A 71,427-nucleotide genomic window follows, 5' to 3' on the forward strand; every position below is an offset into this window, starting at 1 on the left:
TAAATAATCATGCATATAAGAGATCAAAGAAAACTCAAATAATATTCATGGATATAGATTTGATCATAAACTTGAACTTCATCGGATCCCAACAAACACACCGCAAAAAGTCATTACATCAAATAGATCTCTCAGAACAACGAGGAGAACATTGTATTGAGAATCAAAAAGAGAGAAGAATCCATCTACCTACTGCGTACGGACCCGTAGGTCTATGATGAACTACTCACACATCGAAGGAGCACCAATGAGGATGATAAACCCCTCCGTGATCGTGTTCCCCTCCGGCGAGTGCCGGAATAGGGCTCTAGATTGGATCTCGTGGTTCTGGAACTTGCGGTGGCTGGAATTGTATTTCGTCGACTCCCCTAGGGTTTCTGAAATATTTGGATATTTATAGAGCAGAGAGACGGTGGAGAAGACCCCCGTGGGCCCCACAACCCACCGGGGCACGCCTGGGTATCTCGTGGGCCCCACGGGCCTCCCCTCTGGTGCTTCCTTGGCTCTCAAGCTATCTTCTGGTTTAAAAAATCTCCAAAAAGTTTTGTGGCATTTGGACTTCGTTTGGTGCTGATATTATGTGAAGTAAAAAAACAAGCAAAAAACAGCAACTGACACTCGGCACTACTTCAATATGTTAGTCCCAGAAAATAATACAAAGTTATTATAAAATGATTGTAAAACATCCAAGAATGATAATATAACAGCATAAAACAATAAAAAATTATAAATACGTTGGAGACGTATCATGTTTCCCTCTGAAGCAAAAGATGATTGGAGGAGAAAAATGCGTCTTTGGCGCATAAATCAGGTAATAGCGCCCGTATGCCGCCTTCATTGGCTTTCGCCGATGTACTGACCACCCAAACATGGAACAAATAAAAACTTGTTGGGCTCCCAATCTATGTAGGGCAACAAAAACCTACTCATTTTGAGCCCCATTTCTATTCCTAGACATTATTGATATCCTTTCTTAAATTCACGAAAAAGAAACAATCCAAAACAAATAAAAATATTATTTTGTAAGGAATTTGACCCTTTTTTTTGCAAATTTGAGAAAGTAAAAACAAATCCACCTGTCAAACAGACATCCTAGAAATATCCTGTTTAGACTCATCTAATTTTTAACTACTCCATGTGATGCAATTTTTTTGTCAATTAATTTGGATCAGAGGTAGTAGTTTATTTATATAGAGGTATCTTTTGCTAGCAGAAGGCAAAAAGTAGGTAAATAAGTTTCTAAATGTGTGGTCATGGAGGGGATCTTATTTTAGAGCCAAAGGGAAAATATCCAGCCGTCACAAGAAAAGTCGCACACGATCAGATCAAGTCATGATCACTTGTTAACCAAAAGCCAACACATCTAGGTCACCGCGTGCAAGAACAGATCCCATAAGTCGAAAAGCAAAGGAAGAAGCGCCCATTCCTTTTTGGGAAGGTTCTCACAGCAGAGCAGAGGAATCACCAATCCAGGGGAAGGAGGAGGAGGAGGAGATGGAGGAGAGGGGGAAGGTGGTGTGCATGGCGAAGCTGGCCGAGCAGGCGGAGAGATACGATGGTATGGCGGAGAGATCCCTCGCTTGGTTTGTTTGCGCTTGCTCCCTGGCCCTGCTTGTGTGCACTGTGTTTGTTCTCGGTGCTTTGCATTTCGGGTCGATCGCTGACAAATTCTTGGGGGAATAGAGGGGGGAAGTTGGGGGTTCTTGGTTCCTGTGCCCGCTGGAACCTTTGCCCTGCGATTTCCTGTTCGATCTGCTTAGTTTCTCGAGCAGTAGCCTGCAGACCATGTCGGCCATTTTTTTTCATTTCTGCTGTCCATGTGCAAAATGATCAGTTGATCGCAAACGTTGTGTGGTGATTATTATTCCGTGCTGATTTTGTTTTTGGTGATTTTAGGGCTGTCTTGCTGCCCCAGTTTGATAGTAATCTTTTTTCATGATTATTTTGGGCCCAATCTTGGCAAATTTGAGTGCTTGGTGGTTGTGGGGTCTGATTCTATACTTTGAGGGGCCCTGACCATGAGTTGCTTCCTGCTGTTTCATGATGTTCCACTGAGAAAAAGAAGGATCTTCGGATCATCGAAGATGCATTCTGTTCTCTATATGGTACTGCTAATAGCCTAACTACACATGATCTATTGAACTTCCCTAGTGTGGAAGAAGTGGAACTGTGTATTCCATGTTTGTAATAGCGTAATGCTTAAACCTTTTAAGTAATAAAGCGTCCCTTTTTGAAAAAAAATGTTTGTAATAGTGTAAAAGGTTGTGTTTTTTCTTTTATGGTTGGACTGGATTGATCTTGATGCTGAAGTATATTGATTTTTTTTTGGCAATTTGGTCACCATTAAATGCTTATGTCTTCTAACTTCCCAGTTCTACATGCAAAGTAGTACTATGTCACTATCACATTGTGTTGTGCAGGGACCTCTTTACTTTCCCCTTCCAGTTCATTTTGTTGACAACTTGACATAGCATCTAAAACTGGGTCTTGGCATGAGATATAGGAAACCTCCCTAATTGATTGACCTAATTTATGTGATGAAATCATGAGCATTGTTCTAGCATTAGGGCATGTACAGTGGTTGATAAGACAGTGTTATCTTAAGCCTTGCATGTAGTTTAGATATGACAATAAAAGGATGTCTACAATGGGTTATCTCTTAGCCATATCTTTAATAACTAGCAGTTCCTAAAAATATGATGAGTCATATTGTGCTAAGAGATCACCTCTTAAATAAAAGAAGACAAGCCTTTTCTTATGACTTCTCTCTCCTCCACCTCAGCTTTTATCCTAGCTGGCATTCCTAAGATAGCACCATTCTACATGCCCTTATTGGCTTCCACATTCCCTGATTTATCGCAGTTGGTGGTAGACAACATCATGTTCCCCCTTTGCTTGCAACTCTTGTTAACATGTGACTCCTTGCTCTTAGAAACTAGTTTTTTTTTTTCTTTCGGTAAGGGGATAGCCCCGGCCGTTGCATCGGTTGATGCTCCCAGAAACTAGTTAGTGGGTGCTATGCATTCTTCTGGTTTGGATATGTCTCGTTTTGGGAGAACTTTCTTGTCCACCTTTTCTATACACAACTTTTGAAGTAATTCATACAACCAGTTGGGCTGGAAAAGAATTGCTTTTGAATTCTGTTTGTTCCTCCAAAATCTAACAGATAACTTTCATAACTCTTGAGTTTCCATGAAGTTAGTATTAACTCTTAATTCATGGTTGTTCCTGCAGATATGGTGAATTTTATGAAGAAGCTTGCTAGGATGGATGTGGATATGAGCGCTGAAGAGAGGCATTTATTTTCAGTTGGTTTTAAGAATACAATTGGTGCAAGGAGGGCATCATGGAGAATCCTTTCTTCACTTGAGCAAAAGGTGGCAGTGGGTGAGCAGGCTGGCCAGATGATAAGTGTCTACAGAACGAAAGTTGAGGATGAACTAAGGATGGTTTGCAATGAAATATTGTCAATCATCGCTATTCATTGCCTTCCCTTGGCTAATGCGGGTGAAAACGTTGTGTTCTTTCATAAAATGTATGTGCAGGTTCATAAATTCAGCTCTTCTTTTGACCAATCGTCTATTGCTGCTCTATGTTGGTCTATTTTCCGGTCATTACATTCAGAGTTCACATGATACTTATATATCCATGTTTTCCTTATCCAGTTTGTACATGCCTAACTTTAAAATTCCAATTATTGACAGGAAAGGTGACTACTACCGTTACCTGGCTGAATTTAGCACTGGGGCTGAAAAGAAGTCTGCGGCTGATCAATCACTCATGGCCTATCAGGTGTGAAACCTTTCAACACGTGCACATGTTCTAACTTACTTCTTGTTCTAAGGCTCGCATTCCACCTCTGACAATCTTCTAGCGAATGTTGCTGCAGCATGCCATGGTTGTCGCCTCCACTGAGCTTTCACCTGCTCATCCAATCAGGCTTGGCCTTGCGCTCAATTTCTCAGTGTTCTTTTATGAGATAATGAACTTTCATCAGAGGTCATTCACCCTTAAATGACTCCTTTCGCCCTTTGTTCTGATGTTTTGTAGTTTAAAATAGATACCCTAATTCGTCATGCTTCTCTTTTTAAAATAAATATATAAAATGGGCAGACCTACCAGGAGGCTACTAAGTTCAGATGAACCCATCACATCTTGTAGCCACTTCATTTAGTAGGTTATATGTTTGCTGTAATCTTTTCCAAATATAGAGAATCACGATTCCTCAGAATCTTTATTTTTTGAAAATGGAACCTTTATTACCCCTGGTCTCTGCATCTGAAGATCCATATAGCCAACCTTATTAACTATATGGATACTTATAATTTACATAGTTAAATCCCATAAATGCAATGTTAAATAGTTAAATTCATTGACAGTTTGACCCCATTATCGAAAGTTTTCTGGGTCTCCCCTTGGTTTAGAAGATACGGAGATGAATGTTCATTATTCGTGATTCTGCATGTTGGTACCATGGCAGCTTGCTTGTCATCCCAGCATGCTAGTTTGCACAGGTTGTTAGGAGCTAGGGTTCTGCCCGGTCTTGGCCGGAGGCTGTAGGGGAAGGAGGGAGAGGGGCGAGGGCTCGAGCGCGGCAGCTGGCGGCGAGGCGCCGTCCTTGCGCGTGGGGCGGCGGCGGAGACAGGAGACGGCTAGGGTTTTAGGGTTCCGGCTCCTCTGGGAGCTGGGCAACAGAAATAGTCTTATTGCTTAATTCTCAAAATAGTCTTACAAGTCATATATATAACCACGATATGAAATAAAACTAAGATAACTTGAGGGCTAAGTTTGCCCAGTGGGCCTCCTGCGGCCATAGACCTGGCCGGTCATAACATCTCTCCCCGCCTGCGCAAACAGCTCGTCCTCGAGCTGAAAGTCGGGGTAGTGCTGTCGGAACTCCTCGCGCTGCTCCCAAGTAGAGTCCTCCTCTGGTAGTCCAGTCCACTGAATCAACACGTACCAGGAGCCTCGCGCGTGGGTCCAAGGACTGCGTAGAGCGATGAAGTAGACGCAGCCAGACCCAATCACCCACCGCGAACTCCGCCTCGCGATGGTGGCCATCATAGTAATGTTTGGCCAACTGCTGGGCCTGTAGGAGCCGTTGCCGGACTTCCGCGAGCATCTCATCACGGCTCCTCAGAAGAGCCCCGGCTGCCTCGGTCCGTGCCAAGGCCGGATCAACCGGAAGGATCGGCGGGAGTGGCCGGCCATACACCACCTCAAAGGGCGTAGCACGGAGGGTGGAGTGATAAGAGGTGTTGTAGCAGTACTCCGCCCACGAGAGCCAGTCCACCCATGCGCGAGGTCGATCACCTGTAACACAACGCAAATACATGGCAATCACCTTGTTAACGATCTCAGACTGGCCGTCCGTCTGAGGGTGGAAGGCGGTGCTCAGGCGTAGCTTCACGCCCGCCAGCCGGAAAAGGTCGCGCCACACGTGTCCCGTGAACACGGGGTCCCGATCACTAACGATCGAAGAAGGGAACCCGTGGAGACGGACAATGCCATCGAAGAAGGCCCGCGCGATAGACGCCGCTGAATAGGGATGGCCAAGTGCGATGAAGTGAGCATACTTGGAGAAGCGGTCGACCACCGTGAGAATGACGGACTTGCCGCCCACCTTGGGAAGGCCCTCGATGAAGTCCATGGAGATGTCCGCCCAAACCTGAGATGGGACCTCCAAGGGCTGAAGCATGCCAGCCGGCCGTAGAGTCTCCGTTTTGTTGCGCTGGCACGTCACACAAGACCGTACCCAGTCACGGACCAGGGCACGATCACCGGGAATGTAGAAGTCTGCGCGGAGACGATGGAGTGTCTTCTGCACCCCCTCATGGCCCGCCGAGTGGGCGAGGCGCAGCACCTACTGGCAAAGATCGTTGTGCGCCGGAACGAAGACCCTGCGCCCATGGAGGAGCAGGCCATCGGCGAGGCGCCACGGCTCCTCCAGCTCTCCCGCCGCCAGCTGCTGCTGCAGGAGGAGGGAGTCGGTCGCGGCAGCGGTCGCCCGTCGGATGTCGGCGTAGAGGGCGAAGGAGGGCCCGGTGATGATGCAGAAGGCCGCCCCCTCCGCCGCACCGTCGTCCACATCGGCGTCACGCCGAGACAGGGCGTCGGCGACGGTGTTAAGGCGACCCGATCGGTACTCGACGGTGAAGTCAAAGCCAAAGAGTTTACTGATCCACTGGTGCTGGGGTACCGTCGAGAGCCTCTGATCCAGCATGAACTTGAGGCTGTAATGGTCCGTGCGGATCTGGAAGGAACGACCCCAAAGATAGGGCCGCCAATGGCGTACTGCCTGCACCAACCCAATGAGCTCACGCTCATACGCCGCCAGCTTAAGATGGCGTGCGACAAAGGGGCGGCTGAAGAAAGCGAGGGGTCCATCGCCTTGATGAAGGACCGCACCAGAGGCGTCGCAGTCGACAGTGAATGGGAGGTCGAAATCCGGCATCTGCAGGACAGGTCCCGTCGTGAGGGCCCCCTTGAGGGCCTCGAATGCTGTAGTGGCCTCCTCATCCCAAGAGAAGGCGTCGCGACGGAGAAGACGCGTGAGCGGGGCCGCGATTAGGCCAAATTCCCGGATGAACTTCCGGTAGTACCCTGCGAGGCTAAGGAACCCGCGAAGAGCCCGCGGAGACTGCGGAATCGGCCAGGCGGCGATGGCCGCCACCTTGTAGGCGTCCATGGCCACTCCCTCGGCCGAGATGACGTGGCCGAGGTAAGCGACAGAAGGTGTCCCGAACGAGCACTTCGAGCGCTTAAGATGAAGATGATGCGCCCGAAGCTCGTTGAAGACGATAGCCACATGCTGGAGGTGCTCTGCCCACGAGGCACTGTAGATAAGAATGTCATGAAAGAAAACGATCACAAACCGACGCAAGTAGGGTCGTAGGACATCATTCATCAAGGCCTGAAAGGTCGCCGGGGCGTTGGAGAGGCCAAAGGGCATCACCAAGAACTCAAAGTGGCCATGGTGAGTCCGAAACGCCGTCTTGGCGATGTCATCCGGGTGCATGCGCACCTGATGATACCCGGACCGGAGATCCAGCTTGGTGAAGAAGCGCGCCCCGTGCAACTCGTCGAGAAGCTCATCGACAACCGGAATAGGAAACTTGTCCTTCAATGTGAGAGCATTAAGGCCGCGGTAGTCGATGCAGAAATGCCACGTGCCATCTGACTTTCGAACAAGGAGGACCGGCGCTGTGAATGGTGACGTGGAGATGCGGATGATGCCGGCGGCAAGCATGAGTGCACACTGCCGCTCCAACTCGTCCTTCTGCAGCTGTGGATACCGGTAAGGCCGTACGGCCACAGGGGCCGATCCCGGAAGGAGGTGAATACGGTGGTCGTAGATCCGGGCCGGTGGCAGGCCCTGTGGCTCCTCAAAGAGATCCCGGTGCTGCTGCAGGAGGTCGTCCAAGAGCGGATGCTCGGCCTCGGCGGCCGTCACGGCCATCTGAAGAGGGGGTGCGGGTGCGCCCCCCCCCCCAATGCCGTCCCACCGAATGCGACGACCCAAACGCCAGAAGGTCATCGTCAGCGCGTCGAAGTCCCAGAGAATGGGACCCAACGTGCGCAAGAAGTCGACGCCGAGGATGAAGTCGAAGCAACCCAAATCGATGTCGGCGCAGGTGATGGTGAAGTGCTCGTCGCTGATAATGATGGGCATGTCGCGAGCGAGCCCGTGGCAGCGTAGACGGTCGCCATTAGCGACAGTGACCCGCAACTGCTCCCCTCCGGCCGGCTGTAGTGCAAGGCGCCGCATGGTGGCCTCCGGCAGGAAATTATGCGTGGAACCTGTGTCCAGGAGGGCCACCAGGCGCTCGCCATGGATCCTGATCGGTAAGAGCATCGTTCGTTCATCATGGATGCCGGCCAGCGCGTGAAGTGACACCACGAGGGCGGCAGCCGGGGCAGGTGCGGGTGCCGCTGCGGGCTCCGCAAGGGCTGGGGCGCCGAGGTCAACCTCCGGGGTGTCATCCTCGGTCTCGTCTGTCGTCTCCAAGTAGAAGAGGCGCGGGCAGACATGGCCCGGCGCATAGGGCGCATTGCAATTGAAGCACAGGCCCAAGCGCCGGCGTTCCAGCTGCTCCGCCTGAGTAAGGCGCCTGAACGGCCGCGTCGGTGCCGGGGTGGCTGCCGGGGCGGCGGTAGAGGACGCCGGTGCTGTCGGAGGCGGCCGGGGGGCTGGCGGCCCCCACGTGGCGCGGATGGCCGCGTCAAAGCCTGGGCACGCTGCTCGAACGCCCGAGCATAGTACATGGCTGTCTGAAGGTCTTGTGGCCCCTTCATCTCGACGTCCACGCGGATGTGGTCGGGAAGGCCGCCGACGAAGAGCTCCGCCCGCTGTAAGGTCGTCACACCAGGCGCGTGGCATGCTAGTGCCTGGAAGCGGTCGGCGAAATCCTGCACCGTGGAGGTGAAAGGCAGGCGGCCCAACTCAGCCAAGTGGCTCCCGCGTACCGGTGGTCCGAACCGAAGAAGACATAGCTCGCGGAAGTGATCCCACGGTGGCATGCCGCCCTTGTCCTGCTCGAGGGCGTAGTACCATGTCTGGGCGGCCCCGCGGAGATGGTAGGAAGCCAGCCAAGTGCGCTCCGACGCGGGCGTGCGTTGTCCACGGAAGAACTGGTCACACTGGTTGAGCCAGTTAAGCGGGTCGTCCGAACCGTCGTACGTGGCGAAGTCGATCTTTGCGAACCGGGGCGGCTGCTGGTGTGGCGTGCCCTGGCCCACTGCCTCGGCGGTACGGAGGGCTGATGACGGAGCTCGGTCCAGGGTGGAAGGGCCGGCGTAGTTCCCTGTGGCGCCCGACGCCTCGGGCTGCAACTGGAACCCTGACGGTGGCCGGGCCTCCGTGGAAGCCGACGGCGGCCCGTGGAGCCAGCCGGGAAGTGGCGACGGTGATGAAGGGAAACGAACCTCCTAGATCGGAAGGCCGCTCGGCGAGGACCGGCCCAGGCTAGGGTTGGGCGGGGGCGGTGGTGGAACCTGCACCGTTGCCGCCGGGAGGGACGGCGCGGTGGGGGACGGCGCGGGCGGCGGGGCCCAGGTCGGCCACTGCGGTCCCTGGGTGGTGGCGGGCGGCGCGGTTGGCGCCGCGAACGGCGTCGGCCACTGCGGCCAAGGCGGCGTCGAAGCTGCCGGTGGGGGAAGCGCCGGGTAGCCGCCGGTACTGAGGACCACGGCAGCGCCTGCTGGCCCGCGGGCGCGGCCGGATGAAGCGGTGGAGGCGGCCCGTACGGGCTCGCCAAGTAGAGGCGGATGCCCTGGATCGCGACGACCAGGTCGTTGAGCACGCCGGCCATGGCCTCCGGTGTGAACTACGGCGGCGCTGGCTGGGGGTTTGCGGCTGGCCCTGGCCCGGCGTGGTGCCGGGTGCGGGGGAGATCGGCGCCGATAGGGAGGCCGTGGCGCCCGGCAACGCAGCGGCGATGTTGGTGGCAGCGGCGGTGGGGGAGGCGTTGGGCAGCGGCGGCTGCGGTGGTGGCGGGTTTGGAGGCGGTGAAGGCATGGTTGAAACCCGGGTACCTGATACCAAGGTGTTAGGAGCTAGGGTTCTGCCCGGTCTTGGTCGGAGGCTGTAGGGGAAGGAGGGAGAGGGGCGAGGGCTCGAGCGCGGCGGCCGGCGGCGAGGCGCCGTCCTTGCGCGTGGGGTGGCGGCGGAGACACGAGGCGGCTAGGGTTTTAGGGTTCCGGCTCTTCTGGGAGCCGGGCAATAGAAATAGTCTTATTGCTTAATTCTCAAAAGTCTTACAAGTCATATATATAACCACGATATGAAATAAAACTAAGATAACTTGAGGGCTAAGTTTGCCCAGTGGGCCTCCTGCGGCCATGGACCTGGCCGGTCATAACACAGGTCTTCGAAAAAAATGGAAGTGGCAACCTTACTCTGAGTGTTTTTCATGTTCGTTTCTCTTTCCAGAGCTTGCCAAGTTGCAAAACAAGCATTTGATGAGGCTACTACTGAGATTAATTCTGCTGGTATGGACGGCAACAACGATAGCACACTAATGATGCAGCTTCTGAACGACAACCTAGCATTGTGGAAGTCAGAACTAACTGAAGGTAAAGCCATCAAAACTTTTTCGCAGGAATCTACTACTTTACCCCTTGCTTTTTTTTGAGGAATCACCGCGGGGTGGGGGGGGGGGGGGGGGATCCCCACCTGAATTATATTTCTCAAAGATTGGGCATGCCAATAAGAGTTTTACAGGGGTGCAGCGAGCCGCGAGGAGAGATAGATCAGCCAAGACCTAGCTGCTATCTTGTCTACCGGGCCTCGAAACCGGTTGCACCATAACTCAAAATCATTACAAATGTTGCGGGTAGTGGTCAAAACATCATGATGATTGTTCCTGAAAGCAGCACCATTCCTGGAGTGCCATATCTTCCACAGGATGGCGAGCAGCGACCTCCGGCCAGACAGCTGGGTCAAGTCCAGCCGGGGCGACAACGGACCAGAGGTCTTGGAACCTGGCAGTAGGGCTGATTTAAAGATGATCCCAGACTTGGCGCGCACAGGAGCATTCAATGAAGAGATGGGCAGTATCTTGAGAGGAGCACGGGCATCTGGCGCAGTTACCTTCTGTAATTATATGCTTGTGGAAGAGGTTAGCTCTAGTGTTTAGCCTTCCACGAAAAAGGAGCCAGCCGAAGAGTTTTAGCTTTGGGTGAGCTTGTGATCTCCAGATCAGGTCCGCGTGATCGTCTTCCACATCTTCCTGTATAAGCAACGCATAGGCAGCCTTCGAAGAAAAAGGGGCCCCATGGTTTAGAACCCGTTCGTCCAGGCCTTCAGAGAGCCGGAAGTCCTGCAACAGCACATTCAAGCTAACAAGCTCGATCGATGCAACGTTAGATAGCCGATTAGTTAGGTTCGCTTGTAAGCCGTACTACATGACATGAACAACTAGGATGTGTTGGTCAGATGAGTGGGAGTAGAGGCTTGGGAATTTTTGCGCTAAGGGTGTTGTCTGCAGCCAGGTATCGTGCCAGAAGAAGGTTTTGAGGCCATTGTTGGTAATAACAAAGGAGATGGAGCATAGGGTTTTGGCCTGAGTTTGTATAGCTCTAGTTAGTGTTAGAAGGGAATAGAAAAGATTGGTGGAATATGATGGATGTTGTATTGAGCCTCACGGGCGAGTATATATAGGAGTACAGACTGGAGGACAAGAAGCCTCTCCTAGAGATAAGGTAGGAGACGGATTACAAATCCTAGACTACCAAATACATGTAACTCAAATATAACTCTTAACATCCCCCCACAGTTGTAGCGGTAGCGTTGCGAACAACAGGAGCGTTGCAGACGGTCAGACTGGAGAGAATAGCAGCCGACAGGCTGACATCCCCCCGCACTCGCACCAGGAGCGTCGGGGATGGTGTTGCGTCGCGGACGCGTGGACTGTAGAGGAAGCTAATGAGTTGCTTAAGCAAGGTGATAGCCCTTTGTGTCGTTGTCGAGGTAGCCAAGAGCAAGGGTGGTATAGCCATGCGAGGTAGCCGTGGTTGATGTCGAGGTAGTCGCCGTGGAGCCGCGAGCGCAAGGAGGCGCCAAATTAGTCATGGGCTCAGTGGTGTTGAAGTAGTGGTGCGCCGGAAAGAAGATGATGTTGACAAGGCGTCCGCCGGTTTTGCCAAACCGGGGAACACGTCGTGGACGAAAGCACACGTCGATGTCATCACCGGGCATGCGTAGACGGGCGAAGTCGGTGTTGACAATGCGCCGCTCCAGGCTTGCCAGGCCTGGGAACACATCGGGACAGAAGTCACGCGTCGGTGTTGCCAGCACCAGGCATGCGTAGACGGGGACCTGCACAAGCTGTACGCCATGTCGAAGGAGTCGGAGGGGCCAACAGAGAAGGGCTCGACGACGGTGGTGGTGCCGATCGGCGCGGGGCCGATGTCGCTAACGGTGGCCGGAGTAGACGGAGTGGTCGGGGAAGATGATAGCGATGAGCTGGTGCTGGACGAAGACAAAGGGGTGTGGATGGGCGACGCGGCTCAGGTGAGCGAGCGGCAGCGGTGCCGAAGAAGAGCGGCACGGCGGCCGGGTTAGGAGTGCGGCGGCAATGCTTGAAGTAGGCGGGGAAGAACCCGACATCGTGACGAAGATCGGCGTGGACCGTGGCGTTCCCGTGCCGAGGGAGGCCGCTCGGCGCGTACCATGGGAAGTCGAAGCACGAGGACGGCGGAGTGGTCCGCGGGCCGTGGCACTACGAACCGAAGGGGTGACGCAGCGACAACAGGCGGTTTGGGGGAACGCCGGGAAGACCTCGGGGCGGCGGCTTGGACCGCGTGCCGTGGCGCTACGGCCCGAAGAGGCAGTGCGTGGGTCGGTGCATCCACGGGAACGGCGTCGGGCGGTGGCGGGGACCGCGTGCCGCGGCGTTATAGCCCGAAGGGGCGACGCAGCGGTGGCGCGTGAGACCGTCCAGTCGCGGCGACAACCACGGGACGGCGGCGCTGCGGCCTGACGAGGCGACACAGTGGCAACCTGTTGCTCGATCGATGGAGAGGCACGCTGTACTCAGGGTCAACCTTCACAGGACCCGTGGAGGTACGTGCAACCGACTGATCAGGTCAGTCGCGCGGCGTGGATGGAGCGGATCGCGGCTGGCGGGTGATCAATCCGATCGCACACGAGGTCAGGGGTGATGATGACGATGAAGCGGAGTGGTCGAGCAGACCAAGTCGTCGGCGACTGGCATGGAATGGCATGCAGACGAGCGCGTCCAGCGTCCGGCAGCTGGCGAGGGGGCCGGGGAGTCCAAGGCAGCTGGCGAGCCCGACGCAGCCGACGAGAGGGCCGACACAAGCGGCGAGGGGCTGGAGAGCCTAAGGTAGCCGGTAGGCTCGACGCAATAGACGAGGGGCTGGCCAGCCCGAGGCAGCGGAGACAGTGGTTGATGCAGGGATCATGTTCGGATCGGGGCGGCGACGGCTGGCGTAGAGCGAGATCGGGCAGACGAGTGGACAATTGCCGTGACAGGCCGCCGCGTCGCGCGAGGTCGCCGGGTCGAAGAAGAGGCTGGGTGGTCACGCCGGCGTCGAAGTAGAGGCGCGGGGTCGACGACGGTGGCGGGCGACGCAAACCAATCTTAGATCGGAAAACCAAAAAGTAAACGCCGATCAAAGCGACCGGCGAGAGAGAGAAATACCCGGATCAAAGGATCGGGAAAAAGACTCTCTAGGACACCGGTCAACACGACCGACAGACGAACCCTAGGTACGGGCGGTGCGGCCCCTGGCAGCGGTCTGCCTCCGCGGCCCCCGGCGGCGGTCATGGAGGCAGACCGCCCGGGGGGCGGCGCGTGGAGCGGAAGCGGTTGGTGGCAGCTAAGGTTTGGACCGGTTAGGCTGATACCTGTTAGAGTTATATTAGTGATGTCTTTTGGCGTTTTGCATTTTAGTCTTTTGGCATCCTCCTGTAGGCTTTTGGCATTCTCATGTATGTGCATATATGTTAGCTTTGGCCTCTTAATAATATAAGTTGCTTTCATAACATAGTATAAGAGCTTAGGTCAAATTTTTCCGCACGTGCGACTCGTGCTTGATCCTTCCGTCGCGTCGCTGTCATCTTCTTGCCCGGCGTCGCCGCTCCCTCAACTCCGCTGCTGTCGTTCTTTCTACCAGATCGCTGCTTTCTTCACTCCAGATCGTGACCGAAGGCCGCCACTCCACCTGCATCTTACACCGTCTTGCTCCTCCATCTGGTTCACCCCACCCAGGACTGCCGCCGTCAGCCCTTGCTCCTTACCTGGCCGTCCCTGAGGAGGTTCTCCACGGCCGCCCGCAGCCCATCTGGCGCTGCTCCTTCGGCCGCCCATGGCGCGCTCCTCCGACTGCTGCCCGACGCTTCAGCCCGTCGCCGCCGGCCGTCTGTTCAGCCCCGCCCTCTCCGTGCCGCTGTTGGCTCCCTGTGAGCGCTCGCATGTGTGCATGAAACTGCTGCTGTTTCAAGTCCAGATCGAGGCTTTGTTCGTCCGCACCTCTGGATCGTTTTGGTGTTCGTGGCCTTTTCGTCTGGATCTCTGGATTGATCTTTCACTGAGTTCCGTGGCTGCTGGTCAATTCCTGCCTGTGACTCCTATCGATCTGGTTGCCTTGGGCTGCAGTAGGTGGGCCGCCGTGATTGGCCTGTCTCGTCCGGCTTGCTTCTTTGCTGCTGCTTACTGTAAAAAAAAGTAAAATGCTTTCGTTCGGCATGCCTCTGCCTCACAGCTCGATGTTTTTGACGGTGTTTCGTATATTGATCCTATCTCGCACATGCGCCGTTCCTCGATGCTTGGTGCTTGCCCACTTGGAGGCGGTGATTGTCACTCTACTTCGACATCTGTTGCGACTTTTACCAGTGCTGCCGGCCGCTCTACGTCGACTCCTCTCGCGGCTTTCGCGCGCGGTGGTGACCGCTCTACATCGACTCCTCTCGCGGCTTTCGAGTGTGGCGGTGACCGCTCTACGTTGACTCCTCTCGCGGCTTCCGCGCGTGGCGGCAACCGCTCTACATCAACTCCTCCCGTGGCTTTCGCGCTTGGCGGTGACTTCTCTACGCCAACTTCTCTCACGGCTTCCGCGCGCTGCTTGAGATTCTTCACCGACAGGTTCTGTAGATTCCGTGATTGACTCTTCTGGCATTGAGAAATCACTTTCTACTCATTCAGGTACATCTCCATGGATTCTTGATACTGGAGCATTTTTTCATATGACTTTTGATTCTTCCACTTTGACCTCCATTCAACCTGTGGAGTCTCCTGTTCACGTTCTTACAGCTGATGGCACTCCCCTCCCAGTAGCTAGTCGAGGCACTCTTAGCACTTTTTCATTTCATGTTCCCTCTGTCGCTCATGTTCCTCGACTTACCATGCAGCTCATATCTGGTAGTCAGATTGTTGACTCTAGTTGTAGGGTCATTCTTGACTATGATTCATGTTCTGTTCAAGATTGTCGCACGGGCGCTTGGTGTTGGCCCTCGACGCTTTGATGGTCTTTGGGAGCTTGAGTGGCTTCGTCTTCCCTCTGCTGCCACCGCCGCCGGTCTCACAGACCCTGTTGCTGCATCTACCAGCTCTTTTCAGCAGTGGCTTCATCGTCTTGGCCATTTATGTGGTTCTCATCTCTCGTCTTTGGTTCATCGTGGTGTTCTAGGGTCCGTCTTCGGCAACGCTTCGTTGGATTGCCTGGGTTGTAGGCTTGGTAAGCAGATTCAGCTACCCTACCCTCACAGTGAGTCAGTGTCCGAGCGTCCTTTTGATCTTGTTCACTCTGATGTTTGGGGTTCGGCTCTCTTTACTTCGAAAGGGGGTCATCGCTACTATATTATCTTTATAGACGATTTTTCTCGGTACACTTGGATCTCTTTCATGTCTTCTTGTAGTGAAGTCTTTATCTATATACAAAAAATTTGCTGCCATGATTCATACCCAGTTTTCCACTCATATTCGTGTTCTTCGCGCAGATTCAGCTGGTGAGTATATCTCCCGTGCGTTGCGAGGATTCCTTGCTGAGCAGGGTACTCTTCCTCAGTTTTCTTGCCTCGGTGCCCATGCTCAGAATGGTGTGGCTGAGCGCAAGCATCATCACCTTCTTGAGACGGCGCGTGCGATGATGATTGCCGCCTCTCTTCCGCCTCACTTTTGGGTTGAGGCTGTTACCACTTCCACCTATCTCACCAACATTCAGCCTTCTACTGCTCTACAGGGTGGTATTCCTCTCGAGCGTCTTTTTGGTCATCCTCCTTATTATTCGGCGCTTCGTTTGTGTGGTTGTGTTTGCTATGTTTTGCTTGCCCCTCGTGAATGCACCAAACTGACCGCTTAGTCTGTTGAGTGTGTCTTTCTCGGATACGGTGATGAGCATAAGGGCTATCGGTGTTGGGATCTTGTCGGTCGTCGGATGCGTATCTCCCGGGATGTGACTTTTGATGAGTCTCGTCCCTTCTACCCGCGTCCATTCTCCTCTGCTTTTTCAGAGGACATCTCTTTTCTTACGTTTTCGGATACACCTCCCCTGTGCCCAGTATTCCTATTCCTCGTCCTGCTGTTGCACATCCGACGCCGTCCTTTCCTACGGATTCTTCTCCTCCCTCATCGCATGACTCTCCACCTTCATCACCAATACCTTCCCCTTCTCCACCTTCATCACCAATGCATTCCTCACTTGCCGTCCACGTGTTGTGGATAAATCCACTGACGTGCCATCTACTTCTGGTGCGTCCTCCTCATCACGGCCGACTTATGGTCTTCGAGCTCAGCCTTGCCCTCCCCCGAACCGCTATTCTCCTAGTCGACATGGTCTCTCGGCTGTACTTGAGCCTACCACTTATCGCGATGTTGTTGTTCATCCTGAATGGTAGTTTGCGATGGCAGAGGAGCTTGCTGCTCTTGAGCGCACCGGCACATGGGATCTTGTTTCTCTTCCTCCCAGTGTTCGTCCCATCATTTGTAAGTGGGTCTACAAGGTTAAGACTCGCTCCGATGGTTCTCTTGAGCGTTACAAAGCTCGTCTTGTAGCAGGAGCATGGTCGTGATTACGACGAGACATTTGCTCCTGTGGCCCATATGACCACTATCCGCACACTTCTCGCTGTGGCCTCTATTCGCCATTGGTCTGTTTCTTAGCTTGATGTTAAGAATGCCTTTCTTAATGGTGAGTTGCGTGAGGAGGTTTATATGCGGCCACCACCCGGGTATTCTGTTCCTGATGGCATGGTATGTCGTCTTCGTTCGCTCTCTTTATGGCCTTAAGCAAGCCCCTCGCGCCTGGTTTGAGCGTGTTATGATGAGAAGGGAATAGAGAAGATTGGTGGAATATGATGGATGTTGTATTGAGCCTCACAGGCGAGTATATATAGGAGTACAGACTTGGAGGGCAAGAAGCCTCTGCTAGAGATAAGGTAGGAGATGGATTACAAATCCTAGACTACCAAATACATGTAACTCCAATATATCTCTAACAGTTAGGAACAGTGGCGGCGCCACGGTAGGGGCGACTATGGTCGGCCGCCCCAGGTAGCCGAAATCCCGTATACGTAAAAATACGATTCGTTTGTACATAGGCTGATACATGTGTGCATTTACACTGCACTGCACGGTCACACCCTAGCCCAGTTGCAGCCCGTAGCTTCAATAGTTAGCCCGACACACCCCATTCCCCCGAACAGGTACTGGCAGCCCCGGGAAATCTCCACATCGAGCTAGCCAGCTAGCACCCAAGCACACCCAGTTGTGACGTTTATGTTAGATTTTGTGATTTTTGGTGGTTAGATTATCTACAGCCGGACTTGGTAAATTTGACCCCTCAAACGTCCGTATACGCGTCCGCAAACACTGACCGGGCACGCCTCATGCATATTTCCTTCTCCACGTATAACTTTCTCATATTCATCCCCTAAATCTATACAAAAGCATGCAGAATATATAGCTACGTACTACATTTTTTCTATTCAAATTTTGTTGGCGGCGATGACCGGAGCCGCCTGCGCCGGAGCCGGAGCTGCCAAAGTCGGAGCCTGGGCTGCCTGCCGCCCCCATCTGTTGCCGACGGTGACGCATGGCCTCCACAACCGACTCCGAGCAGATGGAGTTCAGGATGGCATGCTGCTTCAGCCACACGCTCACGTCCTCCTCCATCATCGACACCGCCTCCTTCCCCACATCCAGCGGCGGTGCCTCTTCCTCTTCCTCCACAGGCTCCTGCTCCTCCTCCACCGGCTCCTGCTCCTCCTCCACCGGCTCCTGCTCCTCCTCCACCGGCTCCTGCTCCTCCTTCTCTTCCTCCTCCCCCCGGCACCTCCTCCTCAACCTCCTCGAAATACTTCTCCGGTTCCAGAGGTAGCCTCGCTTCCCTATGGATCCGGACCTACTCAAGGAGGAAGAGACGGAGTTGGATCGTGTAGTAGCGGCGGCGTGGGGGCATGGCTAACAGGCTCGAGTGGCGGCGGTGGGAGGAAAGAGGCGGATGTGCTAGGGCTGGGGGCGCCGGCCGGCTTAAATAGGCGGCTACGGCCAATCAAAAAATGTATACCTCAAATGTTTCGCCCCGGCTAAGTTCAATTCCTGGATCCGCCACTGGTTAGGAAGGTGGGGCTGCGGCATGAGGCAATATGTGGCGAGCTATTTACGTCCAATTTTTTCGGTTTGCAAACGTTAGACCAAGCAATTAGGCATTGAGCGTCCGAACAAGACTCGTCAGCGGCCCAAAAGAAAGCTCTCCTGATCGCATCAATAACTTTTACCGTCTTTTTGGCAATTTGAAGACTGACATAAAGTATGTAGCAAGTGAGTCAAGGACTGAGGAGATGAGAACTAGGCGGGCCGGGCAAGAGAGCAATCTACTACACCAGCCAGGGAGTTGATTGAGACAATTGGTTATGATTGGCTGGAAGGCGGAGGCTGGCAGTTTATGTGGTGAAAGGGGCAACCCCAGATACTTGTGAGGAAAGCTTGAGATTGGGCATCCTAAGGTGGTGGCTATGACTGTAGTATTGGCGTCATCCAGGTTTATAGGAACAAATGTGCTTTTGGAGAGGCTTCTGTGAAGTCCTGTAGCTGCGGATAAGGCTTGTAGAATAGAAATGAGGGTGGTGGCGGCAGAGCAAGATGCATGTGCGAGTATAAGGGTGTTGTCTGCATACTTAGAACCACGGGTGGGAGGTCTTGGTAGATGGCGTGTCGTAGCGCAGAGCTGGTGGAGTTGAAGTCTTTTTGGATAAGCTGCTGCAGGATATCCGCCATGATAATAAAGAGATAGGGTGATAGCGGATCACCCTGCAAAGACCGTTATTGCAATTGATCCAATCGCCTTGAACACCATTTAAAAGGACAGATGTTTCCCTGAGCTCAGGATATCATCAATCCAGGAGCAGAAGCGATCGGGGAAACCACGATGTCGTAGGATTTTCAGGAGTGAGTGCTAGGAGACAAAATCGAAGGCTTTTCTGAAATTGAGTTTGAGGACCATGGTTTGCGCTTTTTGCTTGTGACAGGAGTTGATTAGATCAGCAGCATAGAGGAAGTTTTCAGCGATACAACGGCCGGAGATAAACCCAGTTTGGTTCCCGGCCACGAGCAGAGGGATGAGTGATTTTAGTCTGTTGGTGAGAAGTTTTGATATCCCTTTGATTGGGCAATTTTGCAGGGCAATTGGCCTAAACGCATCAGTTGTGCAGGCGGAGTCTGTTTTTGGTAGGAGCACCAAAACTGATCTGTTAAACCGCTCAGTTTTCGAATTGCAAAGCTCAAATTCCTTAAAGAAATTGGCCAGGGGAGTCTTGAAGAGGGTCCAGAACGATCTGTAAAAGAAACCATCCGGTCCAGGGATCACATTGGCATTCATGTGAAGGAAGGCTTGCTTGATCTCGTCATTAGAGAAAGGATCGGCCAGAAATCTAAGTTGAGGGACTGGAGTAGGGTAGAGCTCCATGAGATTGAAGTTGCAGGAGGTGGGCGCAGCAATCCCGAGCAGACTGTGGTAAAAATTCTTAAGGATTAGGGCCTTGTCATGGTGAGCATGGTATTCGTTTCCTTGGTCGCGCAGGACAGGGGTTTGATTACTGCGCAAGCATTGAGAAAGCGAGGAGTGTAAAAACTTGTTTTCATCCCCAAAGATGGCGCATCGAAGTTTTGCACATTGCTTGAGCATGTTCGAGTGGTCCCTAGTGGCTCGGAGCATGGTCTGTTTAATCACATTACGAAGGCAGAGTTCAGCAGGCGAGAGGTGCCACTATTCTTCTTTAAGATCAATGAGGTTAATGTGTTTACATCTAGTTTCTCGAACGTGGACCGGGGCGATGGATTTGGCCCATTGCTTGAGGTGGGAACGACACAGTTTGAGAACGCGGGCCAGATCCGCGGAGGCCGACGGAGGGGGTTGGGCTACTGGGCTGCATGCCTAGGCTACAATTTGACGACACGTAGGGTGGAAGGCCCAGTGTCGTTCAAACCGGAATCGGCGGGAGCGAGGGATGGAGGTGAAGATAGATACGATGAGGGGGGCATGGTCTGATGTGATGCGTGTGAGTGATGTGAGGTGAGTGTTAGGGAAGGCAGTGTTCCAAGCAATGTTAATGAAGGCTCTATCTAGTCATTCTAGTACAGGGTTCTCGCGGTTATTTGACCACGTAAAACGGCGATCTAGTAAGGGCAGCTCGATGAGGGCCAGGCTGTTGATTGCGTCGTTGAAAGCAGCTGCCTCTTGGGCATGAAAATTATTGTTGTTTTTCTCGTGAGGGTAGCGGATAAGGTTGAAGTCCCCCACAATGAGCCATGGCTCGGAGTTAGGGGGAGCAATTTGTGTAATTTCATCAAGGAAATCCAGCTTCAGGGATTGGATCATGGGAGCGTAAACATTTGCGACTGTGATCGCCGATGGATGGGCGAGGGATTCTAAAGAGACCGAGGAACAGTATGTCTGGTTGGCATGCGTGGAGATAGGGAGCGAGGAGGTCTTGGCCGCGGAGCAGACCACCAGCCGTGCCAGCGGCTAGTAAGGTGATGAACTTGTTGAGCGATCGTCGGTGGAAGGAGCAGATTTTTTGGTCATTGGGCGTAGCCGACTTGGTTTCTTGCAGAAGCAAAAGGTGAGGCTTAATTGCAGATAATTCAGATAGGACATCCTTACATTTGTCCATGTCACCTAGAACTGTAACATTCCAGGAACGCAATGACAGAGATGCATTACACATGGATAACTAGACACGACACCATTGGAAAGAAACTAAAATGCAGAGCCGAAATACAACGACCCACACGGCTATGGTAGAAGGGACACATGATCATCAGTTGGCATCACCAGCCACTGCAGAGGCCACGAGATCAATCTCCTCCCTAGAGGAGCCACAAAGATGGGCCAGGTAGGCAAGGGCCATTAGGGAGGTAGGGCCGTCGTCCTCGACAACAAGCTTGGCATCACGGAGAGCGGCGTCGTAGTCTTCGGCGTCCTGCAGCATGTCAAGGTGCTTGGCCTTGACCTTGGCGGCCTTGTCAGCCATTTGCTCCCTCTTGTAGGGCTCCAGATCGCCAAGGCGCGCGCTACGGCGCACCGCAACCGCATCCTTGACGCACTTCTTATAGGCTGGCCCCTTGTGAGCGACAACATGGACATGGGCGTCAGTGGCAGCCTCTCCCGCCAGCCCCGCTCTGGTAGCGGCGGTCGGGCGCGGATGGCGCACGGACGTGCACATGATAGCATCTAATGGGGGCGAACGGGTCGGAGGTGTTGACACAACAGGGCGTGGAGGGACCATAGTAGGCTGGCTGGGGTGGGGGTGGAGCTGGGGTGGCAAAGCGAAGAGGAGTGGGCGCAACTGCAGCTGGGACTGGCTGGCCTAGGGTGGCAGGTGGAATAGGTGGCAGTTGTGCAGGATCTGGCAGAGTCACCGTATCCTGCGATGAGGTGGGCGACGGCTGGGCAGGCCACCATGAAGGAAAATCACGCTTCATCTTTGAAGGAGACATTGAACGCTCGATGATCCCCACCAAATAGGCAGCAAAGAACGAGAGCCATCGAGTCACAGTCAAGAGGGTAAGGGAACTGAATGACCCGCCAGCGAGTGCGGCAACCATGCGAGCCAGCAACCATGAGAGGGGTGATAGGCGAGCGTAGGAAGAGCCATGCCGTGAGCTCAAATTCCAGCCCAAGGTCATCGCATACGTCGATGACCTCATTTAGGGGCATGCATCCGTAGTAAGGGTCGGGCAGGGGAGTCGACGAGGATGCCGGGGGCCGGAACGGGCATGCGCATGATAGAACCATGGTGAGGGAGCGGTGGCGCAACGTGGGGAATGTGAGCAGCAGAAATTCATATGGTGTCCATGTAGAGTCTCCGTAATGTTAGCTATCAAATGCCAGCTGCAATCATATGTACTTGGATGCTTTTTTTTGTAGAAAAGGAGGAGGACCCCCGGCCTCTGCATCTGTACGATGCATGCAGCCACTTTATTAATTATTCACACAAGACCTTACAAAGTTATACAAAAGTAAGACTAAAGCCACCGTCTGGCAACATCTGTCGCTACTCCTATCCAATTGATGAAGGGATGCTGATAGTCTGGGCCTAATACCAAACAGACCTCGCAGCCAAACCTAACATCTAAGACCTGAGGTCCCAACCAGGACGCCTGCCGGGTATGGGGCACCCACCAGTCCGGCGCATTCCTCAACCAGGACGCCTGCTGGGTATGAGGCCGCCGCTGCCGCCACCTGCCACCAATCCATCTTCAGTGCTGTATTGCTGCATCTACCTTGCTCGGTCTAGATGTCGTCGATGCCACCACGGTGCCAGACAAAGCCACCATCCTGCGCTCGTCCATCATCACCCGCCCACCGGCGAGACCCCGCTGCTCCATGCCGCTGAGACCCGCCGTTGTCGACATGCCAGATGCCACGCCGCTCCTCCGTCACGAACACCACCTGTTGCTACTGGTCCGATCCCTTCCGCCTGCAGTTCCTCTAACCGAGCACCCAAACGCCCCAGGCGGCGCCTCCAAGAAGGGTACGACACACGCAGTGTCGCCGCCGCCCGATCTAAGGAGATTTTGGGTTTTCACCCGGGCATGGGGTCGGGGTGGAGGGCAGGGATCTCGACGGCGCCTGCAAGGAGGAGAACGGTGACCCTGGTCGTCGCCATCGTCGGGATGAACGAGTCATCCGGAGTTTCCTCCAGTCCGATGTCACCTCCATCAGCCACCGCGAACGCACCGAGGCCGACGATCGCGATCGTAAGCCACCAAGTGCAGCGGGAGAGAGCATGCAGCGCGGAGATCCACCGACAACTCACCGCCCACGCGGTCAAGACGCCGTCCATCCACCCCCCGCGAACGTCGCCAGCTGAGGGCGCCGCATGCCTAACGGGGCTGCCGCCCCAGGTTCAGGTTCCTCCACGATGGCCGGAGTGGCGAGATCCGCCACGAGTGACGAGATCCGGCACCGCGCGGCCGACGCCATCGCCCAAGTCCGCCGTCGACCGATCCCGCCACCGCCGGGAGCCCGCACGCTGCCGGGAATCCCATCTGGGCGCCCGTGCACCGCCGCGAGCTCGCCGCCTCTGGGATTTGCCACACTGTCGGGAGGGCCGCACCCTGCGGATCAGGTCGCCCGCGCTGCCGCGGATGCGGGAGAGGGAGGAGAGACCCTCCGCCGCCACCGTCGCACACACGGGTTTTGCCCGGCGCCGACCATCGGCAGCGGCGGAGGGGGAGAAGGGCGCTGGAGGGTTACTAGGCGGCGGTGGCGGCTGAGCCCTCCCGACCCACCCGCGGGGGAGGTGATGCGAGAGGGAGAGGTTCGTTTTCAGGTACTTGAATGCTTGATATGGTGGAACCGTAACACCCAGGTGAATGTATGTGCATGTAAGCACTAACAGGAAAAATTCTCGATAAAAGACCTGAACAATGAACAGTAATCAAAACGTAATGGCAAAACATTGATGTGAAGTCGAACTATTACTTCTTTAGGTATGATGAAGGAGCCTATTGAGTATCTCGTTGATTTTGCCTTTGTTGACAACAGATTTTGTCATGGCAAAAACCGCTATTAAGATGGCCAAATGAAAAAGTGCTCAACACAAAAATTCTTCATATAGTTGAAACGAACAACTTTCGTTTTTGGGTCATCTTCATGCGAGGTCACATGCAGCCTCGGCAGCCAAAACAACACACTACAGCAGCAGGATCTGAAGCTGGCATGACTGTCCGGCCAAATTCGAGCCGGACTGTCTGGCCGTGCCATGATTAGATAGTGGATGGACAGTCCGAGCAATTGTTCGGGTAATTGCATGGAGAGATCAAAAGGTCCAAAATGTGGCCGGACAAGGGCCGGGTAGTCGAGGCACTGTCGGCCAAAATTTCGTGCTTTTTCAGATTTAGCAGTTAGAAAACAAGTCGAAACCTGAATAAAAAAACGTTCAACAGTAAAGTTGTTTGTCTCGTCGAAGCGGATAAATTTGATTTTGGGGTCATTTGCATACAAGGTCATATGCGAATTCTGGAGCCCGAAAATCATGCTATTGTATGCAGACCTTGAGATGGCCGGACGTCCGGCCAAATTTGGGCCGGACGCCTGTGGGTGATTCCGAGTCAAGTCAAATTTTGGCTCTTTGGACAGGAATTGGAGTCCTTTTCTTGTACGTTAAGTCTAGCCGCCTCATATATAGATGAGAGGTGATGGCCGATTGAATAACAACACACAATCGCAAACTCATCTACTACTTTTTACATCTCTCCTTTGTTCTTGCTTCAATAGCCGCCGCACTCCCTGGCTCGAGGCTCTATGGGCGGTTGGACCAACCTAGGGCAGCCATAGCCACCGCACTCCCTGATGGGGGTTCCTTCTAGGCGTGTGGGGTTTTGGTTCTCAAAAGTTCTCGCAGGCGTGTCTTGCATATCACGCTCCCGATGAGGCCCCTCCGGCGACTTTGTCTTGCGTGTCACGCTTGACATCGGTGGTACACGGTGACGTTTTCGTGTAATACACTTCCGGTGACTTTGCTACAGCTGAAAGATCAAGGATCATCAACTATGTCTAACCTCTCGAAGCCCATAGGAGGTGACGCCGATAACACCATCAAGACCGGTCTTGATGAATTATTGGAGAACATCGCATGCCTATGAAGTGCACAAGAAGCAGTGAGAGGAGGCTTATGAGGCGCTCAATCAAGGAGGAGGATTTGCAGGCTTTTCTTGTAAATTCAAAGGACCGTCAAGGCAACATCATTCCGGTTGGTGACATCAAGTTCCCTCCTCTCGACGACAAACAAGAATCGCTAGAGCAAGTGGCTGTGATTATATTCCTTGTGATGATGTGTAATTCATTCATAGCAAATATGAATTTTTAGAAAATATGCCCGTGTCATCTAGCGGTAATGTTGGTTTATCTGCTAGGATAGAAAACCCTAATCCAATTTTACCTATTTCGTCGGCACCTCGCATGTCACTGAATTTCTATCCTAGCTAAGACAATCAACATGTGGCTACACCTACATGCCCTAGTCCTATTATGAGTGTGCCCAATTCGGCGTTGACCTCGAATCACTTTATCACACCACCCATAAGCACAAGCATGTTTAGTCTTCCGTCAAATTCTTGTTCAGTGCCCACACCACAAATTGCACCCGTAGTTAGTAATCATGTTGCTCCTACGCTATCACCAAAAGCATCTTCATCTACCTCGGACCCAATTTTAGACAAATTAAGGGAGGATTTGCGTAAGATGTTTCAAGAAACTTCCAGAAACGAGCCGAAAGTAAGGACCCGTGTGTACCAAAAGCCTTACCGTGAACACTTCGATACAGTTTTGTACCCTCAAAGTTCTAAAGTTCCTGATTTTGCTAAATTTAACGGTGAGGTTACGAAAACAACTTGGGAACACATCAGTCAATATCTAGCACAATTAGGTGAAGCAGGTTCCATGAGTGAACTGAAAGTGCATCTATTTCCCCTATCTTTAAGTGGCACCACATTTTCATGTTTTGCTGCTTTACCACATGGCTGTATTCTCTTATGGTCGCAACTAGAGCAGAAATTTCATGACCACTTCTATAGCGGCTATAATGAGCTTAAATTGTCACATCTTACATTGTTAGGCAAAAACATGATGAATCAGTCATTGGTATAGGGGATTGATTAATCAATGGATAGCTAGCCAGGCCTGGGTGTGCACCCCGGCGGCCAGGCCGCTAGGGTCACGTGTCTCTAGAAGGATGGGAATTTACGCTAGATGGTCTGCACTGCCTCGCTCGTTTATCGTTGGGCTGGCTGGTGTCCAGCTCCAAAACTTACCAGTGCCCAGCCCAAAAATCCGTACTATATAAGGTACGCACAAATTTTATTCGGTGTCTAGTGACACCGGATGACCTAATATAGGTCCACCCCTGCATACCTTCCCGATAAACACCATGAACTTGGAGGGAAGAAAATGTTAGTTTGGCTTAACATAGTCGAATCTGCTAATAAAGATAATGTGGTTATTGGTGAACCCAGGAAAAGCAAAGAGGGCGACAAGGTCTTGGGAAGAGAGATTGTGCTTGACAAGCAATCCGATGGCAAGGCGATATTGAAGATCACCATCAAGAATCCTACACTCGGGGGGCAACCACTAGTGCAAGAGAATACACACGATAAATCTATGAAGCCCAAGAGTTCATAAGTTGGCAAGTAGAGAACGAATGAAGCCAAGTGCTAGCGAATCAAGCCAACTTTTGATATGTTGCTGTCCAAATATGCCAATCAAGCGGCTGGTTCTAGCTCTAACTGACCATCGCATTTTAAGCGTTCAAGATCACCTCCGAAGGAAAAAAATTAGCCTCACACAAGGCCATACGGGTCATGGGTATCGGTACCATGGATGGGGCCAACCCCCTATGTGCAATATTACATGGGAGGCTTCAATGGAGGATGGGGGCAGCCCCCAATGGCTCCTTATGCTTTTCATCCAGGGTGGGCAGCAGCTAGGAGGCATGCTCGTGAGAGGCTTTCTTATCCTACACGAGGCCGTTTAAGCCATGGTGCTAATCGGCGAACACAAGCTTCTCCAAGCAAGGTCAACAAGCAAGTGTGGCGTGTGCTAAATCGCCAAATGCTGAATTTTCATAATCTGACAAGCAAAAGGAGATCAAAGAGTGATTGCTATTGGGTAATCTGGCTAATTCTAACGGTAATATAGTTGTCGTTCAGCAGGGTCCCATGGCTATTGATCATGAAGCTAGCACAAGCAAGGCCAAACATTGGGATCCCAAATATACCCAACCTAAATGGTGTCCTCCCGGCTTAATTAAGACTATGAAAAGGATATTACAGTGAATAAGGAACCATGAGAAGGGGGAGCATGAAGGGAGAAGCAAAGGGACGGATCATTCGGTAAAATTTGGCCCATGGCATCAGCAGAACAAGTGTTGAGGCCTAAAAAAATAGAGAACACAACAACTTCCATATTAATTGCAGTAGCACCTACACCATCAACGGAGGAGGATGTGACCCCTATTACATCATCCACGCCACCTATTACTCCCACTTCACTCGAAGAGACTTAAAAGCCAATATACACATTGGGAAATGAAGATGAGATGGTGGATTATGAATCTATGCCGTTTCAGCAGGATATGGATATTAATATTTCCCTGCCGAATTTCGTGCTATAATGAAGAAGGTGAGGTGGCCCAGCTGAATTTTGGTCCTAAGAATGCCATCTTTGAGAAGCCAAAAGAACTGGTGAAACACTTGAAGCTACTCATATAAGTGGATCGCCGGTTGCTAGGATGCTTGTTGATGGTGCTTTGGTTAATTTTATGCCTTATTCGGTCTTCAAGAATTGGGATTGCATGATGATGCATTGATGAAGACCAATGCGGTGCTTAATTGTTTTGAGGGCAAAGAAATGACAGGGGCCAAAGATGTAATGTGCATGGAACTCACCATTGGAAGCAAAACTTTGAACACTACATTCTTTGTCGCCGAGGTGCAAAGTAACTACAATGTTATATTAGGCCGCGATCAGGTCACCAATCAATGCGTGCCATGTACCATGCATCAATTCTTAATACAATGGGTCGATGATAAAGCAGAAGTCATTCGCGTGGATAATTCGGCTTGTGTTTCTTTGGCGGATGCATCGGTGGATTGGAATCATCCTGATGCTACGTGCTTAATGGGGCGCAACCTCTCGGAGTTTGGCTTCCTTAGTGCTATGAGGAACGGGTCTGTGCCCATCTCTTTAAAGACAATTGGTGGTAATCAGCTCCAGGGTATGATGTAAGCAAAATTTAGAAACCTAAACAGGCAATGGTCGATATATAATTATCGCCTAAGCATAAACATGACTGATATAGACTTACCACCCTAAGCACGTAATGGCCGATGGGGTGTTGACATCGTCCTTAGAACAAACACACTGCAAATTATTTTTTGGCACGCTAGCATTGCCAAGAAACAGGGAGGCATGTGTTGCCACCAGATTTTGGCAGCCAAAACAGTACACTGTTGCTCTGTTGTGACGCCCCCGACTCAATCGTGCACTAATCATAGACGCAAATGTGCACGATCAAGATCAGAGACTCACTGGAAGATATCACAACACAGCTCTAAACACAAATTCAAACATAAAGCTTTATATTACAAGCCAGGGCCACGAAGGCTTGAATACATAAGTCAGCGGAAGCAACAACATCTGAGTACAGACATAATTAAACAAGTTTTCCTTAAGAAGGTTAGCAAAACAACGACATCTAAATCGAAATGGCTCCTAACTACTCTTGGTCATCGATGGTCTCCACGTAGTAGTAGGCTCCGTCGGAGTAGTAGTAGTCATCGATGGGATCAGCTGGCTCCTGGGCTCCATCATCTGATCGCAGCAATCGGGTAAAAGGGAAAAAGGTAGCAAAGCAACCGTGAGTACTCATCTAAAGTATTCACAATACTTACATCAGATCTATGCTAAGTATGCATCAGTTTCAATGGGAAGGGGATGTATCTGTGGACTATACTGCAGAATTGCCAGAATAGAGGGGAAGGCCTAGCCTATCGAAGACTAGCATCTTACAGCGTCTTGCAACATTATAAGAGTGTAGATTAGTATATCATATAGTAACAAGTATGTAATATTAACTCCCTGAGATCCTTCCTCGACTACCCCGCGAGAAAGCAATCCCGGGGCCATTATATCCATTTGGTGATTCAAGTTTCCAGTTCTAGTTGTAGTAGATCGGGATACAGTTCTGAGCGTCCGTTACCGTGGACATGGCTATTCGAATAGATATACTTCCCTGCAAGGGTGCACCAACTTACCCAACACACTCGATTAACTCCGTCCGGACACACTTTTCCTGGTCATGCCCGGCCTCGGCTGATCGACACGCTGTAGTCCTACCTAGGCTCAACAGAGAGGTCAGCACGCCGGTCTACATCCTAAGTGTGAAGGGGTCATGGGCCAATCGTCCTAAGCACTCCCGTGCGTTGCGTATGCGGCCTGGAGCAAACCCACTTTATACAAGCGCAGGCGGTTACCGTCCAACCGGGCGCGCGGCACTCAACTGCTGGCGCTCGAAGAGCTTTCGGGAGAAATGTACGACGCCGAGTGCCCATACTTATTCCCACATGGTGGTTAGTGCGAAAAGGTCAGAGGCCTACTCAAATCACGTATCCAAACCTGTTAGTGTATTGAGAGCTTGCGAAAATGATCAGTGATCCTGTCGCCTCGTCTCGCGGACTTACGACATCGGCCAAGCCCATCCCTCTCCTGCGGCGGTCTCTGCCTGCCCGGTTGTGCCGCGTCGTTATCTCGCGGGTACCCTCACGGTCATCCCGACTTGTCAAGGGACTGTCAGGAAATCAGGTCCACCTCTATCGGGGTGGTACCACCTGTCCCTTCAGTCCTGCAGTAACAGTTAACGGGGTAACGGTTAAAGTAGTACGGGTCCATACCATCAAGGTGAACTCAGAGGAATCACCCTCGGAACGTTCACACCCGAGGTAAAATGTTAAGGTGAATTTGGAGGAATCACCCTCGATGGGTTCACGCTTGAGGAGATGCACGACAGAGACATCATCGGGAGTGGTGAGCGAGGAATCACCGTCGGTTAACCACACTCGATGTGCTACACTACAGAGATATCATCGTAAGTGGGATACGAGGCATCACCCTCGGCACTCGATAGTATCTCTGCAGAGTCGTACAACTAAGGGGGGGGGGTGTTTGGTGGAGTGTCGGTCTCTGCACCTCGATCACATTGGTCGAGTCATCCGGAAGCAAAGCATGGCAACACGGGCAAGGGTGCGGGGCCACTGATGGATCACTAACCAACCTATACTAAGCATATAGGATAACAGGTAAAGTAACAAGAGGAGGTTACAAAAGCAGGCTATGCATCAGAATAGGAACTATCGAACAACAGTAGCAAAATCTAATGCAAGCATGAGAGAGGAAGAATGGGCGATATAGGAATGATCAAGGGAGTTTTGCTTGCCTGAAAGCTCTGCCGAGATGGGAGGGTCGTCGTCAACGTAGCGTACTCGGGGGCAGCGACAGTCTTAGGGTCTACCGGAAAAGAAGTAACACGGAATAAATAAATAAGGGAGCAAACAAATGCATTACGGAATGTATGTCAGGGCAATATGTGTTGGTGATGTGCTCTAATGCTTTACTACGCATTTTAAAAGAAGGGGGAAATATTCGGTGATATTTTCCCTGCTCCAGGTATTATCCAGTATATTGACCTAGGCATGGATTGTCGATATTCACCATGTTAGATGGGTGTGACAGGTAAGTGGATGGCATATTCAGATTCGCTATATTTTTCTGATCATTTTTCTTATATATATTATTTTCATGGGAGTTACGGATTATTTTCTATGAATTTTCAAAGTTCAAAAGATTTTCTGAATTCTTTGGTTTTATTTTAATTTGATTTAATCCGAATTGACCAAGTCAATGTGACTGTTCAAAAGGAGAGGTGACGACCCACATGTCATAGGCTATAGCTAACAAATAAATAAATAAACTAGCTTAATTAAATGGGGGTCCACATGTCATATGACCAGTAGCTAACCTAACTAGTGATTAAGCCTAAACTACTTGAACAGGGCCGCCTCACATCCAGTGGCTCAGGCTGTGTTGCCATGGCCAGCGCGCATGGGCGTAGAGCCACGGCAGCCATGGCCATTAGCAGCAGCATCAAGCAACAACGTAGTAGCAGGAGTAAGCAGCAGTACTAGTAAGCAGCAGTAGAGGAGCAGCGACGCAAGAGCAGCAGCAGCGCAGGAAGCAAGAGCAGCACCGCAGCAAGAACTAGCAGCGGAGCATCAGTGAGCAGCAAGCGGAGCAGCAGCAGTAGTAAGCGGCAGCATAGAGCAGCAGCAGTAGCGAGCAGCAAGAGAAGCAGCAGAGCAGCGAGCTGCAGGCAGAGAGCAGTGCAGCCGCGGGAACAGCAAGCAGCAGCGCACGAGGGCAGCAGCGGTTGCGGGCGGCACGGGCGCTGGCGTGTGCACGGGCAGGAGCGAGCGAGCGCGGGATGGGCACGCAGGGGCTCGTGACAAGCGCGGCCAGAGGGACGGCAACGGAGCTCCGGCCATGGCGACCACGGACGAGCACGGGAGCGGTGGCAAACGACACAGATCGAAGGGGAAAAGCGACGGAATCGGCAGAGGGTCTCACCCCGGTGCTCGATGGGCGAGGTTGGGAAGTCGGGGGTGGCCCGGAGCAGTGGCAACCGGCGACAGACGTCGGCGACCGTGGGTGAAGATGAGGACGATGGCGAGGCTGCGGGGCGTTCCGGCATGGGTTCTTTGGTGTAGACGAAGGAGAGGATTGCGGGGAGGCTCCTGGACATGCTATCAGGCGACGGGGAGACCGGTGGCCGCGGCTACGACAATGGCCGTGGCGCGCGCGAGCTTGGGCGAGCTTCAGGTCGAGAGCAAGGCGCGAGGGGGAAGAACGAGGGGATTAGGGTTTGTCTACAGCGTCGGGAGTGGCCTTATCCTCCCCAGGGAGTCGCTAAATGCTCGACACGGCGGCAGCCGAGGCCATGGCGGACGTGGATGCATGCCACGCAGAAGGGTCTGCCTCCTCCTTTGTACAGAGGAAGAAGACCTTGGGTGGGCTAGGCTTCGGTGCACTGTGGCACTTAGGCCTAGTGACACAGTAGTTTGCTCCTTTTTCCTTTTATTCTTTTGTTTTTCTGTTTTTCTTCCTAGCTACTGTTTTGTACTTTTCTTTTGCACTAATTGAGTTGTGTTGCATATGAATCTTGTCCCATAAATACTTTCTAATTATAGGGGCGTTACATCTGCAGCAGCAGGATCTGAAGATGGCCGGACCGTTCGACCAAATTCAGGCCTGACTGTCGTTCTGTACCCAGACAGTGGCCGGACTGTCCGACGAAATTGAGGCCGGACTGGCCCAGACAATGGCCGGACAGTCCCGGCAATGTCCGGCCAAAATATCATGCCTTTTCAGATTTAGCAGTTAAAAAGAGTCAAAACGCCATCAATATGATCTCGAATCAAAAAACGCTCAACATGCAAGTTGTTCATGTCATCGAAACGGATAAATTTACTTTTGGGGTCATCTCCATCCAAGGTCATATGCGAGTTCTGGAGCTGGAAAATCATGATGCTGTTCGCAGACCTAGAGATGGCCGGACAGTCGGGCTAAATTTGGGGTGGACACCCATGTGTGATTCCGAGTTAGGTCAAATTTTGGCTCGAACTTGAGCCGTTTTGTGTGTGGGAAATCTAGCCGTGTCATATATAGATGAGAGGTGATAGCCGGTTGGATAACAACACATTGCAAACTCATCTACTACTGTTTACCCTACTTTTTAAATCTCATCACATTCTTGCTTACTCGTTCTTTGTGTTGGAGGGCAACGATCCTCGAGGCTCTAGGGCCGGTTGGACTGACCTAGGGCAGCCCATAGCCGCCACACTCCAAGATAGGGTCCCTCCCTGGCGTTTGGGGTTTCAGACTCAAAAGTTCTCACCGGCGTGTCTTGCGTATCGCGCTCCCGGTGTGGCCCCTCCGACGATGTTGTCTTGCGTGTCGTGCTTGGATAACAACACATTGCAAACTCATCTACTACTGTTTACTCTACTTTTTAAATATCTATCATGTTCTTGCTTATGACATGAATATGCAACTTGTATTACTAGAAGGCCAAAGCCAGCATATATACACATACATTAGGATGCCAAAAGGCTACAAGAGAATGCCAAGAGACTAGAATACAAAAGGCCAAAAGACATCAGTAATATAACTCTAACACCCCCCCTCAAACTCATGGTGGATCCACAACACTGAGTTTGGAGAGGTGAAATCCATGTTGCGCTCTAGTCTGAGCCTTCATGAAGAAGTCCGCTAGCTGTAACTCAGAAGGCACATACCGAAGAGCAACAACATGATCCTGCACAGCAGCGCGCACAACATGATCTTAATCTTATAGACCCACTTACAAGTGATGGGACGAATACGGGGAGGAAGAGAAACCAGATCCCATGTGCCGTTGCGCTCAAGTGCAGCAATCTCCTCCGCCATCGCAAACTGCCATTCAGGATGAACAACAGCATCACGATAAGAGGTGGGCTCAAGTACAACTGAAAGGCCATATTGGCTAGGAGAATAGCGGTCAGGAGGAGGGCAAGGTCGAGCGCGAAGACCATAAGTCGGCTGGGACGAGGAAGATGGCGCATCAGAAGTAGATGGCATGTCAGTAGATTCATCCATAACACGTCGACGACGGGTATAATGAAAAGGAAAAGTGGGATGAGAAGGAACCACCGAGGTGATGGAGATGGCGAAGACATCGGTGACGAAGGTGGAGTGTCATGCAATAAGAGAGGAGAAGAAACGATAGGAGAAGACGGTGTCGGATCTGCAATAGTGGGACGAGGAGGAATATGAGGCATAGGGGAGGTGTATCAGGAAACGTGAGAAAAGAGATATCCTCCACTGAAAAGGTCGAAGAGGATGGTCGTGGGTAGAATGGACGAGACTCATCAAAAGTTACATCCCTAGAAATACGCATCCGTCGACCCACAGGATCCCAACACCGATAACCCTTATGCTCATCACTATAGCCCAGAAAAACACACTCGACAGACTGCGCGGTTAGTTTGGTCCGTTCTCGGGGGGCAAGGAGAACATAACAAACACAACCAAACAATCGAAGAGTAGAATAATCAGGAGAATGATCAAAAAGACGCTCTAGAGGAATACCTCCTTGTAGAGAAGATGAGGGTTGAATGTTTATGAGATATGTGGCAGTGGAGATAGCCTCAGCCTAGAAATGGGGCGGAAGAGAGGCAGCAATCATCATCGCACGAGCTGTCTCAAGAAGGTGACGATGCTTGCGCTCAGCCACGCCATTTTGAGCGTGAGCACCGGGACAAGAGAACTGTGCAAGAGTACCTTGCTCAGCAAGAAAACCACGCAACATTTTGGAGATATACTCGCCAGCAGAATCAGCACGAAACACACGAATAGGTGTAGAGAACTGAGTGTGGACCATGGCGGCAAAACGCTTATAAATAGAGAGAACCTCACTACGAGAAGACATGAAGTAAAGCCAAGTGTAGCGAGAGAAATCATCTATAAAAATAATATAGTATCGATGGCCCCCTTTTGAAGCGAAGGGAGCCGGTCCCCACACATCGGAATGAACTAAATCAAAAGGGCGTTGAGACACTGACTCACTAGTAGGATAAGGTAACTGAACTTGTTTACCAAGCCTACAACCCTGACACTGCAAAGAGACATCTCCTGAGATAGGCCCCAGAAGACCACGACGAACTAAAGACGATAGCCGAGAGCCACAAAGGTGACCAAGTCGATGATGCCACTGCTGGAAGGAGCTGGTAGCTGAAGCGGCAAAGGCAGATGTACTGGCTAGTGTGGTGGCAGCGGAAGGAACATGAAGCCAGTCTAACTCCCAAAGCCCCTGGGAGTCAAGGCGGCGAGGGCCAGCCCCAACCACGGCCTTCGTGTGACGATCCTGGACAGTGCAAGAATCAACGTCAAGAATGACGCGACAACCAGAATCAGTAAGCTGACTTGCAGAAAATAAGTTCATGGTAAGGCGAGGAACATGAGAAACATCTGGGACTTGAAATGAAGAAGTGGAAAGAATGCCTCGACTAGCAACAGGAAGAGGAGTACCATCAGCAGTAAGAACATTAATAGGGAAATCGAGAGATCTAAGAGAGGACAATACAGAGGAATCGGAAGACATATGAAATGAAGCTCCAGAATCCAGAACCCATGGGCATGTACCTGACTGTGTAGATGGTGGTCGCTCAACACTAGAAGCACCAGTCATAGAGCCTGCAGTACCTGTCGAAGTACCTGAAGCAGCAAGCAGACGCTTAAGCTTCATAATATCTTGCTCGGTCAAGGAGACAGTAGACAACGTCGAGGAAGAAGCACGAGTCCCAATAAAGGAATTGCGCTCCCTATTACGCATATCATGCTTCTTTTTGAAGCAATCAGACTCGGGGTGACCATCCCTGTTGCAGTAGCCACAATGAGTACGAGGACGAGAGCGGCCCTCACGAGTGTGGCCCTCACTACCAGGAGTGGGTAGTAGCGGCAGAGCACTGGAGCGATAGGATACTGGTGGAGTAGTAGCTTGAGTCGCAAGCACTGAAGGAACCTGAAGCAGACCGGCACCACGTAGGCGAGTCTCCTCAGCACGAAGCTCAGAAAGCACCTCAGAAATAGGAACACGACCACGAGCAAACAACTGAGCACGTCGAGGCTCAAACTCGCCACGGAGTCGCGATAAGAACTCATAGACGCGCTGAAACTCCAAGTCTGACCTCAGTCTGGCAACATGGGCAAGTGCCACAAATAGCAGTGCGAAGAGAGTCAAGCTGGCGCTAGATAGCAGAACTCTGAGTGTAGAACTCATCAATAGTGGAGTCTCCCTGTTGAAGAGCATGCTCCTGACGGACCACAAACAAGTAGAGAGCATCACCAGAGGGCTGATAACGCTGGCGAAAATGAGTCCACATCTCAAAGACAGTACTGAGACCCATAAACTCGGAAGCAAACTGAGGAAGAACACTGGAAGTGAGGACAGCCGCAGCGCGAGCATCATCATCACACCACTGAGTGTAAGCAGTCAAATCATCACGATAAACGAAAAGAGCATCCGAATAATCCAAGACCTGTTGGTCATAAGCAGCAGCCGCATCATCAGCAGCAACCCTGGCTGCAGCCCTATCATCATCAAAAGCATCTACAGCAAGAGCTGGTGGCGTCGGCGATGGAGTAGGAGCCACAGGAGGGACTGGGCGCGGAGGACAGGGGACCTCACCGGCAAGAACGCCCCAGAGACGAAGGCCACGCATGTGAATGCGCATGAAGGCAACAAACTCGGCATAATTAGCCCCATCAAATATCACTGGGCAGCGAGGGATGGCGACATAGCCTGATGATGATGAAGACACGCTGCTCCTTTTCTATATCTTTTTTTTAATGCAAAGGCCACCCGAAGAGCCCACTTCAGTTAACTGTATATGCAGACGGGGAGATAACAAACAAATAGCAGCACAGGAGCACGGGAACCACCGGACCAACCAGCCAGAGAGCAATCAAAGAGGTCACGGCCTGGAGAAGGCAGCCGGAGTGACGGGTAGCTCGATCCGGGATGGCGGTCGAAACAGAAGCAAGTGCAGCGGCCGGCGTCCCGATCTGGAGTGAGTGCAGCAGCGGACGTCCCGTTCAGGAGCTGGCGGCGGATGAGACCCAGGCAACCCTGCGTCCCCGCGTTGCGGGCATCCTGCGTCAGGAGCCGGCGGCGGCGGCGGATGTCCCCGCGACCCCGCGTCAGGAGCCGGCGGCGGCGGATGTGCCCCCGCGACCCCGTGTCACAGCTCAGCGGCTTGCGTCCCGCGTCAGGAGCCGGAGGCGGAGGTGCCCCCGCGACCCCGCGTTGCAGCACGGGTGGATCGGACAGACTCGATCCAGAGGAATCTACCAAGTGGGTGGTGCAGCGCGATGCAGATATCTTCAGGCAGAGAAGTTGACCAGGCAGATGACTCGAACCATATGCTTGGAAATATATGTGCGTAGGAAAAACCAAGCGGCAGATGGATTGGAAAGCGGCAGGCAGCAGCCGGAGTAGAGAAGGAGACCACGGCAGCGGGTCAAGCACGAGTTGCGCGTGCTAAAAAAAGACCTAGGCTCTAATACCATGACATGAATATGCAACTTGTATTACTAGAAGGCCAAAGCCAGCATATATACACATACATTAGGATGCCAAAAGGCTACAAGAGAATGCCAAGAGACTAGAATACAAAAGGCCAAAAGACATCAGTAATATAACTCTAACAGCTTACTCGTTCTTTGTGTTGGAGGGCAACGATCCTCGAGGCTCTAGGGGCGGTTGGACTGACCTAGGGCAGCCCATAGCCGCCACACTCCCAGATAGGGTCCCTCCCTGGCGTTTGGGGTTTCAGACTCAAAAGTTCTCACCGGCGTGTCTTGCGTATCGCGCTCCCGGTGTGGTCCCTCCGACGATGTTGTCTTGCGTATCGTGCTCGAGGCCAGGGGTACACGGTGACATGTTTGTGTGCTAACAGCCTTGTAATTCTGCACAAGCAAGTGAGCAATGTCTTGCGAAATTGAATACTGATTATGTTTTGGCTTGTTTTATCATCCTGTCCAATAGTGTTCAGTACGTCATCTCAAGAAGACTAGTACCTTCCATGTTTTGTTTTGCCACTCTAGCTAACCAAATCATTGCTCCTAATATGCTGCATGAAAAGATCCTTTTGCACCAGAAATTATGCCGTATATGACAAATTGATAGTTACTTGCGAGTTACCTAGATTCTTAATAGTTGGTTCAGGTTTGATCATCGGAGTTACTAAAAACATATCAAGAGAGTTGTACTTTTTTTCTTCAAAAAGGAGGCTATCCCCCGGCCTCTGGATCAGAACGATGCATGCGGCCAATTTATTAATAAGCAAATAGTTCAACACAGTCTCCAAGCCTCAAAAAGTAAAAACACTAACATAGAGCTAAAAACAGGAAATCGGGACAACCACAACCGGCGGCATAAAAAAGATAGGAAACTAAACACCTGTCCTATTACATGACCGCCATCCAAACCGGTTGAAGATATCCCGCGCTACCGTCTCCCAGCGGATAGACCCAGTAACCATACGCTCCCTACGCTCCCTGGCATCCATGGGAATGAGTAGCGACCACATACGGAGCAGCGTAGTGGCCCGGAAGATAACCTGCAAGAAATGAATATTTGTTGTTCTGTTAAAAACCAAATCGTTCCTGCAGTTCCATATAGCCCATAATAAAGCACATATGCCTACACGGATGTGTCTCGTTGTTTCTATCTCAACTCCATTTAGCCACGTCCCAAATAACGCGTGGATGCTAGTAGGAGGAGCAATGTTAAACGCTATATGGACAGACCACCATAAAATTTTGGCCATTGGGCACTCAAGAAAGAGGTATTTGACATCATGATCATAGAAGCTACACCTTCGAAATCCTGACCAGTTACGTTTTGCCAAATTGTCCTTAGTGAGAATGACTTGTTTGTGGACAAACCACATGAACACTTTAATTCTTAAGGGCACTTTGACTTTCCAAATATGCACCGATCGAGGGATAGAGGCCGAGTTGATAATATCCAAATACATGGAGTTTACCGAAAACACTCCATTCCTGGTTAGTTTCCAACTGATCTGGCTGTTGAGAAAGGTGGACATCCATCAATCTTCTAACTAGATGAAGCCAAGCTTCCCAAAGGTTTCCCACTAACGCCCTTCTGAATTGAATATTTAGAGGATTGGACTGTAATATTGTTGGAACATAAGCATCTCTATGATGAACAATATTATAGAGACAAGGGTATTGGATAGCCAGAGGCGTCTCCCCTAGCCACGTATCCTCCTAGAATCTCGTGGAAGTACCATTGCCAACGATAAATTTTGTCCTGTGGAAGAAGGCTGATTTCACTCTCATCAGTCCTTTCCAAAAAGGCGAATTGGTTGGTCTGACCGTCACCTGTGATAAGGTCTTAGAATGCAGGTACTTATTACGCAGAATCTGGGCCCATGTGGCATTGGTCTCTACAGATAACTTGTACAGCCACTTGCTGAGTAAGCACCTGTTCTTCACCTCTAAATTTTCGATGCCAATACCACCTTGGTCCTTCTGCCTACAGATAATATCCCATTTAGCAAGTCTGTATTTCCGTTTTAACTCGTCGCTCTGCCAGGAAAAACGCGATCGATAGAAGTACAATCTTTTCCGTACCCCTACTGGTACCTCAAAGAAGGACAGGAGAAACATTGGCTTACTCGTGAGCACTGAATTAGTGAGAATTAGTCGGCCTCCATATGACATAAGTTTGCCCTTCCAGCAACTTAGTTTCTTTTCAAATCGATCTTCAATGCACTTCCATTCTTTGTTAGAGAGCTTGCAATGGTGAATCGGTATGCCCGGATATGTGAAAGGCAGCGAGCCCAACCCACATCCAAACAGTTGTTTGTAAGCTTCTTGTTCGTCTTTAGCTCTTCCAAAGCAGAACAATTCACTTTTATGGAAGTTAATCTTTAACCCCGACAACTGCTCGAATAAGCATAACACAAGCTTCATATTTCTTGCTTTCGCCAAATCATGCTCCATGAAGATGATAGTATCATCCGCGTACTGTAGAATGGACGCTCCACCATCCACTAGATGTGGGACGAGACCACCTACTTGGCCATTTTCTTTAGCTCTTCCTATCAAAATTGTAACATGTCTACCACTATGTTGAACAAGATAGGTGACATCGGGTCTCCCTGTCTTAGACCCTTGTGTGTCCGGAAATAATGACCTATATCATCATTCACTTTTATTTCAACATTGCCTTTTTGCGTAAAAGAGTCTACCTGCTTTCTCCAGGATTGATCGAATCCTTTCAATCGCAAGGCCTGCTGAAGAAATGGCCACTTAACCTTATCGTACGCTTTCTCAAAATTCACCTTAAAAACCACCCCATCTAGTTTTTTTGTGTGGATCTCATGGAGCATTTCATGAAGGACCACAACCCCTTCAAGGATGTTTCTGTCCGCCTGAAAGCAGTTTGAGATGGTTGCACCACATTGTGTGCAATCTGCGTCAGCCTGTTAGTCCCCACCTTGTACTTGAGATGCTGATGTTGATTCCTCCGTTTTGCTGGTGTCAGAAATATCCACCAACATTAATCTTTCTATGGTCAATGTCTAGTCTTTTGACAGTAACGAGTTGACCACAATTCTGGAGCCATGTCTCTGATTTAACGCTTGACAATCAAAATCATGGTCTCTTTTATTTTGCCAGGTGAAACCTCGAAGGATAGCGACATCGATTTGGAGGTAACATGCTCATTCCTGTGACATCCATTTGGACCCTTAGAAAAATTATATGCATTTGAAAGGTTTGTAAGTACGGTGGGGAATATAAATAATCCATTGCAGGAAATAATAATATCTAGAACCTCACATATAGTGATATTTCCATTTAAAAAAATTTGGATCTTATACAACAGTAAAACTTTCATGGTCCGATACTTATCTGCAGCGAAGTCATGAACCGATGCACATCTGAAAAGTATCCACTTACAGCTTGTTTTGAACATGAAACTCATCGGCCAGCTACAAGGTTTTTGAGTCGATGAGTAGACGAGTCGCTCGGGGGGAGCGACTCTAGACTAGTCGTGACTAGTCTAGACTCATGGTCGATGATTCGACATGCGACGAGTCGACGTGAGTTAAGCAGTAGAAAGTAGGTACAATAAAGCCAACCTTGTTCTTGAGTGGTTCCAATTCAGCCCTCAACTCTTCATCATGCACAACCACCCTTGTTCATGCACAACCAGGGGAGGAGCAGACCACCACCAGCAGCAGCAACAACAACCAGGGGAGGAGAGGAGGAGCAGACCACCAGCAGCAGAAACCAGGGGATGAGGGGAGGAGCAGACCAGCAGCAGCAACCAGGGGAGGAGGGGAGGAGCAGACCAGCAGCAGCAACCAGGGGAGGAGCAGCAAGCCAGCAACCACGGCGGCCGCCGCCAAGAAGAGGGTTGGGCCGGGGGGAGGGGAACAGGTTCGATCTAGGTTTCCAGGGGGATGGTTCGATGCAGTAAAAAACATGACAGGTGGGACCCAAAAAAGTCGAGTCGTTCGACCCAGAGAACACGACTAGTCATGACTAGTTTTTTTGAAACGTTAGTCGTGACTAGTCGAGACTAGTTGCTCGAGTAGCTCGACTCATCCCGTGAGTCGAGTCGCCAGGCTGAGTCGACCCTGCCAGTGCGACTCATAGACTAGTCGACGACTAGTCGAGCGACTCGAAAACAGAGGCCAGCTATTGAAACTAGAATTATGGAAATAGAGGTACAGTTAATGTTAGTATAGTCGTGGTGAATCATCAAGGAAGTATTCTGCCTCCGTTCTGTTGATGTAATTAATGAACTCTTTGCAATATTCTTCCCCCCTTCCGTGACGTAGCGCGTATAGATTTTCTGAAAAGTTAAACTTTGACCAAGTTTATAGAGAAAACTATTTATATCTACAATATCAAATATATAAAGTATGAAACTACATCTTATGATGAATCTAAAGATATATGGTTGGCATTCTAGGTGTAAATGTTTTTCTCCTACTTCTGTTTGTGAAGTTTGACTTTTCAAAAATTCTATATGCATTACATTATGGAATGGAGGGAGTAGATAATGTGCACTTTAGCTCTTGTGTAAATCTGTTGTGGCAAGTTATCTGCAAGTCCTTGTTTATCTCAAAACTGCAATATGTCTACGAGCAAGCAGAAGTACGATACCTGCAAATTCGTCTGATCACACTATGTCTGATCACTATGCTGATGCTGACATGTTGCTAGATCCTGTTGGTTTTGTGACAATGCGCTGATACAATTTTCTGACATTTTAGGAGGGATAACTGGAATGTGCTCAAGGCGCCCCCCTGCATGGATGTGTGCAAAATAACCAGAACATAATGGTACCAAACCTGCTAGACACTGTTGGTTTTTGTGACAATGCGCTGATACAATTTTCTGACATTTTAGCAGGGATAACTGGAATGTGCTTCAAGGCTCCCTCCCTAGCACGTATGTGTGCGAAATGACCAGAACATAATGCTACCATTGAAATCGCCCCAAAGTGCCTTGCCTACTGTGCAACTTGTTAGTAGTTCTGGGGTCCTCGCTTGGTGTTTTCCTAGGCTTTCCACAGTATGGATTGGTAACCATGTGCCCAGCTTTGCTCATGTTTTGAGAGCTTGGAGCAGTGACCATCCACCTTTGATGCTTTTGTTTCTAGTTTTCCTCCATGCGTATTAAGCGTTGCTGTATACTGGGAGCTATATGTAACTAGTAGTATCTCTGCTATCAATGACGAAAAACTGCCTTTTTTTTACTTGAAATGTTTCAGCCAACTTTTAGATGAGTTTGAAATCTTGTGGAAAGTGTATGTTTGGTTAGCGCATCTACAACCGAACTCTCAAACCCTCCTACACGTCCAGGCGGACAACTTGGTCATCGCCTGGACTGGAAAATGCCACCCAATAGGACCCTCCAAAGCCAATCTAAATGTCCGGGCTGTTACGGACCTCTCAAACCTAGTTCATATGTGGGGTAGATATGGAGATGCATGGACGAGTCCACCACGTTGGATCCGAGAGGCTAGACGCATCCCAAATTGTCCCCAACCTAGGGTTCATACTTTCGCTAGTGATAGTTAGATTATATGGCAATCCCTCAATGTGCGAGAAAGAATCACTCCCAAATTCTTATCTAGTGAAGAATATAAGACGAAATTGTTTGTAGGGTACGAAACCACATCAAAGTTATTTTTTTTCGATCGATCTATCGAGCTATCAGCTCCTTATAAGTGTCACAAACAGCCTAAGAGTTTGTACTAAAATAACATCATATGATACACATCAACCAACTCTAATGTCACCTAGATACTTTAATGTCACCACGAGTATCTGTGAGTTGATTATACGATATGCATCAAACAACTTCAGATTCATAATACTCAATCCAACACAAAGAATGCTCAAGATTTCTACCGGAGAAACAAAGATGAAAACATGCATCAACCCTTATGCATAGATTACCCCAACGTCACTTTAGAAATCCACGGGTTGAGTGCCAAGACATACATCAAGTGCTCTCAAATCCATAAAAGTATTCAATCCGATAAAATTGTTTACGAAAAAGCTTGCATTTACCTCTTGAGTTAGAATATAAAGCATATTAGGCAATTAAAGAACTCAACTATGATCTCAAACTTGCCGATGAAAAGAGGTTATTTGATATTAGCTCATTAGATGAATGGAGAACCCAAACTTATGAAAATGCCAAATTATTTAAAAAAAAAGTTAAAAGGTGGCATGACAAAAGAATCCAAAAGGGTGAATTCAAGTTGGAGAATATATTCTTTTGTTTAAATCTCATTTCAGACTCTTTGGAGGAAAACTTTTCTCCAAATGGGAAGGAAGTTATGCTATCGAAGAAGTTTATCGTTTTGGAGCTATCAAAATAAATAATGCCGTGGGGACTAACCCGAAGGTTGTCAATGGGCAAAGAATAAAACATTATATCTCAGGTACGCCCATTAATGTTGAAAGTAATATTATCTAAACTTTGACACCGGAAGAACACATGAAAAAACCTTCCAGAACACTCCAGAATCGTGAAAAAGAGGAGGTACGTGATACGGTAAGTAAACAGACTCCGAAAAATCTGTAAAAATATTTTTTGTTAGTTTTGGAATATTATAAAAATTAGTAAAATAAGAAACAACCAGGAAGGCAACCCTGATGGGCACAAGACATTAGGACGCGCCTAGCTTGCCAGCCGTGCCTAGGTGGGTTGTGCCCACCTCGGGTACCTTTCGGACTCTATTTTTCTCCTGTTTTCTTGTTTCCAAAAATAAAAAATCTTTACATACCCTTGAACATATTGATCATAGTATGTCGGAGAAATCTTATGTTCCTCTTTCTTGCTATTTTCCGAGGGATCTAGATCGCCATGGCCGCTTCGAGCTCCTCTAAGGACAGGTTCTTTGAGAACGTCATCAACCCGTATTTGCGAGAGATGATGCAGCACCCTCAAGCCATCGAGATGCGTGAGGGGGTGCTCCACATCCGCGACGTCTAGGGTCCCAAGGGGACGGGGACCGTGGATGCCAGACTCGAAGCTATGGAGCAAGAAGTCTTCAAGTGCAAGGAGATCGTGGAACGTGGACTCGGTACCAATCACCTCATGATCCAGGACTATACCCGTGATCTTAAGGTGGATGACAAATCCATGAAGGGCATCATCTTCACCTTCAACGAGCAAATCATCTTTCTGGAAAGCAAAATCTACGATCTCCAAAACCAAGTCTTTGAATACGAGGCAAGGTTTAAAGGTATGAGTTTGGCTGCCAATTCTAGGACTCGCGAGACTCACTCCACCTCTTATGATGGTCAGCCCTTGTCATGGAAACCGAAAGATAAGATCGCTACTACCTCATCACCACCAAAGGAGACTTCTGCCCTCCTGTGCGGTCGTGTTGTATGTAATCTGAGGGTTGACCAGTCGTCGGCTTCTGCCCTCACGTAGGTAGTACGGAGGTGTTCGGGATGGAATCTAAACAATCTTGATCCAATTATATGGTCCTTGAAGGAGTTGTTTAGTGCAGCGAACAAGGCAATCAGACTGTACGGCTTAAACACCCTCACTTAGCTATATGAGTTTTATAATAAAGCGTGGGCGCAGCCCCTGGTTCGAACCAGAGTGCTGTCAGCATTTGATCGGGAAGTGCCGATCTTTCGCATAATGCGGAAAAAATCTCCAACGATTTGTAACCATCGAACAGCTGACCGGTTCTTGCCGTATCATGACAATCAGTTTTCGGCTTTCTTTACTTAGGCGCTCATCTGGTCAAGGCCAGGGCACAATCGTAGTAGTTCTCCCTTTACTACCCTAGCCGATTTAGCGGAACGTAGGGTAGCAAGCATAGGAGCCGGGCAACCCAACTATTGACCAAAAACATGATTCAGAGCCAACGTATATAATGCTAAGTTCGGGGTGCCGAACCTATCTTTAAGGATTGTTCGGACTTTGTTGCCGTATCGTGGGGTGATGGGGAGCCCCTGGCAAATATGAAACGTTCCAGAGTGTACGGTTGCTAGGAAATAAGTAATTTAAAGGAAAACAGAGGGAGAACAGAGATAGGATCTTGGGCCCTTAAACTTGGATCATGAACTGTTTCCATTATAGTTGGGGTAATTCGTCCAAGCACATTGGTACAAAATAATGCAATAAGCAACCGGCTATTTGACATGCCGCGACCAAAGGCGAGTTGCGTGTGGGTCCTGAAAACGGATAGAGTAATCGTTTAGTTAGCCTCTAGGGCTTCCCATGTACGCCTATGCTCCGTGTCAATTTGGTGTGTTTATCCTTTGACAGTATCATTAATCAGGCCGTCGAAGGAGGCCCGCATAAGAGAAACCTGAAAAAAGGGAAAAGGATATAGTAAAGTTATATGTGTGTCTGGGATCGGTCTAACCGAACTGGAGATCCTGGGCTGGCTTGTGCCTCCGTCGATGTCCATGAAATTTTGAGTGCGTAATTATGTATGCGTGGTACGAATGCCACTACTTCATCTGGACTGGGACGGAGGTCGAATTGCTAATCGAGCTCTTGACGAGCCGCGCTGTCCTGTTGCAGTGTAGTCCGGAAACCTCTTAATGATGTCCAGGGGCTCGCCAGTCGTACTATGGTGCTGCTTGAGAAGGCCGCTCTGTACCTCTATTGCTAGGGCGGCGGTGTGCTCCTCTGTTCGGAGGGAGCGTTCAGTATTGCCATTGACTGTTATGGCGCCGCGTGGATCGGACATCTTGAGCTTGAGATAAGCATAGTGTGGTACTGCGTTGAATCTAGCAAACGCGGTTCATCCGAGCAGTGCGTGGTAGCCGCTACGGAAGGGGACGATATCAAAGATTAACTCTTCGCTTCGGAAGTTGTCCGAAGAACCGAAGACCACCTCCAGCGTGATTGAGCCCGTACAGCGGGCCGCTACGCCTGGTATGACTCCTTTAAAGGTAGTCTTTGTTGGTTTGATTTGTGAGGGGTTAATGTCCATCTTCCGCATTATGTCCTGATAAAGCATGTTGAGGCTGCTACCACCGCCCATCAGGACACGTGTTAGGTGAAACCCGTCAATAATTGGGTCGAGGACTAGTGTGGCTGAACTGCCATGGCGGATACTAGTTGGGTGATCTCGACGATCGAAGGTGATCGGGAATGACGACCACAAATTGAATTTTGGGGCAACTGGCTCTACCGCATAGACGTCCCTAAGTGCCCGCTTGCGCTCCCTTTTGGGGATGTGTGTAGCGTATATCATGTTCACCGTTTTGACTTGAGGGGAAAATTTCTTCTGCCCCCCAGTGTTCGGCTGCTGGGGCTCTTCGTCCTCGTCCTTACTTTGTGATCCCTTTTCTTTGTTTTCGGCATTTAACTTGCCAGCCTGTTTGAAAACCCAACAGTCTCTGTTGGTGTGATTGGCTTGTTTATCTGGGGTACCATGTATCTGGCACGGATGATCGAGTATGCGATCCAGGCTGGATGGTCTCTCACTGTTCCTTTTATAGGGCTTCTTTCGTTGGCTGGACTTGGAGCCACTGAATCCGGCATTAACGGTGGTGTCATCGGTGTTGTCGCCATTGCTTCGGCGTTTGTGTCTGTTGCGTCGGAGCTTGCCGGAGCTGTTCTTGGCCTCGGAGGGGCCTGTCTTGCTGGCTGTGTTTTTACTACGAGCCAGCTAGCTGTCCTCACCCGTGCAAAAGCGGGTCATGAGTGCCGTAAGGGCTGCCATGGACTTCGGCATTTCTTGGCCATGGTGGCGTGCTAGCCATTCGTCACGGATGCTGTGTTTAAAGGCCGCTAGGGCTTTGGCGTCCGAACAGTCAACAATCTGGTTCTTTTTGGTTAGGAACCTAGTCCAGAATTTTCTGGCTGATTCTCCAGGTTGTTGAACTATGTGGCTTAAGTCATCGGCATCGGGTGGCCGGACATATGTACCTTGGAAGTTGTCAAGGAAGGCCTCTTCCAAGTCCTCCCAGCTACCGATGGAATTCTCGGGCAGGCTATTTAGCCAGTGTCAAGCTGGCCCTTTGAGTTTTAGTGGGAGGTATTTGATGGCGTGGAGGTCGTCTCCACGGGCTATGTGGATGTGGAGAATAAGGTCCTCAATCCATACTGCGGGATCGGTTGTTCCGTCGTATGATTCAATATTGACGGGCTTGAACCCCTCGGGAAATTCGTGATCCAGCACCTCATCTGTGAAGCAGAGAGGGTGTGCGGCGCCTCTATATCGGGCCGCGTCAAGGCGCACCTCCGATGAAGTCCGTCTGCGGTTATCGGCCCGGGTGTGACTAGGTTTGTCACGTCCGAATAGGTAGCCGTCATCCCGAGTCGGGAAGCGTCCTCACGATCCGTAGATTGATCTGGTGTGTCCTACTCTACTGTCCAGATCCTGCCGAAAGTCGTATGTATGGTCCCGAGATGTTCTCTCCCTGTTTTTGCGAGGCGGTGGTGTGGGCTGTTGTTCAGCCTGAGTTGCCGTTTTATCCCGACCGCGAGGTGGTCGGTCCACCGCACTACCCCGACCACGTGGTGGTCGGTCCGCATTGCGTGAGGGAGGTATGGGATCTGGTGCTTCCTCATCGAACTGAGGTAGCAGTCTGCGCTTCGGGTAACTCTTGTCTGGGCGCTCGAGGCCGTATTCTTCGGCTGCCAGGATATCAGTCCACCTGTCAATGAGCAGGCCGTATTCTGGGTGCTCGAGGCCGTATTCTTCGACTGCTTGGAGCTACTGCTTCTTCTTCAGGCTTCTTGCAGTGGCTATTAGCCGGCGCTTGAAACACTCCTGCTTGAGGGGTGCCTCAGGCACGATGAAGTCCTTATTGTCGAGACTCTCATCATCCTCGGAGACTGGACGATAACTATCATCATCTGGATCATTGGGCATGGCCTGTTTATCAGGGTTATCTTGCCCGTTGTCTTGTTCCTCCTGTTCGGACGCAGCCCCGACAGGATCTTCATTGTTTTCAGCATCGCCCGGAGTACTATTTTCTCCGGTGCCAGTGTCGTCATCTTTTGAGCGACGAGGCTTAGAGCGGCGTTTAGGGAGCCGGCGCTTGGACTGTGTCTCAGAAGGTTTATTCGCAACTGGATCTCCTTTGTTATCGTCACTAGCTTTTTTAGGTGTGTCGACCATGTACACATTGTACGAAAGAGGTGGCCGTCCAACGTCTAGTAAATGGCGGGTCTTGGCCTTGCTCCTGGTCGGCATCGTCGTCCATACCGTCGATGTCTTCGGAGCCGTAATCAAGCACGTCGGTTAAGTCATCGACAGTGGCTATGAAGTGGGTAGCGGGTGGGAAGCGAAATTTCCCATCATCAGCCTCTGGCTCGAACCGAACATAGTTTGGCTATGGGTCCTTCTCCAAGGACAAGTTCTTTAAAGAGTTTAGCACATCACCCAAAGGTGAGTGCTGGAAGATGTCTGCGGTGCTAAATTCGAAAATCGATAACCAATCCAGCTCGGTGTCCGCAGGCGTACCCAGTCCGGGACTTATAGCCGGAGACGAGTCCGGAGTTCCATTTCCACAAATATTGCGGGGTGCCAGGTCAGTGTGCGGCTCCAATGCCGCGGACTCGGTGGCCCCGGATGGCACGATTTGCTCCGGTTCTAAGGCCGTTGCAGCAACAAGGACCATCTCCTGGATGTGATCCGATGATAGATTTAAGTCATGTTCATCGGGGCGAGGGGGAGCCATCGCTGCAGTCTCAAATCTATTGAAGATCAAGTCTTCACGGATATCCGCGACGTAGTTCAAGCTTCCGAATCTGACCTGGTGGCCAGGGGCGTAGCTATCGATCTACTCCAGATGGCCAAGCAAGTTGGCCCGCGGTACGAAGCCGCTGAACATGAAAATCTGTCCGGGGAGGAAGGTTTCTCCTTGGACAGCGTCACTATAGACGATTGAAGGGGCCATTGAACCTTTCGTTGACGGCACAGTGGAACTCTCAATGAAAGCACCAATGTCGGTGTCAAAATCGGCGGATCTCGGGTAGGGGGTCCCGAACTGTGCGTCTAGGATCGATGGTAACAGGAGATGGGGGACATGATGTTTACCCAGGTTCGGGCCCTCTCTATGGATGTAATAACCTACGTCCTGCTTGATTGATCTTGATGAATATGAGTGTTACAAGAGTTGATCTACCACGAGATCGTAATTGCTAAATCCTAGAAGCCTAGCCTGTATGACTATGGTAATGAGTATATCCTTGGACTAACACCTCCGGTTTATATAGACACCGGGGGGATCTAGGGTTTACATAGAGTCAGTTACATAAGAACGGATCTTCATCTTCAGTCGCCAAGCTTGCCTTCCACACCAAGAAGAGTCCAATCCGGACACGGGTACAGTCTTCGGCCTTCATGTCTTCACAGCCCATCAGTCCGGCCCATGGATAACAGGCCGGACGCCCGAGGACCCCTTAGACTAGGACTCCCTCATCCACCATCTGGTTGCAATAACTAGAAAGAATAAAGAGGGGGGGGGGAGGGGGAGCAAAGCAACTGTGACTACTCATCCAAAGTACTCGCAAGCATCAGATCTAAACTAAGTATGGATTGGTATCAAATGAAAGGGTTGTGTCGGTGGACTGAACTGCAGAATGCCAGAATAGGGGGGAGACGTAGCCTATCGAAGACTAGCATCTTCAAGAAGCTCCAAGCATCTTGCATCAAGTAGAAGAGTAAAGAATATCATTTTATAATTAACAAGCATGTCGTAGAATTAATGCCCAGAGATCCTTCCTCGACTCCCCGCGAGAAAGCAATCCCGGAGCCACATATCTCAAGTATCCATTTCTAGTTGTAATAGATCAGGATATAAGTCTGAACGTCCATTACCGTGGGTATGGCTATTAATAGATAATCTTTCCTGCAGTGGTGCACCACATTTTCCAACATGCTTGATTACTTTGGCCGGACACACTTTCCTGGGTCAGGCCCAACCTCGGAAGATCAACACGTCGTAGCCCTACCTAGACTTAGCAGAGAGGTCCCCGCCGGTCTACATCCTAAGCACTCCGGGGTCTGGGCCCATCGCCCGTTGCACTCCGGGTCGTTGCGAGCAGGGCAGGTCCAGGCTCCACCTCTACATGGATGGTGCCGGCCCAGCCGTGCCGCAATGCTGAACTGGACGTCTGACAAATCTTCGGATGATACTGCGACGCCGAGGCCCATAACTATTCTCGTGTGGTGGTTAGTGCGTAAAGGCCAAAGGCCAACTCAGAACCAATACCCAAACCTTTTAGTGCATTATTAAAAGAAGTGACGGCTGACGGGACAAGTCCGAAGCTAAACAACCAGCTGATATGTCTCCGCCGTATCTATAATTTTTGATTGTTCCATGCCAATATTATACAACTTTCATATACTTTTGGCAACTTTTTATACTATTTTTGGGACTAACATATTGATCCAGTGCCCAGTGCCAGTTCCTGTTTGTTGCATTTTTTTGTTTCGCAGAAAATCCTTATCAAACGGAGTCCAAACGGGATAAAAACTGACGGAGATTTTTTTTGGAAATATATGTGATTTTTGGGAAGAAGAATCAACGCGAGACGATGCCCGAGGGGGCCATGAGGCAGGGGGCGCACCCCAGGGGGTCAAGCGCGCCCTGGGCCCTCGTGGCCACCCGTAAGGCGGTTGGTGCCCTTCTTTCGCCGCAAGAAAGCTAATATCCGGATAGAGATCGTGTTCGAAATTCAGCCCAATTGGAGTTACGGATCTTCGGGAATTTAAGAAATGGTGAAAGGGCAGAATCAGGGAACGTAGAAACAGAGAGACAGAGAGACATATCCAATCTTGGAGGGGCTCTCGCCCCTCCCATGCCATGGAGGCCATGTACCAAAGGGGAAACCCTTCTCCCATCTAGGGAGAAGGTCAAGGAAGAAGAATAAGAAGGGGGGCTCTCTCCCCCTCTCTTCCGGTGGCGCCGGAACGCCACCGGGGCCATCATCATCACCACAATCTACGCCAACAACTTCACCCCATCATCACCAACTCTTCCTCCCTTCCATGCAGCGGTGTAACCCTTCTTTTACCCGCTGTAATCTCTACTTAAACATGGTGCTCAACGCTATATATTATTTCCCAATGATGTATGGCTATCCTATGATGTTTGACTAGATCCGTTTTGTCCTATGGGTTAATTGTCGATCGTGATTGGTTTGAGTTGCATGTTTTATTATTGGTGTTGTCCTATGGTACTCTCCGTGTCGCGCAAGCGTGAGGGATCCCTGCTATAGGGTTTGCAATATGTTCATGATTTTCTTATGGTGGGTGGCGTGAGTGATAGAAACACAGACCCGAGTAAGTAGGTTGCTTGCGTATGGGAATAAAGAGGACTTGATGCCTTATAATGCTATGGTTGGATTTTACCTTAATGATCTTTAGTAGTTGCGGATGCTTGCTAGAGTTCCAATCATAAGTGCATATGATCCAAGAAGAGAAAGTATGTTAGTTTATGCCTCTCCCTCAAATAAAATTGCAATAGTGATTACCGTCTAGTTATCGATTGTCTAGGGACAAATAACTTTCTTGTGTGACAACAAGCTCTTTACTAAAACTAACTTAGTCGTGTCTTTATCTAAACATCCCCTACTTTTTATTTACGCGCTCTTTATTATCTTGCAAACCTATCCAAAAACATCTACAAAGTACTTCTAGTTTCATACTTGTTCTAGGTAAAGCGAATGTTAAGCGTGCGTAGAGTTGTATCGGTGGTCGATAGAACTTGAGGGAATATTTGTTCCACCTTTAGCTCCTCGTTGGGTTCGACACTCTTACTTATCGAAAGAGGCTACAATTGATCCCCTATACTTGTGGGTTATCAAGACCTTTTTCTGGCGCCGTTGCCGGGGAGCAATAGCATGGGGTGAATATTCTCGTGTGTGCTTGTTTGCTTTATCACTAAGTAGTTTTTATTCTGTGCTCTTGTTTTCTATCTTTAGTTATGGGTAGGAAACGCAAAATACGAAAAAAATTAGTTGTACCTACTACACCAATGGTTGAAGAACCACTCAAAATCTATCATACTCCTGAAGCTTTTTATTTGGATCATCTTTGATCCCTATGTGCTCGTGCTGAAACCCCAACTAGCTTAGTTGAGGGCAAATCTTTAGATGAGCATGCTTGTTATGTGCGACACCACATATCTGAAAAAGGGAAACTTTTATTGGATCAAATTCATCGTTTGCAATGCTATGCTTGGAATTTATGTGAAATATATGATTTTACTTGTTGTTCTGAAGACCCTAAGAAACACCTTCTGTACCAGTGTGAGTTTAATGATAATGGAATTGTATCTTCATATGCTAAAGGTGTTTATAATTACTATGATGTTCAACAAATTGAAGAATTTGTTGCTTTTAAGGGTGTTTATGAAATTGCTTCTTTGATTGGAAAGTATGATGCTACTCTTTACAAATCTGAAAATTTTGCCATACTTAAATATTGTTATGATAATTATGCTTCTAATGCCTATGTTAAACCATATATCGAGAACTCCTCCGCTGTCCAAAAGGAGATTAATATTTTGCAGGAGTCTATGGAAGAAGGAATTGATGAAACTTTGGGCTCATTGGATGAAAAAAGATGATGCAGAGAGCGAAGAACAAAAGGACGAAGAGCGGATTAGCTACCCGTGCCCACCTTCTAATGAGAGTAACTCTTCAACTCATGCATTGTTCAATTTCCCTTCGTGCTTACCAAAGGGCGAATGCTATGATGATTGTTATGATCTCGCTGATTCTTTTGAAATATCCTTTTTTGATGATGCTTGCTATGCTTGTGGCCAAGATGCCAATATGAATTATGCTTATGGAGATGAACTTGCTATAGTTCCTTATGTTAAACATGAAATTGTTGCTATTGCGCCCACGCATAATAGTCCTATTATCTTTTTGAATTCTCCCGACTACACTATATCGGACAAGTTTGCCCTTATTAAAGATTATATTGATGGGTTGCGTTTTACTACTACACATGATGATTTTGATAGATACAATATGCATGTGCTTGCTGCTCCTACTTGCAATTATTATGAGAGAGGAACTACATCTCTGCCTGTCGGTGGGAACGACACCTATGGGATCACTGGGATCCCTTCTACGGTCGACGGGCGCGGGGTCGTGAGAAGAGCAGGTTTAGGAGCTAGCACACAGATCATTTACCCAGGTTCGGGCCGCGAGGATGCGTAAAACCCTAGTCCTGCTTTGGTGGATGTATTGGGTGTTCTTGAGCTTTTTGAACTAGCTACGGTGACTGTGCCATTCCAAAAAGCCGAATCCCTCTCCCTGTCGCCTCGGGCCTCCTTTTATAGGAAAAAGGGGTTGCCACAGTGGCACACAGGAGGAGGAAAGGCCTACAGTGTGCGAGCTTATCGCACGGCATTATGGGACAAAGTGCATTAAATGCGCTACATAGGTGTCCATTAGCTTTATCGGGGATGGGAACGAGGCCTGTACCGTCCGTCGCCCGATAATTGGCGGGTCTTGGCCTTATTCGTCTCCAGCATCGTCGCCCATGTCGTCGATGTATTCGGAGGCGTAATCCAGCATGTCGATTAAGTCTTCGACAGTGGCTATGAAGTGGGTAGTGGGTCTGACGTAAAATTCCCCGCTCTCAGCCCCTAGTCCGGGCTGGGCGTAGTTCGAAAGTGATTCCTCGGTGATAGCGAGGGATCGCATTAAGTCCAGGGCCTCGTTTAAGAGTGAGGTTTGGACGTGGAAGAGAGAGTCCGCGGGGCTGGCCGGGGTGAAAGCCTCCTGGTCCTGCCTACTTGGTGCGTACTTCGAGAGTTCGGATTTGAAGTCTGGGGGCAAGTTCGGCCTTTCAATGATAGGGGGAACCTGGACTGATTTCAAGTTCGTCATGGTCACGGTCGCCTCCGGAGCCTCGATAATGCGGTTTGCAACGGAGTGTCCGGTGGGCTCCACACTCCCATCTTCGGACCTGATGGTTTGCTCCGGATCTAAGGCCAGAGCGATGGTCAGAGCCACGAACCCTTTGATAACCCACAAGTATAGGGGATCGCAACAATTTTCGAGGGTAGAGTATTCAACCCAAATTTATTGATTCGACACAAGGGGAGCCAAAGAATATTCTCAAGTATTTCAGAAAAAATCATATTTAAATTTCAGGTCATTTGAAGAACATATATTTTCGGGGTATTTTTATATTGCACGGATAATCAGATAACAAACAGAAAATACTATTTTTATTTTATTTAATATAAATAACAGAAAGTAAAAAGAGGGTACAGAAGGTTGTGCCTTCTAGTTTCATCCATCTCATGATCATCAAAAGGAATCCACTAACAAGGTTGATCAAGTCTTGTTAACGAACTCATTCCGAATAACATGGAACCGGAGAAATTTCAAATAACACTATGTTACCTCAACGGGGATATGCACATCCCTAATAATAAGAATATCATATTTCTTCTTGACAGTAGGAAGAGGAAATTCAAAACCTCCAAATATGATTGATGGGATTTTTTCAATAGAGTTGATACTATGAACTTGAGGTTGTCTCCTCAGAAAGTGGACATATGGGAACTTGACTACGGACATGATTTTAAGGTCCCTTTGTTTAAGTGCAAATGGGTCAATCTGTCAGCAGGCGGGGTACAAGTTGACCCACAATATGGAATGACAACAATGGATCTGAACAATCTTGGGTACACAGACGAACTGTTAGTCCTAACCAATGATGTGGCGCAGGTTTTCTATGTGAAGGACATGTCTACCAAACCGAGAAAAAGAAAAGATAAGGAAGCGAACACATCATACGATGAGCCAAAGCGCCACATAGTTCTTTCAGAAAAAAGAGACTTCGTGGGAGTGGAGGGCAAGATAGACATGTCCTAATATTATGAAAAGTTTCATGAAATTCCTCCCTTCAAAGTCAAGGCTGACCCAAGCACCCTGATAAACGATGAAGATTATCCATGGTTACGACGCAATAAGTAAAGGACACAAGCGAAGAAAAAGTGAAGACTTTCTCTCCACAACTATTATGATGATACCTTTGATCTAGAATATCACTGCAGTTACATGTGAAGAAATGAAATGCCTGTTGTAACAGACGAGTTTCCGTATGAAACCTTGATACCTCGAAACAGATTGTCCGTTTTGTACACGAAGTGCATCCAGTTTTTGCCGTAAGCCTCTCAACTTTTTAGCACATGCTATGTGGGTGAAATGATGATGCCATGCCAACTTTCAACCTTTTCAGAGTTCATTTGAAATGCTTCTCAATTTCAGGGTCATATAGCTCAAAACAATCAATAAATGCATGAAAAATAACAAATGAAGTCAAAAAGGGTTCAAAATTGATGATGTGGCTTTGAATGGTGCATTTTGAACACACAAAAAGTCTAGAGTTCAAATAAGTTCAAAAAAATGAAATCCCTTTGTAACAGACGAGTTTTCGTCCGAAACCCCGATACTTCGAAAGAGATTGTCCATTTTGTACACGAAGTGCATCCAGTTTTTGCCATAACCCTCTCAACTTTTTAGCACATACTATGTGGGTGAAATGATGGTGCCATGCCAACTTTCAACCTTTTCAGAGTTCATTTTAAAAGCTTTTCAATTTTAGGGTCATATAGCTAAAAAAAATCAGTAAATGCATGAAAAATAACAAATGAAGTCAGAAAGGGTTGAAAATTGATGATGTGGCTTTAAATGGTGCATTTTGAACACACAAAAAGTCTGGAGTTGAAATACGTTCAAAATAAATGAAATCCCTTTGTAACAGATGAGTTTTCGTCCGAAACCCTTATACTTCGAAAGAGATTGTCCGTTTTGTACACGAAGTGCATCTAGTTTTTGCCGTAACCCTCTCAACTTTTTAGCACATGCTATGTGGGTGAAAGCATTTTCTGTTCAAAACATTAAAAGCAAAAAGAATTTTCATAAAATAAATAAAAAAAGCAAAAATAAAATAAAATAAATAAGTAGAAACAAAATAAACTTTAATAAATAAGTAGAAACAAAACAAAATAAAATAAAATAAAGTTTAATAAAATAAATAAGTAGAAACAAAATAAAATAAAATAAACTTTTATAAAATAAATAAGTAGAAACAAAATAAAATAAACTTTAATAAAATAAAATAAATAAACTTTAATAAAATAAATAAAAATAGCAATAGTAAGTATTTTGTTGTAAGTAGAAACAAAATAAAAAGATAAAGCAAAAAAGAAAAGAAAAAAGGAAAAAAAATTAAAAAAATGCCACCTACTGGGCCACCACGGCCTGAATATGACTAGAAACCCAGCTAGTTGGGCCAGGATTCAGGCCCACAGAAGGCCCAACATGCCCACATGCATAGCAGTGTCGGATTAGGCCCATAGGCCTACAGTTTAGAGGAGTTCGAGTGGGAAGAGGCAGTGGAGCTTATAAACAGGTGCGGGGCGCTCTCAACTAGCGAGGTGGGACTAAACTCCCACCACTACGCCGCTGTGCAAGGCCATTGGTTCCGGTTGGTGGCACGAACCGGGACCAATGCCACCCTTTGGTCCCGGTTCGTGGCACCAACCGGGACCAATGCCCCCTTTAGTACCAATGCTCTGTCTATATCAACACTTGTGAAATTTTCGTTTCAGTTCTTTGATCCCTACGAACGCCGCCCAGCTGCCCCTCTACCCCGTTGTCGCCGCGCGCCGCCCCTGCCTCGACACCGTCGTCGCGCCGTCACCGCCCGGTGCCGCACCGACGCTGTCGCCGCGCGCCACCCCGCGTCGTCGCCGCGTGCCACCCCGCGCCGTCGCCGCCCTGACGTTTGCCGCCGCCGTCACCACCCCGACGCCGTCGCCGCCCCGCGCCACCCCGACGCTGTCACCGCCCCGCGCCGCCCCGACGCCGTCGCCGCCCCGCGCCACCCCTGCCCCGAAGCCATCACCGCGCCGCCTCGTGCTACGGTCTGACGGCCTTTCTTTGATTTTTTTGTTCATATGATGTTCGTATGATGTTTTTTTGTTCATATGATCATATGATGTTTTTTTGTGCATATGCTGTTTTTTCATATATGTATTAATTTTCTATTTAGGTTGTTTAGATATCGATTTTAGGTTAGTGTAGAGGAAAAAGTAAAATAAGGAAAAGGAAGAAAAGAGGAAGAAGGAAGAAGGAGGAATAAGAAGAAAAAGGAGAGGAAAAAGGAAAATAAGAAGAGTGTTGGGGATATGACTATCAGATATGACCCGCCCAGGAGGGGCCGGGTCATCCGTTATGGCGGTTCATCTAAATGAAGCCCAATAGTATGCTAAAGATGGCGGTTCATTGATAGGCTTGTTAAAAGGCCCACATCCGGAGGCGGCTTAAGGCCCGTAAGTGTAAACTGCCATGTATATGTAAACTTGTGTTGTAAGGCATGTAAGATAAGTCACCGAGCCAGACACGTTTATATGAGCCGGCCGGGACTCTGTAGGCCACAGGGCATCAACCCATGTATATAAGGGGACGACCCGGCAACTGCTTAGGGCAAGAAACAACAAGTCGAAAGACGGGAAAAGCGTGTTTGCTCCCCCGTAATCGAAACCCTAGTAATACGACCTCAAATTGGAAGTAGGCTTTTACATTCACCGTAAGGGGCTGAACCAGTATAAACTCCCCATGTCCTTTGTTCCGTTTTAACCCCTTTAAGCTAACCTCGTTGCATTGGCTCCACAACTAAGTCCTTCTACGAGGACATCGGCCGTGACACTTCCATGATAGTTGGCGCCCACTGTGGGGCCCGTGCACGGTGGTTTGGAGTTCTTAAAGGGCAGCTTTGAAGGGCTTAAGGGATAGGCTGCGGGCCGAATGACCAAGAGTCGCCGCGGCAAGCTTTATATCGACGATGCAGGCTGGGGCCCCGAGGCCGGCTCAATTGTGTACGGGTACCGGGTCCCCTTCGGCGGAATCCACGTCTTCATCGGCAAGATTGGTGAGCCGGGTCCTCAGCCGGACATCTGCACCGACATCATCGAGACGGCTCAGCGTGCATGACCCGCCCGGGCTCAACCCGCCGTAAGGCATGTCTTCGTTGGGTTTACCCATGGGGCTGAGTTGGGAGGCTCTGTCTCCGGTAGTGAGACGACCATCTGCTCTGATGATGAGTCGTCCACAGGCGAGACCAACTCAATGTATCAGCTACAAGATGGGCGGCTTGGGGGCTGTTCCGATGGCGACAATATTCAGGATCCCTGTGAGCCAGCGAACAGGGTGGCGATCTTCATGGTTGGCACTGTCGGCGTTCTGGGAACGGGGGTCCCCAGACTTGCCTGCCTGCGGCCTGCGGCGTGGCTCAAAAGGGGGCCCAGCACGACCCATCTTCACCAACACAAACCCAAGACCCTCGCGAGGGGCCAAGCCTCGCGGGGCGGACGACGCGAAGCCTCCTCAGGCATGGCCTCGTCAGGCTGGCTCACGAGGAGGCGGAGAGATCAAGGCGGGGTACCTCACGAGGTGCCCATGACGCAAGCCGTGACAACTCAGGGCGCCAGGCGGGTGCCAGCCCGCGCAGCGTCCTCCTTTCTTCTTTGGTGCAAAGGGGACAAGCGCAGCCGCGGAGTACCGAGGCATCAGGCAAAGGTTGCCATTTCGGTGCAATGAGACCAAGACCAGGAGGACTACGAGACGGAGGTCACCGTGGAGCCTAAGACGGCGTCATCACTGGAGCTTTGCGCAGGCGAAGACTACTTTTGTCAGAATAGTTGATACTTGCTGTCCCCCTTCAAATTAGCCCGCCATTGTTGGCTCCCTTCCCGCTCAATATTTGGGAAGAGGACCATGTCGTGGTTCTAACTCTGACAGTGATGTAGGGGGGTATGTATGGAGAGGCTAGATCTTAGCTATGGAGGAGTTGTAAGCACATGAGGATTACGAGTTCAGGCCCTTCTCGGAGGAAGTAACAGCCCTACGTCTCGGTGCCCGGAGGCGGTCGACTGAATTATGTGTGTATGAATAACAGGGGTGCCAACCCTTGATACTGAGGAGGGGGGTGGCTTATATAGAGTTCGCCAGGCCCCTCCAGCCCTCAGTAATGCAAGGTTTAAAGTACATTAAGATTGGGGGTTACTGGTAACGCCCCTAATAAAGTGCTATGATGACCATAAAAGCTACTTAATGACCGACCGTTTGCGTGCAGGGTGACTTTAGATCCCCTGGCAGTCGAGTGGTTGGACTTTGGTTGAGTGATTGCTTCGTGGTCGAGTGTCTTGAATCTGTCGAGTGGGATACCTCCAAGTCGATTGAAAGGTGACTTCTTCTAGGGATGTCCTTGGGTAGGGTACTTAGGACAGGTCCATGCCCCTATCCTAGGTACATAGCTTCATCATTAGCCCCCGAATGGATCGAGGTTCGAGTGGGGAAGGAGTTGGGGATCTTTCCGACTGGTTCTTCATGTTATATGAACGTCTTGTTTTGGATCAATTGTCACGGATGATGTCGTCAACTTCTTTCAGTCGCCTTGATCCATTCTTGGCCTCTTATCGAGTGAATTTCTTTACTTGTGAAGTTCCGAGTGACGGTGTGAAAGGGATCTTCTGTTTGACGAGTTGTTCTGCGGCCCGCGGATTTTGCGGGATTTGAATTTCGGGAAGCGCGCGGGACGGGGGCGGCCGAAGTAATCGGATGGGATAGGACGGAAGCTCCTCGATCCCCGTGCCACCTTTTTTGCCACGTACCGCGCGCGCGCCTGTTGCGGGATTTGGTGGGATTGCCTGGGCCTACCAATCAGCCACTTGGAAGCGACCTCTTATAAGCTGCCGGCTCGGGACCCCCAAACAGTGCGCCTTCACTTTTCCCCCTTCCTTCACAAGATCCTCCGCCACCTCCGCTCCCACCTTGGTGCCGTAGGTCTGTTCGAGCTTCGCCGACGACGATGGTGAAGGAGAAGACGTCGGCTCTGGAGCGCGCGAAGAAGGCGGCGGTGCAGGGGAAGGGGAAGAAGTCCGCTCGGGGTGGATCTTCCTCGAGGACTGCTCTGCCCAAGGATTGGATCCAGGGCGACTGGATGCCGTCGGTGATTCGGCAGGATGATCTCAATGATCTGGTCAAGGAGGGATTCATTCCCCACGAATCTGCGCGCCTCCCGGGGAAAGAAGTCGAACCCCAGCCTCTTGATGGTGAGTGCGTCCTCCTCGCCACCCATATCGATCGTGGATTCTCTCTGCCTCCTCATCCTTTTTTCCGGAGCTTCTTGAACTTCTTCGGAGCGCAGCTCCATCACTTTACTCCCAATTCTATTGTGTATCTTGCTGCTTTCGTTTCCTTGTGTGAAAACTTCTTGGGTTGCCGCCCCCATTGGGGACTCTTCAAGCACATCTTCACTTGCCGCTCTCAGTCGGTCAAGAAGGCCAAGTCGAGTGACGAACGGACGCAGGTGATCCAGCTGTGCGGGGGCCTGGCGATCCAGATGAGGGGAAAAAGTTCCTTTCCGTCTATCACTATTCCCGAGTCAGTCCGTGGGTGGCAGTCGACTTGGTTTTACTGTAAAGACCAGGTGACCCCAGGACAGTCGACTGGGCTTCCCCCTTTTTCTCTGAATCGAGCACAAAAACCTGCCTCTCTGAAAGTGATGCCGGAGGAAAAGGCGCAAGTCAAGGTGCTGGTCGGTCGAGTGGTTCAGCTTGTCCGCGAGGGTGTGACTGGCATGGACTTGTTGGAAGTCTTCCTTCGGAGGCGCATCCAACCGCTTCAGGCTCGTGACCACCCGATGTGGCTGTACTCGGGTCTCGAAGACACCACTCGGATTCACCTAGAGGAGGTCACTGACGAGATGTTGGAAGGGTGGCTGTCGAGTATCACAGGGAACAAGGACAACCCCCGAGGAGCCAGGAGGATTCCTCCACTCGACCAAACATACGAAGTGGACAAGGTCTGACCTTGCGTTTCCGACTGTGATCTTGCTTTCTTTATTTGTTCTTTTTGGATCAGTCGATTGACTTTCGAAATTTGCAGTGCTGCCACCTCGGAGATCTCCGCCAAGGACGATGATCAAGAGATGGAAGACACTGTTACCTCCAACCCCGGTACGATTACTGATGCTCTGCTTTTAGTCGACTGACGATTTCTTATAATTCCAGTCGATTGGATTTTTCTTGTAGCTCCTCCTCATGTCATTGACCTCCCTGATGATGACGAGGAAGTGCCACTGAGGGCTCGAAGGAACAGGAGGGCGCCGGCTGGCAGGACCCCACAAACTACTCCGGCGCCTGAGGCCGCAGTCCGGGAGGGTGGTGATACCACTCGGGTTTCTGTGACCTTCGCTGAACCTCTGACGAGTGTCCAGCCTTCGACGTCGACTGCAAATCCGCCTTCGCTTTTTGCCACACACCACGTCCCCGAGGACCAAGTGGGTGCCGCTAAAGAGGCTATACGCCAGGCGGGGATCATGATGGAGCAAGTGAAGGTGGTTCGGGAAGCCAGCCAAGCAGCTTATGACGCGAGCTCAGCTCTTCAGAGCAACGTCCAGGTCAGTCGATTCACCGCTTGTTCTGTTAGGATATGCTATCTGAAGAATCTCTTTTCCGAAGATCTTTATATCTGTACGCCCACTAGGTGTGTCTATTAATCTTTTTGACGAGTGGGGGCACGCTAAGTGCACCCACTGGGTGTAGTCCCCGAGACTACGTGGACTGCTGGCAGTCGACTGTAGTCTTTATATTGTGTTGCTTTAGCTGAACTTCTTCACTCGGTCTGGTCAGGCCTTGATTGTTTTTGGTCGAACCAGTGGGGGCATGCTGAGTGCACCCACTGGGTGTAGTCCCCGAGACTACTGTCGAATGTTTTTGATTCGGCTGTAGTCTTAGAAACGCCATCATTGTCTCTTGGTTACTCGGAAGCAACTTATCTTGGATGTCTGTCGACTGATTTTTTGCAGAAATCCTGTGAACTTGTGGCTCGCTACACTCAGTTGGAGAACAAACAGATCCAGCTGAACCTTGACTTGAAGCTTGCTCAGGAGAACTTGCAGAAGGCGAGGGACGAAGCAAAAGGTATGGCTGGTGAGCTTTTGTCGACTGTCCTTTCTTTCTGGCCGTCCTCGATGTTGATCTCACTTGCTGTTTCGCAGACAAAATGGAGGAGGCTCTGAAGAAGAAGGATCAAGACCTTGCCGAAGCGCAGAAGGAGGCCCTGAACAAAACGAAGCTTGCTGAAGAAAAACTGGCTTCAGTCGGTACTCTTGAAAAGGAAAACTCCAGGCTGAAAACTGCTCTCGACGCGGCTAATCGAGAGGTCAGCCGTCTGAAGAATGGCAATATAGCTCTGAATGACAAGGCAAGTGAATTGGCGGGGAAGAGGAACGATCTGGAGGCTTATCTCGGTGGACTCGCCAAGAAGCTGTTCGTCATGCTCGAGGGTAATTACTCCGGCCCGACTGACTTGCAGTTACTAAATCTGCGTAGAGCCACTGACTTATCCTTGAATTGTGTTTACAGAATTCTGCCAGAACTTCAAAGAGGAGACCAGTCGAGTGGATACAGACTTGGACCCCATCAATTCTCCAGTGAAGGACGAGGCTGCTATGAACGTGCTCCGACTGGAATCTCGTGTTGCCGGCTTTGTTGACTATCTTGCTCGGTTGAAGGTTGCGATGTCACGGATCGACATGTCGCTCTGGCCTAGGACGACGCTTTAGAATGACCTCGAGTCCCTGATGACTCGACTGAATGAAGTCCCAGGTCGAGTGGCAGAATGGAAGAAATCTTCTGCTAGATGTGGCACTGACGTCGCTCTGTCTCTGGTCCGCGTCCACTGCAAGGAGGCGCGAGAAGAAAAGTTGGCCGCCATCCAAGTTGCCAATACCAGGAAGCACAACTTTCAAGACTTCATGGAGACTTTCATTGCTGCTGCCACTCGCGTTGCAGATGGGATCGACTTGGACGAGTTCGTCGCCCCTTCCAGTCCTCCGCATGAGGAATAAAAACTTTTATGCTTCACTTTAAATTTGCCTCGGAATGCCGAGTGGATTTTGTAACCATTAAACTCCGTCGAGTTGGAGGCTCGAGTACTTTGATCTGCGGTTTAGAACCTTTGGATCTTATCTGAACTTGATTTATCGTTGAATATCTTCATGAATTATCTGTCGAGTGGAACTTGTTCTTCACTTGAAATAACTTTGTATTTGTGGTGCAACTCCGAAGGAGAAGGTAGCAGTCGATTTGCACCTCGTCGTCCTTGCGGATTGGGATGTGTTCCGTACTTAGGCGAGCACTGGGCTGCAGCTAAGCCTCCGAAGGTCTGCTCTCCACTCGGTAGGATTTTAAAAACTTAGGCGAGCACTGGGCTGCAGCTAAGCCTCCGAGTGGGAGTCTGGCTCACCACTCGGTAGGATTTTTAAACACTTAGGCGAGCACCGGGCTGCAGCTAAGCCTCCGAGTGGGAGGTTTGCTCTCCACTCAGTAGGATTTTTAAACACTTAGGCGAGCACTGGGCTGTAGCTAAGCCTCCGAGTGGGAGTCTGGCTCACCACTCGGTAGGATTTTTAAACACTTAGGCTAGCACTGGGCTGCAGCTAAGCCTCCGAGTGGGAGTCTGTCTCACCACTCGGTAGGATTTTTAAACACTTAGGCGAGCACCGGGCTGCAGCTAAGCCTCCGAGTGGGAGGTTTGCTCTCCACTCGGTAGGATTTTTAAATACTTAGGCGAGCACTGGGCTGCAGTTAAGCCTCCAAGTGGGAGTCTGGCTCACCACTTGGTAGGATTTTTAAACACTTAGGCAAGCACTGGGCTGCAGCTAAGCCTCCGAGTGGGAGTCTGGCTCACCACTCGGTAGGATTTTTAAACACTTAGGCGAGCACTGGGCTGCAGCTAAGCCTTCGAGTGGGAGGTTTGCTCTCCACTCGGTAGGATTTTTAAACACTTAGGCGAGCACTGGGCTGCAGCTAAGCCTCCGAGTGGGAGTCTGGCTCACCACTCGGTAGGATTTTTAAACACTTAGGCGAGCACTGGGCTGCAGCTAAGACTTCGAGTGGGAGTCTGGCTCACCACTCGGTAGGATTTTTAAACACTTAGGCGAGCACTGGGCTGCAGCTAAGCCTCCGAGTGGGAGGTTTGCTCTCCACTCGGTAGGATTTTTAAACACTTAGGCGAGCACTGGGCTGCAGCTAAGCCTCCGAGTGGGAGTCTGGCTCACCACCCGGTAGGATTTTTAAAAACTTAAGCGAGCACTGGGCTGTAGCTAAGCCTCCGAGTGGGAGTCTGGCTTGCCACTCGGTAGGATTTTTAAACACTTAGGCGAGCACTGGGCTGCAGCTAAGCCTCCGAGTGGGAGGTTTGCTCTCCACTCGGTAGGATTTTTAAACACTTAGGAGAGCACTGGGCTGCAGCTAAGCCTCCGAGTGGGAGGTTTGCTCTCCACTCGATAGGATTTTTAAACACTTAGGCGAGCACTGGGCTGCGGCTAAGCCTCCGAGTGGGAGTCTGGCTCACCACTCGGTAGGATTTTTAAACACTTAGGCGAGCACTGGGCTGCAGCTAAGCCTCCGAGTGGGAGTCTGGCTCGCCACTCGGTAGGATTTTTAAACACTTAGGCGAGCACTGAGCTGCAGCTAAGCCTCCGAGTGGGAGTCTGGCTCACCACTCGGTAGGATTTTTTTACAAACTTAGGCGAAACGGATTCGCAGCTAAGCCACCTACTGGGGGATTTCACACGCAAACAAAAGCAACAACAATTATAGGAAAACTTGTAACACTCTTGTCTTTGATAAATAGACTACAGAAGTTTTTCTTATTACATCTCATCCGAGTGAGAATTCAAGTGTGAAAGGGGCGGAGCAGTTCTGCATTCCAAGCTCGTGGCTCATTGATCTGGCGATCGACATTGTAAAGGTGATACGCTCCATTGTGGAGGACTCTGGTGACGATGAAGGGACCTTCCCAAGTAGGAGCGAGCTTGTGTGGTTTCTGTTGATCCACTCGGAGGACCAAATCTCCTTCTTGGAAGGCTCGACTCTTCACATTTCTGGCATGGAATCGACGCAAGTCTTGCTGATAAATGGTCGATTGGATCATAGCCATTTCTCTTTCTTCTTCCAGGAGGTCGACTGCGTCTTGCCGGGCTTGTTCTGCTTCATCATTGGTATAAAGCTTGACTCGGGGTGCATTGTGAAGTAGATCACTCGGCAGGACTGCTTCCGCTCCGTAAACCAGAAAGAACGGAGTTCTTCCAGTCGACCGATTCGGGGTGGTCCTCAATCCCCACAGAACTGACGGAAGCTCGTCGACCCAAGCGCCTGCTGCGTGCTTGAGATCATGCATCAGCCGAGGCTTTAGTCCTTTGAGAATCAGACCATTTGCCCTTTCTGCTTGTCCATTCGACTGGGGGTGGGCGATCGATGCGTAGTCGACTCGTGTGCCTTGAGAGGCGCAAAAAGCTCTGAACTTGTCTGAATCAAAGTTTGACCCATTGTCGGTGATGATGCTATGCGGGACTCCATATCTGAATGTTAACTCTTTGACGAAACTGATAGCAGTGCAAGCATCAAGATTCTTGATAGGCTTAACTTCAATCCATTTGGTAAACTTGTCGACTGCCACAAGCACATGTGTGAAACCGCTCCTGCCTGTTCTCAATGGGCCAACCATGTCCAGTCCCCAAACAGTGAAGGGCCAGACGAGTGGAATGGTCTTCAGGGCTGATGCAGGCTTGTGCGACATGTTGGAGTAGAACTGGCACCCTTCACACTTGTCAACTATCTCTTTTGCCATTTCATTCGCTCTTGGCTAGTAAAATCCCGCTCGGTATGCTTTAGCCACAATGGTCCGAGAGGACGCATGATGGCCACAGGTCCCCGAGTGGATATCATCAAGGATTATCTAACCTTCTTCTAGTGTTATACACTTCTGACCGACTCCAGTCGCGCTTTCTCTATACAACTGTCCCTTTATGACTGTAAAGGCCTTGGATCGACGGACGATCTGTCGAGCCTCTTCTTTTTCCTCTGGGAGTTCCTTTCTCAGGATATACGCGATGTACGGTATCGTCCAGTCAGGGGTGATTGCTAAAACTTCCATGATTAGGTCGACCACTGCCAGAATTTCAACTTCAGTCGGATCTGTGGCATTCTTTGGCTGCGGGGCTTCATCTGTAAACGGATCTTCTTGGACTGATGGCGAGTGGATGTGTTCCAAAAAACACATTGCTGGGGATGGCTTCTCTCTTGGAGCCTATCTTTGCCAAATCATCAGCCGCTTGATTTTTCAGTCGGGGGATGTGATGAAGCTCTAACCCCTCGAATTTCTTCTCTAACTTTCTCACTGCATTGCAATAACCAGTCATAGCTGGACTTCTGACGTCCCATTCTTTCATCACCTGATTAACCACCAAATCTGAGTCGCCATAGACCATGAGGCGACGGACGCCGAGTGAAATGGCCATGCGCAACCCATACAAAAGTGCTTCATATTCTGCTTCGTTATTGGAGGAATCGAAGTGAATCTGGAGAACATATCTGAGCTTATCTCCTCGGGGGGGAAACCAATACTACCCCAGCACCGGAACCATTCAGCATCTTAGATCCATCGAAGAACATGGTCCAGTGCTCCGAGTGAACTTGAGTCGGAAGTTGCTGTTCGATCCACTCGGCGACGAAATCTGCAATTGCTTGGGACTTGATAGCTTTCTTTGCCTCAAACTTGATATCTAGGGGAAGAAGTTCAATCGCCCATTTGGCCACTCGACCAGTTGCATCTCTATTGTGAATAATCTCTGATAGTGGAGCGTCGCTGACGACTGTAATGGAATGATCAGAGAAGTAATGTGCAACCTTCTTCGTGGTCATATAAATCCCATATACAAGCTTCTGGTAATGAGGATATCTTTGCTTTGAAGGAGTCAAAACTTCAGAAACATAATATACTGGGCGCTGAACTTTGAAGGCCTTTCCTTCTTCTTCCCGCTCGACCGTAAGTACTGTACTGACAACTTGTCCTGTGACTGCAATGTAAATCAGCAAAGGCTCCTTGCTGATTGGGGCAGCAAGCACCGGCTGGGTGGAGAGCAGAGCTTTGAGCTCTGTAAACGCTGCATCAGCTTTTGGAGTCCACTCGAACTTGTCGGACTTCTTTATCAGTCGGTAAAGAGGCAATGCCTTTTCACCGAGGCGAGAGATGAATCTGAAGGAAATATGCCCTAGAGGCAATAATAAAGTTATTATTTATTTCCTTATATCATGATAAAAGCTTATTATTCATGCTAGAATTGTATTAACCGGAAACATAATACATGTGTGAATACATAGACAAACAAAGTGTCACTAGTATGCCTCTACTTGACTAGCTCGTTAATCAAAGATGGTTATGTTTCCTAACCATGGACAAAGAGTTGTTATTTGATTAACGGGATCACATCATTAGTTGAATGATCTGATTGACATGACCCATTCCATTAGCTTAGCACCCGATCGTTTAGTATGTTGCTATTGCTTTCTTCATGACTTATACATGTTCCTATGACTATGAGATTATGCAACTCCTGTTTGCCAGAGGAACACTTTGTGTGCTACCAAACGTCACAACGTAACTGGGTGATTATAAAGGAGCTCTACAGGTGTCTCCAAAGGTACATGTTGGGTTGGCGTATTTCGAGATTAGGATTTTTCACTCCGATTGTCGGAGAGGTATCTTTGGGCCCTCTCGGTAATGCACATCACTTAAGCCTTGCAAGCATTGCAACTAATGAGTTAGTTGCGGGATGATGTATTACAGAACGAGTAAAGAGACTTGCCGGTAACGAGATTGAACTAGGTATTGAGATACCGACGATCGAATCTCGGGCAAGTAACATACCGATGACAAAGGGAACGACGTATGTTGTTATGCGGTCTGACCGATAAAGATCTTCATAGAATATGTAGGAGCCAATATGAGCATCCAGGTTCCGCTATTGGTTATTGACCGGAGACGTGTCTCGGTCATGTCTACATTGTTCTCGAACCCGTAGGGTCCGCACGCTTAAGGTTTCGATGATAGTTATATTATGAGTTTATGAGTTTTGATGTACCGAAGTTAGTTCGGAGTCCCGGATGTGATCACGGACATGACGAGGAGTCTCGAAATGGTCGAGACATAAAGATTGATATATTGGACGGCTATATTCGGACACCGGAAGTGTTCCGGGTGATTTCGGAGAAAACCGGAGAGCCGGAGGGTTACCGGAACCCCCCTGGGAGAAGTAATGGGCCATATGGGCCTTAGTGGAGAGAGAGAGGGGCAGCTAAAGGTGGGCCGCGCGCCTCCTCCCCCCTGGTCCGAATTGGACTAGGAGAGGGGGGGGGGCGACGCCCCCCTTTCCCTCTCCCTCCCCACTTCCTTCCCCCTCCTAGTAGGAGTCCTACTCCTACTAGGAGGAGGACTCCTCCTTGGCGCGCCTATAGGGCTGGCCGGCCTCCTCCCCTTGCTCCTTTATATACGGGGGCAGGGGGCACCCCTAGACACACAAGTTGATCCACGTGATCATATTCTTAGCCGTGTGCGGTGCCCCCTTCCACCATAGTCCTCGATAATATTGTAGCGGTGCTTAGGCGAAGCCCTGCGACGGTAGTACATCAAGATCGTCACCACGCCGTCGTGCTGACGGAACTCTTCCCCGACACTTTGCTGGATCGGAGTCCGGGGATCGTCATCGAGCTGAACGTGTGCTAGAACTCGGAGGTGCCGTAGTTTCGGTGCTTGATCGGTCGGGCCGTGGAGACGTACGACTACATCAACCAAGTTAACGCTTCCGTTGTCGATCTACAAGGGTACGTAGATCACACTCTCCCCCTCTCGTTGCTATGCGTCACCATGATCTTGCATGTGCGTAGCAATTTTTTTGAAATTACTACGTTTCCCAACAGTGGCATCCGAGCCTAGGTTTTATATGTTGATGTTATATGCACGAGTAGAACACAAGTGAGTTGTGGGCGATATAAGTCATACTGCTTACCAGCATGTCATACTTTGGTTCGGCGGTATTGTTGGACGAAGTGGCCCGGACCGACATTACGCGTACGCTTACGCGAGACCGGTTCTCCCGACGTGCTTTGCACATAGGTGGCTTGCGGGTGACAGTTTCTCCAACTTTAGTTGAACCGAGTGTGGCTACGCCCGGTCCTTGCGAAGGTTAAAACAACACCAACTTGACAAACTATCGTTGTGGTTTTGATGCGTAGGTAAGATTGGTTGTTGCTTAAGCCCATAGCAGCCACGTAAAACTTGCAACAACAAAGTAGAGGACGTCTAACTTGTTTTTGCAGGGCATGTTGTGATGTGATATGGTCAAGACATGATGCTAAATTTTATTGTATGAGATGATCATGTTTTGTAACCGAGTTATCGGCAACTGGCAGGAGCCATATGGTTGTCGCTTTATTGTATGCAATGCAATCACGCTGTAATGCTTTACTTTATCACTAAGCGCTAGCGATAGTCGTGGAAGCATAAGATTGGCGAGACGACAATGATGTTATGATGGAGATCAAGGTGTCGCGCCGGTGACGATGGTGATCACGACGGTGCTTCGGAGATGGAGATCACAAGCACAAGATGATGATGGCCATATCATATCACTTATATTGATTGCATGTGATGTTTATCTTTTATGCATCTTATCTTGCTTTGATTGATGGTAGCATTATAAGATGATCTCTCACTAAATTATCAAGAAGTGTTCTCCCTGAGTATGCACCGTTGCGAAAGTTCTTCGTGCTGAGACACCATGTGATGATCGGGTGTGATAGGCTCTACGTTCAAATACAACGGGTGCAAAACAGTTGCACACGCGGAATACTCAGGTTAAACTTGACGAGCCAAGCATATACAGATATGGCCTCGGAACACGGAGACCGAAAGGTCGAGTGTGAATCATATAGCAGATATGATCAACATAGTGATGTTCACCAATGAAACTACTCCATCTCACGTGATGATCGGACATGGTTTAGTTGATTTGGATCACGTAATCACTTAGAGGATTAGAGGGATGTCTATCTAAGTGGGAGTTCTTTAAGTAATATGATTGATTGAACCTAAATTTATCATGAACTTAGTACCTGATAGTATCTTGCTTGTTTATGTATGATTGTAGATAAATGGCCCGTGCTGTTGTTCCGTTGAATTTTAATGCGTTCCTTGAGAAAGCAAAGTTGAAAGATGATGGTAGCAATTACACGGACTGGGTCCGTAACTTGAGGATTATCCTCATTGCTGCACAGAAGAATTACGTCCTGGAAGCACCGCTGGGTGCCAGGCCTGCTGCTGGAGCAACACTAGATGTTGTGAACGTCTGGCAGAGCAAAGCTGATGACTACTCGATAGTTCAGTGTGCCATGCTTTACGGCTTAGAACCAGGACTTCAACGACGTTTTGAACGTCATGGAGCATATGAGATGTTCCAGGAGTTGAAGTTAATATTTCAAGCAAATGCCCGGATTGAGAGATATGAAGTCTCCAATAAGTTCTATAGCTGCAAGATGGAGGAGAACAGTTCTGTCAGTGAGCATATACTCAAAATGTCTGGGTATAATAATCACTTGATTCAAATAGGAGTTAATCTTCCAGATGATTGCGTCATTGACAGAACTCTCCAATCACTGCCACCAAGCTACAAGAGCTTCGTGATGAACTATAATATGCAAGGGATGAATAAGACTATTCCCGAGCTCTTCGCAATGCTGAAATCTGCGGAGGTAGAAATCAAAAAGGAGCATCAAGTGTTGATGGTCAACAAGACCACTAGTTTCAAGAAAAAGGGCAAAGGGAAGAAGAAGGGGAACTTCAAGAAGAACAACAAGCAAGTTGCTGCTCAAGAGAAGAAACCCAAGTATGGACCTAAGCCTGCAATTGAGTGCTTCTACTGCAAGCAGACTGGTCACTGGAAGCGGAACTGCCCCAAGTATTTGGCGGATAAGAAGGATGGCAAGGTGAACAAAGGTATATGTGATATACATGTTATTGATGTGTACCTTACTAATGCTCGCAGTAGCACCTGGGTATTTGATACTGGTTCTGTTGCTAATATTTGCAACTCAAAACAGGGACTACGAATTAAGCGAAGATTGGCTAAGGACGAGGTGACGATGCGCGTGGGAAACGGTTCCAAAGTCGATGTGATCGCGGTCGGCATGCTACCTCTACATCTACCTTCGGGATTAATATTAGACCTAAATAATTGTTATTTGGTGCCAGCGTTAAGCATGAACATTATATCTGGATCTTGTTTGATGCGAGACGGTTATTCATTTAAATCAGAGAATAATGGTTGTTCTATTTATATGAGTAATATCTTTTATGGTCATGCACCCTCGAAGAGTGGTCTATTCTTATTGAATCTCGATAGTAGTAACACACATATTCATAATGTTGAAGCCAAAAGATGCAGAGTTGATAATGATAGTGCAACTTATTTGTGGCACTGCCGTTTAGGTCATATCGGTGTAAAGCGCATGAAGAAACTCCATACTGATGGACTTTTGGAACCACTTGATTATGAATCACTTGGTACTTGCGAACCATGCCTCATGGGCAAGATGACTAAAACGCCGTTCTCCGGTACTATGGAGAGAGCAACAGATTTGTTGGAAATCATACATACAGATGTATGTGGTCCGATAAATATTGAGGCTCGTGGCGGATATCGTTATTTTCTCACCTTCACAGATGACTTAAGCAGATATGGGTATATCTACTTAATGAAACATAAGTCTGAAACGTTTGAAAAGTTCAAAGAATTTCAGAGTGAAGTTGAAAATCATCGTAACAAGAAAATAAAGTTTCTACGATCTAATTGTGGAGGAGAATATTTGAGTTACGAGT

General features: G+C 49.7%; 2 protein-coding genes and 1 pseudogene across 8 annotated transcripts; 2 read left to right on the top strand and 1 right to left on the bottom strand.

Annotated features, from left to right (window-relative positions):
• Positions 1-1,239: 1,239 nt before the first annotated feature.
• On the top strand, positions 1,240-41,915 carry LOC125532201 (putative 14-3-3-like protein GF14-H). 7 transcript variants are annotated; one of them, XM_087518114.1, is made up of 9 exons: positions 1,240-1,583; positions 3,235-3,535; positions 3,705-3,792; positions 3,875-3,999; positions 9,932-10,074; positions 15,464-15,706; positions 39,826-39,860; positions 41,433-41,501; positions 41,569-41,915. In XM_087518114.1, the coding sequence occupies exons 1-8, from the start codon at positions 1,556-1,558 to the stop codon at positions 41,439-41,441; spliced, it is 972 nt and encodes a 323-aa protein (XP_087374240.1). In that variant the 5' UTR covers positions 1,240-1,555; the 3' UTR covers positions 41,442-41,501; positions 41,569-41,915. The 7 variants fall into 7 exon arrangements, with proteins under 7 accessions (XP_087374240.1, XP_087374237.1, XP_087374238.1 ...); XM_087518111.1 differs by having other exon boundaries at positions 1,243-1,558; XM_087518112.1 differs by having other exon boundaries at positions 1,243-1,558; positions 41,572-41,915.
• LOC147975323 (uncharacterized) lies at positions 32,768-35,930 on the bottom strand (annotated as a pseudogene).
• A 19,795-nt stretch (positions 41,916-61,710) lies between the features above and the next one.
• LOC147975324 (uncharacterized) lies at positions 61,711-62,650 on the top strand. Its single transcript, XM_087519645.1, has 2 exons — positions 61,711-61,993; positions 62,073-62,650. The coding sequence occupies exons 1-2, from the start codon at positions 61,711-61,713 to the stop codon at positions 62,270-62,272; spliced, it is 483 nt and encodes a 160-aa protein (XP_087375771.1). The 3' UTR covers positions 62,273-62,650.
• Positions 62,651-71,427: the final 8,777 nt, after the last annotated feature.

This window comes from Triticum urartu, chromosome 4A, assembly GCF_056163025.1.
Source record: "Triticum urartu cultivar PI428250 chromosome 4A, HENAU_Tu73, whole genome shotgun sequence".
In the NCBI taxonomy this organism is placed as follows: Eukaryota; Viridiplantae; Streptophyta; class Magnoliopsida; order Poales; family Poaceae; genus Triticum; species Triticum urartu.

Coding starts and splice junctions, on each gene's coding strand:
- LOC125532201 (XM_087518111.1), top strand. CDS start 1,495: ATGGAGGAGAGGGGGAAGGTGGTGTGCATGGCGAAGCTGGCCGAGCAG. Junction 1,559..3,234: donor GCAGGCGGAGAGATACGATG/GTATGGCGGAGA, acceptor TTGTTCCTGCAG/ATATGGTGAATTTTATGAAG. Junction 10,075..15,463: donor GAAGTCAGAACTAACTGAAG/GTAAAGCCATCA, acceptor TTCTTCGCGCAG/ATTCAGCTGGTGAGTATATC.
- LOC147975324 (XM_087519645.1), top strand. CDS start 61,711: ATGGAGGAGGCTCTGAAGAAGAAGGATCAAGACCTTGCCGAAGCGCAG. Junction 61,994..62,072: donor GCTGTTCGTCATGCTCGAGG/GTAATTACTCCG, acceptor TTGTGTTTACAG/AATTCTGCCAGAACTTCAAA.